This window comes from Nicotiana tomentosiformis, chromosome 12 (assembly GCF_000390325.3).
Source record: "Nicotiana tomentosiformis chromosome 12, ASM39032v3, whole genome shotgun sequence".
NCBI classification, from domain to species: Eukaryota; Viridiplantae; Streptophyta; class Magnoliopsida; order Solanales; family Solanaceae; genus Nicotiana; species Nicotiana tomentosiformis.
In genome coordinates, this window is record NC_090823.1 from 26,581,379 (window position 1) to 26,653,467 (window position 72,089).

The 72,089-nt window shown below is 36.8% G+C and overlaps 1 protein-coding gene and 2 long non-coding RNA genes across 6 annotated transcripts; 1 reads left to right on the forward strand and 2 right to left on the reverse strand.

Moving 5' to 3' along the window:
• The first annotated feature begins 25,779 nt into the window (after positions 1-25,779).
• On the forward strand, positions 25,780-44,286 carry LOC104120354 (putative ALA-interacting subunit 2). Of its 4 annotated transcripts, none has more exons than XM_070192278.1 (10): positions 25,780-25,984; positions 27,192-27,369; positions 32,978-33,039; positions 33,131-33,205; positions 33,317-33,433; positions 38,999-39,069; positions 39,746-40,043; positions 41,058-41,347; positions 42,773-42,827; positions 44,051-44,286. In XM_070192278.1, the coding sequence occupies exons 2-9, from the start codon at positions 27,279-27,281 to the stop codon at positions 42,822-42,824; spliced, it is 1,056 nt and encodes a 351-aa protein (XP_070048379.1). In that variant the 5' UTR covers positions 25,780-25,984; positions 27,192-27,278; the 3' UTR covers positions 42,825-42,827; positions 44,051-44,286. The 4 variants fall into 4 exon arrangements, with proteins under 4 accessions (XP_070048379.1, XP_070048378.1, XP_070048380.1 ...); XM_070192277.1 differs by having other exon boundaries at positions 27,206-27,369; XM_070192279.1 differs by having other exon boundaries at positions 27,212-27,369.
• Positions 41,199-44,108, reverse strand: LOC117273432 (uncharacterized). Its single transcript, XR_004503435.2, has 2 exons — positions 43,988-44,108; positions 41,199-41,585 (listed from the first exon to the last, which is right to left on the reverse strand). It is a non-coding gene; the product is annotated as an uncharacterized lncRNA (long non-coding RNA).
• LOC138903748 (uncharacterized) lies at positions 41,747-43,981 on the reverse strand. The gene is made up of 2 exons (XR_011413135.1): positions 42,667-43,981; positions 41,747-42,586 (listed from the first exon to the last, which is right to left on the reverse strand). It is a non-coding gene; the product is annotated as an uncharacterized lncRNA (long non-coding RNA).
• Positions 44,287-72,089: the final 27,803 nt, after the last annotated feature.

The window sequence follows — 72,089 nt, forward strand, 5'->3', positions numbered from 1 at the left end:
TACGTTCCATTCGCGGTAGTATTCTATATTCGAGGATTTTGTGTTTACTCTTCTGTTGAGGATCGTGTTATGTACATATAATTGTTTTTACTACTTTACTTATCATGCTTCATACTTGTCTACCTTTATTGCACTTGATTTATTGAACCACTAGTAAGACGATGTCGACCCCTCGTCATTACTTCTTCGAGGTTAGGCTAGATACTTACTAGGTACACGTTGATTTACATATTCATACTACACTTCTGCATTAATTGTGCAGGTACTGAGACAAATGAATGTGGTGGTCATCTTGGCGCATATACGCAGCTGCTTAGGAGACTTTGGTGTGAGCTTACTCTATGTTACGATCTGCAACACACGGAGTCCACGTCTTATTTATTTACTATATTCTATTTATTTTATGTTCCAGACAAATATTGTAGTAGTATTGTACTTCTTAGTAGATGCTCATGCACTTGTGATACTAGATTTTGAGAATTTATATTCTTGTTCTTGGCAGTATTCCGTTATGTATCTGGGTTTATATTTGACCGTGTTTGAACATTCAAATTAAGATCAATAGTATATTTTGAAAATGCACGATTCTAATTATTTATTTCATTATGTGCTTGAATTATCTATCAGCTGGCTGATTTAATTGTAGGCTTACCTAAAGGCAGCATTGAGCACTATCACGGTGTATGGTGAGAATTGGATCGTGACAAGTATTACTACGTCATTGGTTATAAGCTCTTTGACTTTTAGCCTGTTTCTTAAGAACATAAGATTGAAGAGTTGTTTTCCCTTTAGTTACTCTTTTCTGATTTTGGAAGATAGACTAACCTCTCTTAAATATCATAGTGATTGCAAATATATCTCATTCCATCGAATAAATGTTATTAACGGTTTAAGGTTTGTTATATTGTCCTTTTTTACATCGTCTTAAACTCATTCCCGCGAAAGTTTTACCTAGTATATGCGTGTTATCTCATTCTCTTTTTATTTTATGTACATGTCAAATTTTGAATATTATATGTATAATTTATTTTTTAATAAAATTTATCTGTTTTCATTTTTATTTTATTTTGTGAATAATCATTTTTGTAAAAAGATAAAAGAGAAAATATATTGAATTTTTAATAGTCAACTACACAACACAAATCTTATTAACTTAGATTGTTTTGTCATAATTTTGTCACGGTTAAGTTCGTAACATGTATTATCCGCTATAGCCTAGTATAGATTTATCCTTTGGACTACGCTATTATCGAGATCTAAAGTGCGTATACTATGTGAGAGTTGTCTAAAATATCATGTTTACTATTTCTTCAGAAGCTTGTTAGCTTAGAAGTATGTCAGTCCATCTCTTTAGCTCGCCCTTCTTCGTGTGCATTATAAATTTGTACTAGTATTATTTAAATATTCAAATTATGGTGGAGGAAAAGAACAGTAAATCTAGTAGGTATATGAATTGACAAAAAGAACAGTAAATTTAGTAGGTATGAAAGTGCATAATTCAAGTGATAGAGACCTCTCTGTAGAGATAGACCCAACGTAGCTCTAGCGTTAAAGAATGACTAAAAGATGTCAAAAAAAAGCAACAGCTCACCTCTTAGATTTGTAGGTCCCATTTTAAATCTTTGATTTTCTTCGCCCGCAACTATGACCTAACATCCCATGTATGCATGCCCCACACATAAACCACAACCTGCGGTAACAATTTAATCCTCATCTCATGTCCTAGTATTTGTTACTCTGTCCAATCAACATTATCATCTTGAAAAGAAAATAGATGTTGTTTCTAACTCAATTTCACAAATTAACTCATGGAATGAGAATTATTCAAAATTATATAAGGAGATGAAATAACCACATTTCACCTAATTTGGGAACTTTAACATGTCTTATAGAATTTTTATATATCACTTAGAAAGATATTTAATAATCTCAATATTAAACTAATCATATAAATTATTAATGTAATTTCACAAGTTGGATCTGAGAAGAGTAATGTGTATACGGCCCTTACCCCTGTCTTGAAAAGGTAGAGAGATTGTTTTCGATACACCATAGGCTCAAGAAAGATAAAAAGATAAAAAGGCATGTGAATGGACAAAAAGGAAGGAGTAACAACAAGCACTAACACCAGCAAATCACTCGGAAAACCGAAGCGAAAGAAACGGCAAGTAATATCAGAAATATGCGAGTAAGAAAATACAAGACTAACATTAAGTAATACGCTAAAACTATTAGTATCAAGAAAGCAAACGCTTGAGTACCTAACCTTCTACCCTAATCATCGACATCCATAACAAGGGTCATATCCTCGATAAGCTGGAGCATCGCCATGTCTTGCCTAATCACCTCTCCCCAATACTTCTTCGGCCTGCATGTACCTCTCTTTAGGCCCTCCAATGTAATCTCTCACACTTGCTTACTAGGGCATATGTGCCTCTCTTCTTCACATGTCTGAAATCATCTGAGTCTCGCTTCCTCCATTTTGTCTTCCATAGAGGCCACGTCTACCCTGTCCCAAATAATTTCATTCCTAATTGTATCTATCTTGGTATGCCCACACATCCATCTCAACATTTATGCTAATCTTCACCTTATGGACATGAGAGTTCTTGACTGGCCAACACTCATCCTCATACAATATCTTTAAGTTTGGGTGGCACATTCTTGCCACACAAAACACCGGAAGTGAGCCTCCATTTCATCTACCCTGCCCCAATACGATGTGTGGCATCCTCGTCAATATCCCCAACTGGCCCAAGGTATTTGAAACTTCCTTTTTTGAGCATAGCGTGTGAATTCAGCCTCACATCCCCGTCTGCTTTTTGAGTCGCACCATTGAACTTGCACTCCAAGTAGTCTGTCTTGGTCCTGCTCAATTGGAAACCTTTAGACTCCAGCATCTGTCTCCAAACCTCTAACCTTGCTTTAACACCGCTTGTTGTCTCATAATCGTACAATGTCATCTGCAAAAAATATGCACTACGGCACCTCCCATTGAATGTGGCGCGTCAGTGCATCCATCGTCAAGGCAAATAAAAACGGGCTGAGAGCTAACCTTTAGTGCAACCCCATCACAACTGAAAAATGGTCTGAGTCTCCTTCCACTGTCCTCAACCGGATCTTAACTCCATCGTATATATCCTTAATCGTCCTAACGTAAGCAACACGCACACCTCTAGCTCCAAACATCTATACAGGACCTCCATCGAGACTTTATCATTTTAGATTAATATCATAAAATAAAAATAAACATTCACTAATCGGAGAGGTGGATAGATATGAAGAGGAAATACATATGACTTTTGTTTTCTTTAAAACGTCAAATATTTTAAAATAAATTTATTTTGTCAAAATAATTAATATTTGATATAAAAAAATAGTAATTTAGTATGATTTAATGATATATATATATATATATATATATATATATATATATATATATATATATATATATATATATATATATATTGAAATGAAATTTTATATTTACTAGTCATAACTGAATTAATAAAAACTTAAGTGAAATTGATATGTTAATTATACAGAATCAAAAGAGAATAAACTATTTTCTAATTTAACATGTTTTGAGACAATGCCACTTCTATTTTGTATGCTGAAGCTCACACATAAGTTTCCGCCCGGCGAGTACGAGAAGATTTTTGAGATTTATCTTATAAAAAATATGTAACTGAGAAATTAATGCGAAGAAATTGAAATTTATTTGGAGAAGAAACACTCAAACTTGATAATTTCTAATTCCTAATTTAACATGTTGTTTCCGTCCTTAAGATTTTCTTTTTCTTTTTCAATGGAACTGTTGTGGAATCTTTATGATATAGCTAAAAACATTCTCGTAAATTTGTAATGTTTGTTTGGACCACATTACGGTATCTTTATGTAGATGCAGTTCTTGATTAAAAATAGAAAAAATTAAGCCATGTGACTATTTGCCTTGATGTGATTAAAATAGATAATATTAATCATATGCTAAGAATTTATTCGTACGCGATGATTATATCAAATCAATAAATACGTGATACTTATTTTCATATATATTCTTATCATTAAAGTATAATTAATTAATATATATTTTTACCTTAATTTATGAATTAATTATAAATATCGAATATAAATAAATTTTTAGCTTGATTACATATTTGGGGGACCAATGAGAAACAAGGGGAAAGACGATGATTTCTTTTTTCTTTTTCTTTTCGTTTTTTGTTATAAAGGAATTTCTTATTGGTGGCAGTTGATTGGAGAATCTACATTTAGTTCTACCTTCATTTGGGGCTAAAATCTTTGAAAAAACTGTTGGTTAGTTGACCGAATAATTAATTATTACTATCACTTTGTCCAAATAAAACATAAAAATGGTTGTAACTTAAGCTGATATTTCATAAAATTAGGTATAGTACTTTAGATACTGAAAATCTAACAAAGGATTCTTTTCTTCCTACTCTTCAACAGTTTCGTAAATAATAATAATAATAATAATGTGGTAAAAAAGTATTAGAAATAATTAAATTTCTTTAAAGTAATACCAAATAATTATGCTTAAGACAAACTTAAGATGGGTTCAAAAAGATTTTGACATAGTAACCTAGTGATTACACCTTTATCCTGTGTCTTCTCTTATATAATATTAAGATTTGTCACTTATAGTAATGGACTATTGCCAAGTTAACAAATTTTGATAAAGGAGGGAGGTTGGTAGAAGATGATTTACTGTGGAGCCCTAGGGCTTAATCATGCTATTTTTAGCAAGATTATGAATTGTTAATTATGCATGGAAAAGAAAGGGGTGAAAGGGAGACTTAATCATAAATAATAAAGAAAACCCATAATTATTCTCAAGCTGAAATCTCTCTTATGTCGGCAATATAAATCCAAGAATTTGACAAACAAAGATTAGTGTTTAAGCATAGGATTGACCATATGTCTCTCTAATTGCACTTTTTGGGCTCATTTGGTTCGAAGAATAAGGAATAATTAATCTCAAAATTAAATTTGAAATAAGTTTATCTCACGTTTGGTTGGGATAAAAACAAACAAAACATGTTTTTGAAAATTTTGATCTTATTGACACTTGACAGGCCAAATGACAAAGTTTTAAGTTCAATTAACCAAATGTCTTTTTTTTCTTTTCTTTTCAAACGAATTTTTGATCATATTTCAAGGAGAGAATTGAATAGTGAATCTTGCAGAGCCAATACAAAATCTTAAGATAATCATATTCCGGTATAATTAATCCCGGGATTAGTTATCCTAAGATTGTAGTATTATTTTATTCCCATAGAAGGACGGGTTGGATTATGAGTAAGAAAAAACTTATTCGCACCAAATATTTATGTTAGACTAAAGAATTTAATATTAAAATTTATAAATTAAAGTAAAATTATTTAACTATAGTTAACTTATAAAAGTTTATGTACGTATATCTCTTTAATCTCTTTAATTGATTCAGTGTAAATGCAGATTACGCATAATTTGTTTTTCCAAGGGATAGGGACAAGGCAAGGAATTAGGAAGCAAGAAAACAATAGTTGTTTCTTTTTCTTGATTATGTTTTGGGTGACAAGAATCTCCATCTATAATCCAATAGCATTAACTAAAACATTTGTTCTAATTGTCTTTGTTTCTTGAAAACCCTATCTAATCATTTCTACATCATACGGCTTAATCCATCGTTAGTGTAAGCAGTATTAACGTCAAATCTCTCTCACTCACATTAAGGAAAACAAACAAAACATGTTTTTGAAAATTTTGATCTTATTGACACTTGACAGGCCAAATGACAAAGTTTTAAGTTCAATTAACCAAATGTCTTTTTTTTTTTCTTTCTTTTCAAACGAATTTTTGATCATATTTCAAGGAGAGAATTGAATAGTGAATCTTGCAGAGCCAATACAAAATGTCCAAATTATTGAACTTGTTTACAATAAAAATACTGCAGGAATTTCGGAATATGATTATCTTGAAATTGATGGTCTTTTAAAGTTATTTATGTTTTAAAAACAAATATATGAAACAATTATGTTTGATATCCCGTATTGTTAAACGTCATTCAAATCACGGGCTAGTTATACAGGAATTAAGATATTACCTATTATATGGTGAATGAAAATTAATGAACTATCACGCGGTGAAAACTAACATATTTTTTATGCATGAATTTGATATTAAACTTAATAATTGGCTATAACATAGTCGTAAGAAATAAGTTTAAATTTTTAAAATTATTTCTTTATTGTAAAACAAATTCCTACAATAAATGTTATCATAATATTTTTTTTTAATTTTATCTACTAAAATGTCACTCGCTTCCATTACTTATTATATTACTGTTGTTATTGCTTGTTGCTTTATTTTTACCGTTCCTTAAGTCGAGGGTTTATCGGAAACAACATATCTGTCTTTGTAGGGTAGGGGTAAGATTGCGTACACACTACCCTCTCCATACCCCACGTATTAGGTTAAACTAGTTTTGTTGTTGTTGTATCTACTAAAATATTTCCTTATCTAAGCATATCTAATAGACATATGCTCATTTAGTATTTTATGTTTGATTAATACACAGTTAATTAATTAAAAATAAAGTGAATGTAAATCTTACAAAGTGTTGATAGTGATTCTTAAGACTTTAGATTTGGCAATGATTCCGTAATGAATTAGAATTTTCTCATATCCAAGTAAGAATCTTGAAGCAAAATTGGGACCCCATAACCCATAACACAATTAACGTGGCTCATATGGTAGGGTTTTAGCATACATAAATGAAGGGACTTTTATTTTTATATATTATAGGATTATTCTTTATTCTAAAGTAGAGTTTTGATATTTACATCAATTAGTAATATATAGATAATATATTCAACGATAGATCTTGCAAAGCACCAAATAGATAGTGTAGGACCAAAAAGATAATGTGGATTGGTGAAGGTAGGACCCTTGTTAGACTTTTTAGACTATACTCAATTGACTACTTGATATAACCAATGACAAAAAGAAAAAGATTTCAAGAAAGAAAAAAGAGGAAATTAGATTACATAAGATAAAGTTTAGGTTGAAGGGATAAAAGAATCTCTTTCATATAAAGCTTGTTAAAGCATGAACACCTGAAATTATGTCATATTATTACCCTACAATTTTCACTTTGATGAGGATCTACTTTTTGTAAACAACTTAAATTTTCCTATCTTTCAGCTACTGACATATGTGAAATTTTGTGCAAGCAGTGTCATTGTAGTAATTTGGTTTGTATATGAATTTGGGTCTAAGATTGTGATAGTTTTAAGACTTTATTTCAAGTGTCAAATTGATATTCTAATTAAGTATCTTAATTTAGATATGAGCATGTTTTCTTAAACAATTGATGGAATGATTAACCTAAATAGCCGCTTACCCAACCACCACTTAAATTAAAAATAGCTAATGAAAGTATAATATATGTATTTTCACGTATGATACATATATAATAAGTGTATAATTTATGTATATCAATTAAAAATGGTAAATAGACGATCGACTATTTGTGTAAAGATTCCATTTCAATTCTTGGTTCTCCGGCCCAACAAAAACAAGTAAGCCTTTAGTGAAATATTTTTGGGCCATATTTGTCTAATATTTGGCGTCTGTAGTGATCATTTTGCTGGCTTAGAGAGGAGAATGGGAAAAAGAAAAAGACTTTAGGAGAGGAGAATGGAGAACAAAGAAGGACTTTGGGAGATGGAGTCAAAATTCACATGCAGAAGAGAGCAAAATTTGGTAAAAAATAGAAAAATTGAAAGATGAAAAAGTGAAGAGAAGAAGGCGAGTACCATTCTCTGCCATGGAATAGTGAAGAGGAGAATGGGAAATCCATTGATCCGCTATAGTTCTCACTTTTTGGCTAATCAAGGAACCAAGACCTCAAGTTTCAAAGTCTTATAATTACACAAATACTAATATTATGTTTAAGACCACAAGTTTTAAAAAAAAAAAATCTTTCTTACTTAAACTTTGTATTAGTGTCAAATTTTGCCAAATAAATTAAAACAGAATGAATAATACATAAAGAAGCAGTACCAACAAAGTGTTAATGGATACCATTTATATCTCTCAACCTCTCAACTCTATAAATTAGATGGTTTAACATAATTCTTGGTACACTGACTCATCGAGCAGGCCAGGTTTAGCGGGCTTTGATAATATGTAAGACTTCAATCACACCTCAAGCCCATGGTACAAGGTTCTAACATTGCAAAATTAGATTTCTTTATATAAAGGGAGTTTTATAGCTTTACTCATAAAAACTAAACTAATTACCCTTGCTTACTCATTGATTTTTCTACCCACCAAACTAATTACATTTCCTATCCATTGCAACTTCTATGGTAATTGTTTTTTTCTCATTTTCTTTTTTTTTTCTCTTTTTTTTTTTCTCTTTCTTTTCTCCTTTTATTTTTTCTCGTATTTATTTATTTTTTCCTTTTTATTTTTTCTGTTCATTTTTTTAAAATCATATTATTCTTTATTTTGTTCAACATAATCTGGTTTTATACTCAATTTGGCTCGTTTCTTTTTATTTTTTTATTTTTATTTTTCTTTCCTTTTGTTTATTTTTTTTAATTTCACGTTCCTTTTCTAATTTCATTCAATTTTTTTTTAATTTTTTTTTTCCGTATTATTATTTTATGTCTTTCAACACCTGCTTCCGATACAATGAATATTATTTTTATGGGACTCCATCAAAAAATTTATTTAAGAAAACATTTGCAAGGACCTAGTTGAAAAAATTTTAAAAATTAAAAAATGACTTATTTATTATGGTATACCGTTATATTATATTGTATACTATAACAGTATAATATTACTACAACCATAACTTTAGCTTTGCACAATTGCACCTAGACGATTCAACAAATAACAGTCGAAGTATACTATTATGGTATATTGTATACTAACATATTGTTGAAGTATATTGCATATTATTACAGTATACCATTACAGTATATTATATATTATAACAGTATACTGTTGCAGTATAGCTATATACTTCTATAGTATATTGTATATTGTCGCAGTATACTGTTAGGTAACTGTGTTCTTCTTCGATTATTATGGTATACTGTTGTAGTATATTGTATGCTATAACATTATACTATTGCAGTATAGTTATATACTCCTACAATATATTGTATACAATATCGATATACTGTTCGGTAATTGTGCTCTTCTTTGATTTTCAGCTGAAAAATCTGATCTCAATCACCTCAAATCAACTCCAACTGCGATCAAATTCCAGTATGAACTTCCAAAATATACTATAAATAATATTTAATAACACCCACTTTGAATCAAACAAGATGTCACGACCTAAAATCTAACTAGTCGTGATGGCACCTAACCCAACCCGCTAGATAAGCCAGTTAACCACTACCAATTCCAATAATAATTAATAAAACAATTAAGTAAAGAAATTATTTGAATCTTATACATTCCCCAAGGATTGGTAGTACAAATCATGAGCTTCTAAGAATAGAATTTACAAAGCTAAAATGAAATAAATACATCATCTATTTGAAAAGTACATAAACATAGTTTTATAGATCTAAAGCTACCATGAACAAGGGGCAGCTACAATCGGGACGCAGGTATATCTTCAATCCATCTCCCATCGAACACAGCAACAACAACAACCAACATCTGCACGCAAGGTGCAGAAGTATAGTATGAGTATAACCGCCCCATGTACTTAATAATTAACAAACCTAACCTTAGGTTAAAAGTAGTGACGAGCTAACACAAGGTCGGGTACAATACCAATATTCCACAACAGTTCATAACAGTATAATACAGGTAATAAGAGATGTATCTCAGAAGTAAAATGCTCTGCTCGTTCACAGTTCTAGAAAATAATCATGCTTTTCAAGTATCTTAGTGAAAACCCAAATCTTTTACCGAAAATGCCAAAAATACGAGTAAGTTTGAAAACTGTAATTTTTTCAAATATCCTTTCCACAATAAATAAGATATTTTATTTTCTTTCCAGATAACAAATGTGAAATACCTCTCTATGCCCACATATTAATGTGTGTAAAAAGTCATGAATGACGTGATACCGTATAACATGAGAAAAAAATACATCCATATGCCTGTATGCAACGTGTGCATGCCAATGCCATGTATCTCAGAGATGAATCATGTACTCACACTCTCAGAGTACTCAATCTCACTGTCTTGCATCCTCTCTCACTATGCTCAATGCTCAGCACACTCAATCACTCAGCGTTGTACAATACCCGTTGCGGCGTGTAGCCCGATCCACATATATATCGTCGACTGTGCTCACTGGGTGTGTGTAGACTCCGGAGGAGCTCCTTCAGCCCAAGCGCTATATCGCTGCGGCGTGCAGTCTGATCCCATAATATATAAATAGCCATAAGTTTCGTTGCGGCGTGCAACCCGATCCATATAAAATATAAGCATTATAATATGCTGCAGCGTGCAGCCCGATCCCAAAATGTCACTCTCACTCGGGCCCTCGGCCTCACTTAGTCATCAATCTTTCCAGTCTCACTCATGGGCTCATAATGTCATGAAACTAGCCCGACAATAATGATATGACGTATCAGTAATTAATAACTGAGACTGAGATATGGTATGAATGCATGGATATAACTGAGTATGAAATATCAATGAAATCAGTGATATGATAGTAAGAAATGACCACTGTGGGTCCAAACAGTATCGGCATAATGCCTAAACATGATATCTAGTATGATTGACAACTTAACTACTTTATCACATGGTGAAAACACGGATATCCACAAAGTAGGACCATTATACAGTGCCATGGGTACAACAGAGTCTCGATTCACATGGTGCACGCCCACACGCCCATCACCTAGCATGTGCGTCACCTCAACACTAATCACATAACACGTATTTTGAGGTTTCATACACTCAGCTCCAAGATTAGAAGAGTTACTTACCTCGAACAAGCCAATTCCAACATCGAACAAACCAAGCGATGCTCCAAAATGCCATCACGTGCATTCCGACCTTCAAACTGCTCGAAACTAACCAAAAATAACTCAAATACATCAAATAATACTAAAGGAATCAATCCCAAAAAAGATCAAATCTTGAATCAAAAGCCCAAAATCGGCCAAAATCCCAACCCGGACCCGCACCTCAGAACCCGACAAAATTTACAAAATCCAATAACTCATTCAATTACGGGTCCAACCATACTAGTTTTACTCAAATTCGACTCCAATTCGATGTTCAAAACGCAAAAATTCATATTATAAAACTTTAGGCCAAAGCCCTCAATTTCCTCTTTAACATTCACAATCCAATTACCAAAAACGAAGGTAGATTCATGGAATAAGATCAAAACCAAGTGTAGAACACTTACCCCAATCCTTGTGATGAAAATTGCTCCAAAAGTCGCCTAAACTGTGCTCCAAAATCTAAAAATGGGTGAAAAACCGCGAACCCTCGAACTTAAAGGGCTCTGCCTAGTCAATCTGCACCTGCGGAAAAGAGGTCCCATCTGCGACCTTCGCTTCTGCGGGAAAAATCTCACTTCTGCGAGAACAGCTTGGCAAGCAATGATCGCTTCTGCGATGCCTAGCATCGCACCTACGGTCGTGCTTCTGCGCGCATTGGCCGCTTCTGCGGGCCTCCTCATCCAGATCTCATCTCGCATTTGCGACGCATTTGTCGCACCTGCGACTATCGCACATGCGAGCCCATTTCCGCAGGTGCTAAAACACCAGAACCAGCAACCCTTAACAATGCAATATGCAACAAAATTTATTCGATTCTCGTCTGAAACTCATCTGATCCACTCGGGACCCTGTCTGAATATACTAGCAAGTTCAATAACATAACACAGACCTACTCGAAGACTCAAATCACGCATAACAACATCGAAACGATGAATCGCACCTCAAATTATGAACTTTGAACTTCCAAATTCAATAACTCGTGTCGAAACATAACAAATCAATCCAGAATGACTTCAAATTTTGCGCACAAGTCCCAAATAACATAACAAAGCTAGTCCAATTTCCAGAATCAGATTCCGATCCCGATATCAAAAGTCACCCCAGGTCAAACTTTCCAAAAAAATTCAACCTTCACCATTTCAAGCCAAAATAAACCACGGACCTCCGAATCAAAATCCGGACGCGCTCCTAAGTCCAAAATCACCCAACGGAGCTAACAGAACCATCAAAACTTCGTTCCTAGTTCAAATTCACAAAAAGTTAAACTTGATCAACTCTCCCAATTTAAAGCTTCAACAATGAAATTCACTCTTCTAATTCTATTCCGAATAACCTGAAAATCAAAACCGGCGATTCACATAAGTCATATTGCATCATACGAAGCTACTCATGCCCTCAAACAACCGAGCGAAGTGTAGATGCTCAAAATGACAGGTCGGGTCATTACCTCCTCCCCCACTTAAACATATGTTCGTCCTCGAACGTGCAAAGAGTTATTTTCAAGCTAGCAAATCATATTCTATCTTACCACGCACGTACCCGGGGGTGACCCCACGTCACCCTATACCATATAGGTCTGATAACAGCACATAACTGAAATTTCTCAATTCAACCTAGTTCATAAGCCTTGGAATCCATTTTTTTTTCCAACATCCGGAATTTCTTATAAGATCTGAATCTCACAACCTACACACTGTATAAGTCTGAACAAACTATACCAAGCTGCAATCATTACCCAAGATACAATCGCATGATATACCACATAACACAGATACTCGTAGCAATGATTTCTAATCACAGTAGCTGCTCAAAACAACCCAATGGCGGTAATAAACCTTATATCAAACAAGACTTCATTCTAAAACCTTCGTACACTGTTGATGATGAAAGAAACATGCAGAAACTCGTAACCATTCATCAGATTAACTAGTCATGTAACTCCCTCTCCTTCGACAAGAACTATAGCAAATTTCTAAGCCGACTTTCGATATTATCCTTCTAACCATGCTGTAATCTATTCCGATAGTATCCATTCTAGGTCCAATGACCTCATCTCATCTAGCACGACCACTCTAGTAACATGACACATCAATACAATCTAAAGCCATAACCCGTACAATCCGTGCACCAATAAGCAACATTCCGAATATACTCAATCATGGAAAACAAATGACTCAGACGAGAGAACTGTCCCGCAAGCTCAACGAGCACCACCACAACGCAATGCTAAGAACCTATCACACACCATAGAACCAAAACACACGAATCTAACACGAAGGATCATGTCTCAACACAACTCTGCCGCAATGTGCGACCCCATCCAAACACTGGCCCATATTAAGACACCTCGAGCCACCATGCTCAAAATCAATAGCCACACGAAATTCGGCATCGAGTACCCAAAGTGCATTACCATAACCACGGAGAAGCAGATGACACAATGCCACACAAACCCGAAAGAACATAACCAATACATCCTCAATCATGCAATACCCAACTACTCATCTCGCTCAAATTTTGCTATAAGACCACAATAGAACCGCACCATGTGTGCCTAAAACCAACGAATCACAACTCCTCGTAGCATAGAAGAGTAACTCACATAAAATTTCAGAACACGAATAAGCTCAGCAACAACCGAATGACACATCCCTCAACAATAGCATTATGGAGCCAAGCAATCCAACTTAGTGTAGAATACATATCCTAATTGGGACTACCAATGGACCCCCAAATCAACTTCGGACACCCATAATTAGATAAATAAACCTCTGAAAGCCTACAATTGACTGAATCATAACACATACTATCATTCGGCTAGCTTCGGCCACGACTTCACAGTCCACAACCATGAAACAATCTGCTTCTGAGAACTCCTAGTCTCCAAATCCATAGAACACACGAATCACCACATCTGATCCCAACTCCACCGCCAAAATGTCTAACACATCTCTCATACACGATCATCCCATGAGGAATACTTCTAAAATTCTTTCGTGCCACATAGCAAAATTTGAATATCTGTAGTCGATCAACTAGAAGAGTGCCATAGTACCAGTGAAGTATCCATACATCAAAACACATTGCCCTCCTGAAATGTATACTCTCATCAAGCCATACCAAATAGTAATATCATTTACCTAGTCATCTGAAACCGTCCATGTTGCCTATGAATTTTATGACCTTCCCTTCCAAACAGAACTGTGATCTCGCTCATGTAAATCTCAATCCCACACAACACACCGTACATACCATGCCATCATATGAAAAATACGAGGACTTCATAGTCCACTCCGAGTTACAAGCAACTACATGCTCAATTAGCCAATGACCTTTTATTTGATTTCATCCAGGAGAAATTCACTATACACCACATGCTCCTCACGCCAGCAGGAAATATACCCCTCGAACCTTGGTAAAAACCATTGAGAATTCTTCGAAACCCATTTGTACATAACCAAGCTATCTGAACCGAATCTCTCTAACTCAACCCAGCCACGCAGGTTGCCAAAACCCAAGAGCATTGACATGAAATACCTGTAGAGACTAGCCATGTCATAAGTACCCAAAGAACCGATCATACCCATTACTGTGCTAACCCAACCTACTATCAAGATGTCCTATTCCACCAAGTCCTTTCCAAACTGCATTCAAATTGATACTTCTCCTTGCTAGAACACCCCGATCCCTAACTAAAATTCACCACACAAGAGACCCTAGTATAAAACCACAACGCCCTAAGGCCCATAAGCCGTTGACTTCCCTCTTAAGCACCCCCAAGGCACCACAACCGAGATGCCCACTTTAAAGAGACCTTATGTGAACCTAAAACTGTTTCCTTCACCTTTTTGATACTGAAATGCACAATCCACAATGATATAAAATGCCACAAGTATCAACTCCATCCAATGTAACTCCCAGTTTCTAGCCATATACAAATCTTGAAAATTTTAAATCGCTACATATATATCTTGAATCCATTAGAACAATTCTCGAGAGTCATCTACTCTACTCAAATCTTAATTAAACTGACCAAACGGACCGAACGACCTATGACCCATTAGCACACCAATACCCAAGAGAGTAAAGAGTAACCCACACTCCTAAGCAACCGAGCAAATTCCTACTCCATGTACACTACATCCTTCGCGAATAACCACTCAATTATTTTATGATTTCTCATATACCCATAGAGTGTAATACAACCTGTATCCAGAAATTCCTTTACCCGAGTCATCCTCAATCTCAACCCCTACAGTCATAGCTGATTCACCAGTATACCTCGAACCGAAACCAATACAACACACAATCGTGCAATCAACTTGTCGATAGCAGACTCCCCCACTTGGCTCAAATTCATGGAATAAAACATCTGACTACTCACAATAACCATACCCCAATTACTACCATAATACCACAGTGAGATTCAACTAAATCCTTCCCGAGCTCCTGAACGCAAACTATCTAATACTTCAAATAATCTGCAAATCTCGCATTCACCCTTGTAATAGTCAAGACAACTTTCACAAGCGATCCAAACTCAAATCGCAATATATATCATTCACTGGTAAAGGAGAACTCTCTACAAAATATCATAAGGACCACACAACCTCAGGACACCTCGCAGGAGATAACCCACCTACTCTCCCTCAAACTGATATCTCTCTATACCCTTCCATAGTCACGACTACTATGCAATCACTTAATCTTCTTGATTCTGAACTCATCAACAAGACATGAGAATCTACTTCACTCCACAACTAAACAACATGAGAGATCCCTCAGCACACCCATAATTCGAGACCATACGCCAAATCAAGAAAGAAATCAAACACCCCATAGTCCTTTCTACATCTCAAGTAAACTCTTCTCGTCACATTCGAACAATCTGAACATATCTCGCAGTCTCATCATACTTACAACATAGTCATCCAATCATAAATTCCACTAATAGGGACACCAACGGACCTATAAGTCCCAAAAGCACGTGCTCACACAATCAAAATCTCTGTGCTCAAGCTACCGTCAAAACCTGGCCTTAAGTCCTCAGACTAGCCCATCACCAAAACACAGAATACACATCTCAAACCTCGTTCATAGAATCACAAGCCGGCGATACATTGCTGATACCGAGCATTCATATGCGCATACGAATACGTGGAAGGAATTCAAAGAGTTACGCTTCAAGCTAAATCAATATAGCACGATAAGGAAAGAAAGATGGGAAGTATATCCTAAATGTATTGTAGCCTCTCAAAGATAGGTATGGACGTCATCATACCAATCCGCAAGACTCTACTAGACACTTGCTCATGACTTGTAGAACCTATGAACCTAGAGCTTTGATACCACCTTGTCACGACCCAAAATCTAACTAGTCGTGATGGCACCTAACCCAACCCTCTAGGTAAGCCAGTTAACCACTACCAATTCCAATAACAATTAATAAAGCAATTAAGTAAAGAAATTATTTGAATCTTATACATTCCCCAAGGACTGGTAGTACAAATCATGAGCTTCAGAATAGAATTTACAAAGCTAAAATGAAATAAATACATCGTCTGTTTGAAAAGTACATAAACAGAGTTTTATAGATCTAAAGCTACCACGAACAAGGGGCAGCTACAACCGGGATGCAGGTATATCTTCAATCCATCTCCCATCGAACACAGCAACAACAACAACCAACATCTGCACGCAAGGTGCAGAAGTATAGTATGAGTACAACCAACCCCATGTACTTAATAAGTAACAAACCTAACCTTAGGTTGAAAGTAGTGACGAGCTAACATAAGGTCGGGTACAATATCAATATTCCACAACAGTTCATAACAATATAATACAGGTAATAAGAGATGTATCTCAGAAGTAAAATGCTCAGTTCGTTCACAGTTCTAGAAAATAGTCATGCTTTTCAAGTATCTTAGTAAAAACCCAAATCTTTTACCGAAAATGCCAAAAATACGAGTAAGTTTGAAAACTGTAATTTTTCCAAATATCCTTTCCACAATAAATAAGATATTTTATTTTCTTTCCAGATAACAAATGTGAAATACCTCTCTATGCCCACATATCAATGTGTGTAAAAAGTCATGAATGACGTGATACCGTATAACATGAGAAAAAAATGCATCCATATGCCTGTATGCAGTGTGTGCATGCCAATGCCATATATCTCAGAGATGAATCATGTACTCACACTCTCAGAGTACTCAATCTCACTGTCTTGCATCCTCTCTCACTATGCTCAATGCTCAATCACTCAGCGTTGTACAATACCCGTTGCGCCGTACAACCCGATCCACATATATATATCATCGACTGCGCTCACTGGGTATGTGCAGACTCCGGAGGAGCTCCTTCAGCCCAAGCGCTATATCGTTGCGGTGTGCAGTCCGATCCCATAATATATAAATAGCCATAAGTTTTGTTGCGGCGTGCAACCCGATCCATATAAAATATAAGCATTATAATATGCTGCGGCGTGCAGCCCGATTCCAAAATGTCACTCTCACTCAGGCCCTCGGCCTCACTTAGTCATCAATCTTTTCAGTCTCACTCATAGGCTCACAATGTCCTGAAACTATCCCGGCAACAATGATATGATGTATCAGTAAATAATAACTGAGATTGAGATATGGTATGAATGCATGGATATAACTGAGTATGAAATATCAATGAAATCAGTGAGATGACAGTAAGAAACAACCACTGTGGGTCCAAACAGTATCGGCATAATGCCTAAACATGATATCTAGCATGATTGACAACTTAACTACTTTATCACATGGTGAAAACATGGATATCCACAAAGTAGGACCACTATACAGTGCCATGGGAACAACAGAGTCTCGATTCACATGGTGCACGCCCACACGCCCATCACCTAGCATGTGCGTCACCTCAACAATAATCACATAACACGTATTTTGAGGTTTCATACACTCAGCTCCAAGATTAGAAGAGTTACTTACCTCAAACAAGCCAATTCCAACATCGAACAAGACAAGCGATGCTCCAAAATGCCATCCCGTGCATTCCGACCTTCAAACGGCTCGAAACTAACCAGAATAAAATCAAATACATCAAATAATGCTAAAGGAACCAATCCCGAAAAAGATCAAATCTTGAATCAAAAGCCCAAAATCGGCCAAAATCCCAACCCGGACCCGTACCTCAGAACCCGACAAAATTTACAAGATCCAACAACTCATTCAATTATGGGTCCAACCATACTAGTTTTACTCAAATTCGACTCCAATTCGATGTTTAAAACTCAAAAATTCATATTATGAAACTTTAGGCCAAAACCCTCAATTTCCTCTTTAAGATTCACAATCTAATTACCAAAAACGAAGGTAGATTCATGGAATAAGATCAAAACCAAGTGTAGAACACTTACCCCAATCCTTGCGATGAAAATTGCTCCAAAAGTCGCCTAAACTGTGCTCCAAAATCTAAAAATGGGTGACAAACCGCGAACCCTCGAACTTAAAGGGTTCTGCCTAGTCAATCCGCACCTACGAAAAAGAGGTCCCATCTGCGACCTTCGCTTCTGCGGGGAAAATCTCGCTTTTGCGAGAACAGCTTGGCCAGCAATGATCGCTTTTGCGATGCCTAGCATCGCACCTGCAGTCGTGCTTCTGCGCGCATTGGCCGCTTCTGCGGGCCTCCTCATCCAGATCTCATCTCGTATTTGCGATGCATTTGTCGCACCTGCGACTATCGCACATGCGAGCCCATTTCCGCAGGTGCTAAAACACCAGAACCAGCAACCTTTAACAATGCAATATGCAACAAAATTTATTCGATTCTCGTCTGAAACTCATCTGATCCACTCGGGACCCCGTCTGAATATACTAGCAAGTTCAATAACATAACACGGACCTACTCGAAGACTCAAATCACGCATAACAACATCGAAACGATGAATCGCACCTCAAATTATGAACTTTGAACTTCCAAATTTAATAACTCGTGTCGAAACATAACAAATCAATCCAGAATGACTTCAAATTTTGCGCACAAGTCCCAAATAACATAACAAAGCTAGTCCAATTTCCAGAATCAGATTCCGACCCCGATATCAAAAGTCACCCCCGGTCAAACTTTCCAAAAAAATTCAACCTTCACCGTTTCAAGCCAAAATAAACCACGGACCTCCGAATCAAAATCCGGACGCGCTCCTAAGTCCAAAATCACCCAACGGAGCTAACAGAACCATCAAAACTTCGTTCCTAGTTCAAATTCACAAAAAGTTAAACTTGATCAACTCTCCCAATTTAAAGCTTCAACAATGAAATTCACTCTTCTAATTCTATTCCGAATAACCTAAAAATCAAAACCGGCGATTCACATAAGTCATATTGCATCATACGAAGCTACTCATGCCCTCAAACAACCGAGCGAAGTGTAGATGCTCAAAATGACAGGTCGGGTCATTACATCCTCCCCCACTTAAATATATGTTCGTCCTCGAACGTGCAAAGAGTTATTTTCAAGCCAGCAAATCATATTCTATCTTACCACGCACGTACCCGGGGGTGACCCCACGTCACCCTATACCATATAGGTATGATAACAGCACATAACTGAAATTTCTCAATTCAACCTAGTTCATAAGCCTTGGAATCCATTTTTTTTTTCCAACATCCAGAAATTCTTATAAGATCTGAATCTCGCAACCTACACACTGTATAAGTCTGAACAAACTATACCAAGCTGCAATCATAACCCAAGATACAATCGCATGATATACCACATAACACAGATACTCGTAGCAATGATTTCTAATCACAGTAGCTGCTCAAAACAACCCAATGCAGGTAATAAACCTCATATCAAACAAGACTTCATTCTAAAACCTTCGTACACTGTTGATGATGAAAGAAACATGCAGAAACTCGTAACCATTCATCCGATCAACCAGTCATGGAACTCCCTCTCCTTCGACAAGAACTATAGCAAATTTCTACGCCGACTTTCGATATTATCCTTCCAACCATGCTGTAATCTATTCCGATAGTATCCATTCTAGGTCCAATGACCTCATCTCATCCAGCACGACCACTCTAGTAAAATGACACATCAATACAATCTAAAGCCATAACCCGTACAATCCGTGCACCAATAAGCAACATTCCGAATATACTCAATCATGGAAAACAAATGACTCAGACGAGAGAACTGTCCCGCAAGCTCAACGAGCACCACCACAACGCAATGCTAAGAACCTATCACACACCATAGAACCAAAACACACGAATCTAACACGAAGGATCATGTCTCAACACAACTCTGCCGCAATGTGCGACCCCATCCAAACACTGGCCCATATTAAGACACCTCGAGCCACCATGCTCAAAATCAATAGCCACACAAAATTCGGCATTGAGTACCCAAAGTGCATTACCATAACCACGGAGAAGCAGATGACACAATGCCACACAAACCCGAAAGAACATAACCAATACATCCTCAATCATGCAATACCCAACTACTCATCTCGCTCAAATTTTGCTATAAGACCACAATAGAACCGCACCATGTGTGCCTAAAACCAACGAATCACAACTCCTCGTAGCATAGAAGAGTAACTCACATAAAATTTCAGAACACGAATAAGCTCAGCAACAACCGAATGACACATCCCTCAACAATAGCATTATGGAGCCAACCAATCCAACTTAGTGTAGAATACACATCCTAATTGGGACTACCAATGGACCCCCAAATCAACTCCGGACACCCATAAATAGATAAATAAACCTCTGAAAGCCTACAATTGACTGAATCATAACACATACTATCATTCGGCTAGCTTCGGCCACGACTTTACAGTTCACAACCATGAAACAATCTGCTTCTGAGAACTCCTAGTCTCCAAATCCATAGAACACACGAATCACCACATCTGATCCCAACTCCACCGCCAAAATGTCTAACACATCTCTCATACACGATCATCCCATGAGGAATACTTCTAAAATTCTTTCGTGCCACATAGCAAAATTTGAATATCTGTAGTCGATCAACTAGAAGAGTGCCATAGTATCAGTGAAGTATCCATACATCAAAACACATTGCCCTCCTGAAATGTATACTCTCATCAAGCCATACCAAATAGTAATATCATTTACCTAGTCATCTGAAACCGTCCATGTTGTCTATGAATTTTATGACCTTCCCTTCCAAACAGAACTGTGATCTCGCTCATGTAAATCTCAATCCCACACAACACACCGTATATACCATGCCATCATATGAAAAATACGAGGACTTCATAGTCCACTCCGAGTCACAAGCAACTACATGCTCAATTAGCCAATGACCTTTTATTTGATTTCATCCAGGAGAAATTCACTATACACCACATGCTCCTCACGCCAGCAGGAAATATACCCCTCGAACTTTGGTAAAAACCATTGAGAACTCTTCGAAACCCATTTGTACATAACCAAGCTATCTGAACCGAATCTCTCTAACTCAACCCAGCCATGCAGGTTGCCAAAACCCAAGAGCATTGCCACGAAATACCTGTAGAGACTAGTCACGTCATAAGTACCCAAAGAACTGATCATACCCATTACTGTGCTAACCCAACCTACTATCAAGATGTCCTATTCCACCAAGTCCTTTCCAAACTGCATTTAAATTGATACTTCTCCTTGCTAGAACACCCCAATCCCTAACCAAAATTCACCACACAAGAGACCCTAGTATAAAACCACAACGCCCTAAGGCCCATAAGCCGTTGACTTCCCTCTTAAGCACCCCAAGGCACCACAACTGAGACGTTCATTCTAAAGAGACCTTATGTGAACCTAAAACTGTTTCCTTCACCTTCTTGATACTAAAATGCACAACCCACAATGATATAAAATGCCACAAGTATCAACTCCATCCAATGCAACTCCCAGTTTCTAGCCATATACAAATCTTGAAAATTTCAAATCGCTACATATATATCTTGAATCCATTAGAATAATTCTCGAGAGTCATTTACTCTACTCAAATCTCAATTAAACCGACCAAACGGACCGAACGACCTATGACCCATTAGTACACCAATACCCAAGGGAGTAAAGAGTAACCCACACTCCTAAGCAACCGAGCAAATTCCTACTCCATGTACACTACATCCTTCGCGAATAACCACTCAATTATTTTATGATTTCTCATATACCCATAGAGTGTAATACAACCTGTATCCAGAAATTTCTTTACCCGAGTCATCCTCAATCCCAACCCCTGCAGTCATAGCTGATTCACCAGTATACCTCGAACCGAAACCAATACAACACACAATCGTGCAATCAACTTGTCGATATCAGACTCCCCCACTTGGCTCAAATCCATGGAATAAAATATTTGACTACTCACAATAACCATACCCTCATTACTACCATAATACCACAGTGAGATTCAACTAAATCCTTCCCGAGCTCTTGAACGGAAACCATCTAATACTTCAAATTGTCTGCTAATCTCGCATTCACCCTTGTAATAGTCAAGACAACTTCCACAAGCAATCCAAACTCAAATCGCAACACATATCATTCATTGGTAAAAGAGAACTCTCTACAAAACATCATAAGGACCACACAACCTCAGGACACCTCGCAGGAGATAACCCACATGCTCTCCCTCAAACTGACATCTCTCTATACCTTTCCACAGTCACGACTACTACGCAATCACTTAATCTTCTTGATTCTGAACTCATCAACAAGATATGAGAATCTACTTCACTCCGCAACTAAACAACATTAGAGATCCCTCAGCACACCCATAATTCAAGACCATACGCCAAATCAAGACAGAAATCAAACACCCTATAGTCCTTGCTACATCTCAAGCAAACTCTTCTCGTCACATTTGAATAATCTGAACACATCTCGCAGTCTCATCATACTCACAACATAGTCATCCAATCATAAATTTCACTAATAGGGACACCAACAGACCTATAAGTCCCAAAAGCACGTGCTCACACAATCAAAATCTCCGTGTTCAAGCTACCATCAAAACCTGGCCTTAAGTCCTCCAGACTAGCCCATCACCAAAACACAGAATACACATCTCGAACCTCGTTCATAGAATCACAAGCCGGCGATGCACAACTGATACCGAGCGCTCATATATGCATACGAATGCGTGGAAGGAATTCAAAGAGTTACACTTCAAGCTAAATCAATGCCGCACGATAAGGAAAGAAAGATGGGAAGTATATCCTAAATGTATTGTAGCCTCTCAAAGATAGGTATGGACGTCATCATACCGATCCGCAAGACTCTACTAGACACTTGCTCATGACTTGTAGAACCTATAAACCTAGAGCTTTGATACTACCTTGTCACGATCCAAAATCCAACTAGTCGTGATGGTACCTAACCCAACCCGCTAGATAAGCCAGTTAACCACTAACCAATTTCAATAATAATTAATAAAGCAATTAAGAGAATTATTTGAATCTTATATATTCTCCAAGGACTGGTAGTACAAATCATGAGCTTCTAAGAATAAAATTTACAAAGCTGAAATGAAATAAATACATCGTCTGTTTGAAAAGTATATAAACAGAGTTTTATAGATCTAAAGCTACCACGAATACGGGGCAGCTACAATCGGGACGCAGGTATATCTTCAATCCAACTCCCATCGAATACAGCAACATCAGCAACCAACATCTGCATGCAAAGTGCAGAAGTGTAGTATGAGTACAACTGACCCCATGTACTCAATAAGTAACAAACCTAACCTTAGATTGAAAGTAGTAACGAGCTAACACAAGGTCGGGTACAATACCAATATTCCACAACAGTTAATAACAACATAATACAGGTAATAAAAGATGTATCTCAGAAGTAAAATGCTCAGCTCGTTCACAGTTCCAAAAAATAGTCATGCTTTTTAAGTATCTTAGTGAAAATCCAAATCTTTTACCGAAAATGCCAAAAATATGAGTAAGTTTGAAAACTGTAATTTTTTCAAATATCTTTTCCACAATAAATAAGATATTTTATTTTCTTTCCAGATAACAAGTGTGAAATTACTCTCTATGCCCACATATCTATGTGTGTAAAAAGTCATGAATGACGTGATACCATACATCATGAGAAGAAAATGCATCTCTAGCATGTATGCCATGTGTGCATGCCAATGCCATGTATCTCAGAGATGAATCGTGTACTCACACTCTCAGAGTACTCAATCTCACTATCTCGCATCCAGCAGCCTTCAACAATGCAATATGAAACGAAATTGATCCGAACCTCGTCCGAAACTCATACGAGCCACTCGGGACCCCATCCGAATATACTAACAAGTCCAATAACATAACACGGACCTATTCGACGCCTCAAATCACGCATAACAATATCGAAACGATGAATCGCACCTCCAATCGAAATCTATGAACTTTGAACTTCCAAATTCAATAACTCGTGCCGAAACATAGCAAATCAATCCGGAATGACTTTAAATTTTGCGCACAAGTCCAAAATAACATAACGAAGCTATTCCAATTTCCAGAATCGGATTCCGACCCCGATATCAAAAGTCAACCCCCCCGGTCAAACTTCCCAAAAAATCCAACTTTCGCCATTTCAAGCCAAAAACAACCACGGACCTCCGAATCAAAATTCGGATGCGCTTCTAAGTCCAAAATTACCCAACGGAGCTAACAGAACTATCAAAACTCTGTTCCAGGGTTCAAATTCACAAAAAGTCAAACTTGATCAACTCTCCCAATTTAAAGCTTCAACAATGAAATCCACTCTTCCAATTCGATTCCGAATAACCTGAAAATCGAAACCGATAATTCACATAAGTCATAATGCATCATACGTAGCTACTCATGCCCTCAAACAACCGAGCGAAGCGTAAATGCTCAAAACGACAGGTCGGGTCGTTACACAAGAAATCTTCAAAGTAAAAGTTTTAAATTCAAGAGCTTCAAGCCCAACAATGGTGGATATTCAAATACATATAAAAATTCAGATCCCGGAAGCTTATTCGAATGCACTATAAACAATATTTTATAGCACCCGCATTGAATCAAACAATAAATCTTTAAAATAAAATTTCAAATTCAGAAGTTTCAAGCTCAACAATGGTGAGTCTTCATACACATCAGATCTGGTAAATTTAATATATTAAGTAATCGTATTTGCCACTAAAATAAAGAAAGACCAAATTGTTTAGTTATCATGTTGTAATAGCTACTAAGTAACCTTGCAAAAATGAAGGTGGATGTTTAACATTATGTACTTCAAATGCGAAGGCAAATAGCTAATGAGTGGGCCGGGTAAATAGTTTTGGCCGCATAGGTAGGAAAAGTAAATAGTTTAGGCTTGGATATTAAAGGGTAACTAGTTTGGACTCAATTGATATAAAGTGAGATTTTTTTTTATATAAATATTTCGTCGAATTTATTGTTTACTTTATATATTGGTATTATTTGACTAGAATATCTATGCAATCAGAGTTGTATAGAAAATATAAAGCCATTAGAGAAATTCTTTTAATTTTTCAAACAAAAACAAAATCATACTCTAGAAGTGTTTTCATTTTTTGCAAAAATTGAAAAAAAATCATTATTTATGATTGGTTTCAGTTCTTTTTTTTTTTTGTTGAAAAAATAGAAAATAATTTTCATTTTTTTCTACAACGAATGCCAAATGTTTTGTATTAGTAAATGTTTTTCTTTTTAATCGTATTTATTTTAGAAAAATAACTTCTTTTTTTTCGTTTTTTAGAAACAATACCACGAAAAAGGAAGACTTCTATGGGGAGACTTTCACCTCATCGCTCGAAACGTATATATGCGTGTTTTCACTATGCTTTTCCTCTGTCAAAAGCAATCTCTCGCATTCCATATACATTAACTTCTATTCACATTCATCGATTTCCCATATAAATTCGGAATCGCAGTTATATCAACCATTGTACTAAGTTCAATTTTCCAATTATTTGTTTCCCAGGTATGGATTTTAACATTAACTTTGAATTGCACTACTTAGTTTTTTCCGCTATATTTTAGAGCGACCTTAATTGAACTAGAATTTCGATTTTGTAGCTCAATTTCATATGTATGATCTTTTGAAATTAAATGTTTTGGTAAATTAAGAAGTCCCAGTTTGAAGAGCTTGATCGCACTTTATTATTGTTATTATAGCAGATGGGTTCGATAAAATCGACTTGTTCCACTCTTTAGTGTGTGTTTGGTATGAAAGGAAAATGATTTTTTCAGGGAAAATGTTTCCTTGAAAATAAGTGATTTTCCTACTTATTTTATGGTGTTTGGTAAGTGAGCAGAAAATATTATTACAAGAATATTTATATAATAATCTAAGGCATACACTATGGTGGTTGAGGGTGGGGTTGGTATGGGGTTTGGGGAAACAAGCACTAAAAATATTTTTAAAAAAAATCCGCGGGTGGTGGGAGTGGGGGTGGAGTGTGTGTGTGTGGGGGGATGGTGCAGAAAATTGAAAAATATAGGGTTGTGTTGGGAATTGGGGGTGGGGGTGGAGGGTGTTGGGGGTGGAGAGGAGACAATCAGCCTGGAATGCAACTTATAGAACTTGTTTTTCCTACTCTCACCAGGAAAGTCATTTTCCTGATTTAAGGTACTTGTTTTCCTTGAGCAAATATTTTTCAAAATATTTTGACAAATCAAACATGGGAATATTGTTTTTCTTCATACCAAACACACCAATAGTGTGCTTAAATTTTCTTGATGCTGGAGCTCAATTTTACTACTCACTTTGTCGCATTTATGTGACATTATTTGACTGAGCACGGAGTTTAAGAAAAGAGTTTTGAAACTTGTGATTTAAAACAAGCTATTGGCATTTGTGTGCCAATAAATCACCTCGTTGAGCGTAAAATGAAAATTTTAAAGTTAAATTGTTTCAAAATAAAAAACAGACTAAAAGGGAAAGTGGCCGCATAACGGGCCAGAGGGAGTATGTTATTTCAATTCTTATGGATTTTCTCAGCCTCTTGCAGAAATGCAGGGTAAGGCTGCGTACAATAGACCTTTGTGGTCCGGCCCTTCCTCGGACTCCGCGCATAGCGGGAGCTTAGTGCACCGAACTGCCCTTTTTTATGGATTTTCTCAGCAGCCAAATGGCGCTTCGACTTTAGATTGAATGGGTATTGAAATGTAAAATTTACTATGTATAGATTTTTTGCTCCAGCTGCAGATTCTTGAGTAGAGATTCTACTGGCGTTTGTATTATTGTTTGAGGGCTCCTGAATTATTTTGATTGAATGGATGTGGAGGGAGCCGGTACTTTGTCAGGAAATGGTGCAGAATCTGTAGAATCTTGTTCCCGTCCAGTTCGACGACATCTGAATAATGGTAAGCTCAAAGTGCAAAAAGATTCAGTTATCCTATGAGCCAGGTTTCTGTGATAGTTAAATTTTGTTAAGATTTTGGGGCAACGGTTTAAGGAAAGAAAGCTCCTTTGATCGTAATCATGAAAAAAATAAATTGCTGCCAGGGATCTATCCCTATACCCACAATGATCGGCCATACTTTGCCATCCCTAACGGGAAAGAGTATTTGTCAACTATTATAATAGATAGATAATATGATATGCGGCAACTTGAGAGAATTTGCGCCTGCTTTAAATTGTCAAGGACATGCATAAAGCTATAATAGATCTCAGCAATGAAAAAACTGTGGAAGTCCTCAACTTTCTTTGTTTTGACTTGTGGAGAGTGCGCATTGATGTTGTGAGAAGGTACGGGAGAAAATATGTTATTGATATTAGATGATAAATACAATACAAGAGGTTCATATTTATAGCTATACACTACAAGGAAATATTACTCCTCTTCCAATGTGGGACAAGACTACACTATACATATCTGTAAACTAACACTCCCCCTCAAGCCGGTGCATACACATCATATGTACCGAGCTTGTTACACATATAGCTAATACGAGAACCAGTAAGAGACTTAGTGAAAATATCTGCTAGTTGATCATTCGACTTTACAAACTCTGTAACAATATCTCCTGAAAGTATTTTTTCTCTGACAAAGTGACAGTCGATCTCAATGTGTTTAGTCCTCTCATGGAACACCGGATTTGGCGCAATATGAAGAGCAGCTTGGTTATTACACACTAGTTCCATCTTGCTGATTTCTCCGAACTTTAACTCCTTGAGCAACTGCTTGACCCAAACTAACTCACACGTCGCCATAGCCATGGCCCGATATTCGGCTTCGGCGCTAGATCGAGCAATTACATTCTGTTTCTTGCTCTTCCACGATACCAAGTTACCTCCTACTAGAACACAATATCCAGACGTAGAACGTCTATCAAAAAGGTGATCCTGCCCAATCAGCATCTGTGTACCCAACAATCTGCTCGTAGCCTCGATCCTCGAATAGTAATCCTTCGCCTGGAGTTGACTTTATATACCGAAGAATGCGAACAACTGCATCCCAGTGACTATCACAGGGAAAATCCATAAACTGACTTACAACACTCAACGGAAAAGAGATGTCAGGTCTAGTCACTGTGAGGTAATTCAATTTGCCAACCAATTTCCTATATCTCGTAGGGTCTCTAAGAGGCTCCCCCTGTCCAGGCAGAAGCTTAGCATTCGGATCCATAGGTGAGTCAATAGGTCTGCAACCCATCATTCCAGTCTCCTCAAGAATGTCTAAGACATACTTCCGCTGTGAAATAACAATACCTGAGCTAGACTGGGCGACCTCTATACCTAGAAAATACTTCAATCTGCCCAGATCCTTAGTCTGGAAGTGCTGAAAGAGATGTTGCTTCAGATTAGTAATACCATCTTGATCATTGCTAGTAATAGCAATATCATCAACATAAACCACTAGATAAATACACAGATTAAGAGCAGAATGCCGATAAAACACAGAGTGATCAGCCTCACTACGAGTTATGCCGAACTCCTGAATAATTGTGCTGAACTTACCAAACCAAGCTCGAGGGGACTGTTTCAAACCATATAGTGACCTGCGCAATCTGCACACACAACCATTAAACCCCCCCCTGAGCAACAAAACCAGGTGGTTGCTCTATATAAACTTCTTCCTCAAGATCACCGTGGAGAAAAGCATTCTTAATGTCTAACTGATAAAGATGCCAATGCCGTACAACGGCCATGGACAAAAAGAGACAAACATATGCTACTTTAGCCACGGGAGAGAAAGTATTACTATATTCAAGCCCAAAAATCTGAGTATATCCTTTTGCAACAAGACGAGCCTTAAGCCGATCAACCTGGCCATCCGGGCCGACTTTGACTGCATAAACCCAACGACAACCAATAGTAGACTTACCTGCAGGAAGAGGAACAAGCTCCCAAGTGCCACTCGCATGTAAAGCAGACATCTCGTCAATCATAGCATGTCGCCATCCTGGATGAGATAGTGCCTCACCTGTAAACTTAGGAATAGAAACAGTGGACAAAGAAGATATAAAAGCATAATAAGGTGACGACAGGCGATGATAACTTAAACCGACATAGTGGGGATTAGGATTAAGTGTGGATCGTACACCTTTGCGGAGTGCAATTGGTTGACTAAGAGGAGACAAGTCTGAAGTAGGTGCAGAATCTGATGCGGGGAGTGAATCACATGGGCCCGATGCTGGATGTGGACAACGATGATAAGTCAAGAGTGGTGGAGCTGCAGAAGGTTGAACTGGATTATGTGGAGGAACTGGAGCTATAGGTGGTGGAGCTACAACTGGAGCTGTAGGTGGTGGAACTGGAGTTATAGGTGGTAGAGCTACAACTGGAGCTGTAGGTGGTGGAGCTGGAGTGATTGAATCTCCAAAAGATGAAACTGGTAGTACCTCAGAAATATCTAAGTGATGACCTGAATCTGTGAAGTATGATTAGGTTTCAAAGAAGGTAACATCAACGGACATAAGGTACCGTTGGAGGTCAAGAGAGTAGCATCGATACCCCTTTTGTGTTCTCGAGAAACCCAGAAATACGCACTTAAGAGCACGAGGAGCTAACTTATCTGTTCCTGGAGTAAGGTTATGGACAAAACAAGTGTTTCCAAAGATACAGGGTGGAAAAGAGAACAAAGGTAAGTGGGGAAACATGACAGAGAATGAAACTTGGTTCTGGATAGCTGAAGATGGCATACGATTAATAAGATAGCAAGATGTAAGAACTGCATCCCCAAAAACGCAACGGAGCATGAGATTGTATGAGTAGAGTACGAGCAGTTTCAATAAGATGTCTATTCTTTCTTTCAGCTACCCCATTTTGTTGAGATGTGTACGGACAAGATGTTTGATGAATAATCCCATGAGATTTCATAAACTACTGAAATGGGGAAGGCAAATACTCTCGGGCATTATCACTACGAAATGTGCGAATAGAAACCCCAAATTGATTTTGAATTTCAGCGTGAAAGGTCTAGAAAATAGAAAACAACTCAGATCGATTTTTTATCAAAAATATCCAAGTGCACCTAGAATAATCATCAATGAAACTGACAAAGTAGCGGAATCCCAAGGTGGAACTGACCCGACTAGGACCCCAAAGATCTGAATGGACTAAAGTAAAAGGTGACTCTACTCGATTATCAAGAAGCCGAGGGAAATGGGAGCGAGTATGCTTACCGAGCTGACATGACTCACACTCTAGAGCTGACAAGTGAGATAAACCAGATACCATTTTCTGAAGTTTTGACAAATTGGGATATCCCAATCGTTTATGTAATAAATCTGGTGAATCAGTAACAGGACAAGTTGTAAGACAAGATGTGAGTTCATGTGATTTAGCAAGGATAAGGTAATAAAGTCCGTTTGATTCACGTCCGGTACCAATGATCCGCCCCGTACTGCGTTCCTGTATAAAAACATGGTCATCAAGAAATAAAACAACGCATTTAAGTGATTTGGCTAAGCGACTAACATCTATAAGATTAAAAGGACTATTAGGAACATAAATGACTGAATCTAAAGGTAAGGAAGTAAGTGGGCTTGCTTCACCTACTGCAGTTGCCATGGTTTGAGACCCATTGACCATTGTGACTTTTGGAAGAGATTGAGAATATGAAATAGTAGTGAAAAGAGATTTGTTACCAGAAATATGATTTGATGCACCTGAATCAATGACCCAAGACTCAGAGGATGAAGATTGGGAGAAACAAGTCACGCCGGAAACACTGTTCACACCGGAATCTACTGTAGCTGACTGAAAAACTCAAAGTGGTCGGAATGAAACAAAACCAGTGAGGGTAGGATCGGAATTACCAGGCAATCCTACTGTTCAACTGGAACTTTTTCAAAATCTGGCCGGAACAGTGCTCACGCGCCGGCGCATGGGTCCGATCTCGCCGGATTTTGTTTTTCTTTTCCAGGCGCGTGGACGTGTGTTTTCCGGTGGGGTTGACTGGGGTTTGGTCTCCGGAGCCTGAGGAGTCTTATTGTGGTGTTGGTTTTTGCACAACGCCAACAGAAAGTGATTTGCTTACGGACAACCTTCTAAGTCGCTGGAAAATTGCACGGCGACGAGTTTCTCACTAATGCTCTGATACCATGTGAGAAGGCACGGGAGAAAATATGTTATTGATATTAGATGATAAATACAATACAAGAGGTCCTTATTTATAGCTATACACTACAAGGAGATATTACTCCTCTTCCAATGTGGGACAAGATTACACTATACATATCTGTAAATTAACAGATGTTATAGAGCAGAATAACCTTCCATCATGAATACTATGAATTAAAACCAACAAAAAGTCAAAAACAAAGAAGAAGTTCTTATGGGTAGAAATTTTCTCTCAGCGAGCCAGGTACTTTAAGGAGTAGATCCGAACTAAATATTCAGAAATTTTAAATTTGCAATAGCTGCTGCCAATGTTTAAACTAGAGAAAATTTCTTCTTGTTATAAAATACTTGTTAAATGTCTCTTTTGTGGGTCTTGTTGATGTTATGCTGGTGGTACTTTGGGTTATGTTGATAGAGGTTGAGTTTCGAGTTGCAACAGCATTGTGTGGGGTTGTGGTTTGGGATGGTTATTAGTTATTTCTTGTATGTGGTGATGGGGAGTTAATGGTTGTGTTAGTCGGTGATAGAGATCGTGGTTGCCTTGGTTGACCCTTAGCTTAGCTGGGAAGGACTTATGAGGATACTATCATTATGAATTAGGCGGTGACCTTATGCCATCCTTCTCGTATTTATCAAGACCTTTAATGGGACTTTACCCGATTCTTATAGAGACATTAGGCAAGACATATAATCAAGTCACGATATTAGTATGGTCAATTTAACAATAGTTATGTGAAGAAAATGTCTAATATCAGAGGACTTGCTTGGTTTCTACAGAAATGTTAAGATATAAACTCAAAGTAATTGGTTTATGTCGCTTCGAAATAGGATCAACTGAGAGTGGCTTTCATATGAAGAGAGATAGTGTCTGCGTCCATAATAAAGTAAGAGTTTGGTGTGTCTACCTGTTGGTTATAAATTCTGCTTTTGGGTCAAGTGACGGGATTAAATAAGCTTCCTCAGTAGCGTGAAAGCATTCTTTGGAAGATAGGTTCCAATTGTACTTCGCTTACTAAAGGTTACCGCCGTTGCTAGAGTCTTGGTATGTCTGTTTCTTTATAATAAGCATATAAGAGGAGAATATGTGAGTTTGAGGAGTTCGTTATGCCATCTCTCTTATGTGATTGTGACACTAGGATTGCTGATGCATCTTCACTCGAAATATCAAGTTATGATTGTTTCAATTAAGCTTTTGTTCTATACTGATTGGTACTCATCAAGTTGATATTATGTTATTGTTCTTCTTCTTCTTCTTATTATTATTATCATCAGTTTCCCATTGTTCTTCCTCATTTCTCAGTATTATATCGTAAGCTTAGTGTAATGCGACTCTATTTATACTTCATAACCTACCAATTACAGAAGTAGAGCCTAAATATTGACGTTTCATTCTCACATTTGCAGCTGTATATCAGTTTACTCAACAAAATCTTCCGGCATGTAAACCTGTCCTGACACCAGCATGGGTAATTAAAATAGAAGTCTTTCTCTGAAATGTCCCTTTCCTTTTATAAATCAACAGGGAATTGAACTTCTCTGACTACGTCTTCTTAACAGGTTATTTCAATGTTTTTCTTGATAGGCGTCATTTTTATTCCAATTGGACTTCTCTGTCTTCATGCTTCTGAAAGTGTAAGCGTTAGCTCTTCTGTTGATTAAAGACATTAGTCTGCATAATCTATTGGCTCTTCATTCTTGATCAATAAGTTTGGTTTAGATGGTTGACCAAAAAAGCATTTGCAGGTTGTTGAGATTGTTGACAGATATGATACAGATTGTGTGCCAGATCATCTCAAGGGCCAAAAAGTTGCTTACATCAAAGATAGCTCAGTTTCAAAGAATTGTACCCGATACTTAAAGGTGATATTTCATTACAAGTTATGAGCTCACATTCAAGCTGCCTCTTTATCATATGTTGATTCTCCTCACCTTATAAGATATTACCGTGTCATCTGGAAAAAACTAGTATGATATAAGCTTTGACTTATTTATGCTCTATCCTCTCTGTACACCTCTTATCCACTCCTGAATAGCTTTATATGACACTGCATTAAGCATTCTTCTGGACATCCACTGATGAGGATGTATACTTTGATTGCTCATAGAAGTTCATCCAATGAACAGCAATTCCGCACCACTTTATCCCCAATAAGAACTTTTCACTGCCAAACTCGTTTTGGCTCATATTGAGTAGAAACCTTGGGCTTCCCTGGTCGTAATCCTTCTCCATGTCCAGTTTACACATCAGCCCCTGTTTACCTTTTTTTTAATATAGCATGCAATCTTTCATTTGCTATTAAAACAGCATCAGTAATCTGCTCGCTTCTAATGAAAGCATTCTGTGTATCGAAAATTGATTATGCTAGGAATTTTAACCTTGGTGAATATCTTATGACACAATCTTATAGAACTCCTGTTCAAACTGATTCGTCTGTAATCTTTCGTCTAACTGGCACCAATCTGTCTGGTATTAGCGAAATAAAAGTTGTATTGTAGAATTTGTTTTTGGGGCGGGGGGGGGGGGGGACCGTAGATTCTCCTAAGTAATGCACACACTCACATATATACACACATAAGACAAGAATCATGGAAGGGTCCAATACTACTCCACGCTATATTGGTATTCATTGTAAAGCTTCCAAAGGTAAGTCCCTTGATTTTTGTGTTGTCGTATTGCTTTAACTTGATGTATTCACTTTGAGCGAGAGTCCTGTATATTTATGCGTATAATTATTGACTTTCAGAATGTCAAAAGTTTTCTTATGGAAGGGTTGAGATCATATTTTTGAAGGTGTATAGTAATCATGACAACTATTGTGGATTAAATAGTTAGAAAAGATGAAGCAACTCTAGCCAAATACTGTATGATGTCATTTATAAAAAGCTAGCGTATTTGTCACGACCCAAAATCCAACTAGTCGTGATGGTACCTAACCCAACCCGTTAGGTAAGCCAACTATTCACTATCCAATTCCAATGTAATTTAACAAGACAATTATTAAAGAAAATATATGAAACCATTGCATTTCCCCAAGAATTGACAGTACAAATCATGAGCTTCTAAGAATAGAGTATACAAAGCGGAAATGAAATAAATACATAGTCTGTTTGAATAATATATAAACAGAGCTTTTATAAATCTAAGGCTACCATGAACAAGAGACAGCTACAACAGGAACGCAGGTACATCTTCAAATCCCGCAACCATCGAGCACAGCAACAACAGCCAACATCTGCACGCAATGTGCAGAAGTGTAGTATCAGTACAACCGACCCCATGTACTGAGTAAGTAACAAACCTAACCTTAGGTTGAAAGTAGTGACGAGCTTCTACCAAGGTCGGGTCCAAAACCACTAGTCCACAACAGTCCATAACAACATAAAACAAATAATACCAGAAGTAACTCAGAGATTAAATGCTCAACCAAATCATGATTTCAAAAATAATAGTTCTTCATTTCAAGTACATCAGTGAAAACCCAGATCGTTTGCCGAAGTTGTCAAAAATATGAATAAGTTTGAAAGCAATAATTTTCCCAAAATCCTTTCAATAATAAATGATATGTTTCATTTTCTTTCCAGATAACCCGTGTAAACAAATGCATCACTATACCCATCTGTCAACATGTGTGAGAAATGATGAATAATGTGATACCATACAGCATGAGGAAAACACATCTCTATGCATATATGTCATGTGTGCATGTCAATGCAATGTATCTTAGAGATTGTACTCATGTACTGACACTCTCAGAGTACTCAATCTCTCTCGCATTCTCTCTCACTATCTTCAGCACACTCAATCACTCAGCGCTATAAAATACCTGCTGCGGCGTGCAGCCCGATCCCTGTTTATAGTTGATTGCGCTCACTGGGGGTGTGTACAGACTCATGAGGGGCTCCTACAGCCCAAGCGCTATAAGCACGGATAACTCACGTGCTGCACGGACAACTCACGTGCTATAATATCATATCTGGATCCGCACGGACAACTCACGTGCTGCACGGACAACTCACGTGCTATAATAATATCTGGATCCGCACGGCCAACTCACGTGCAATAGTATAATATATGGATCCGCACGGCTAACTCACGTGTTGCACCGCCAACTCACGTGCAATAGTATAATATATGGATCCGCACTGCCAACTCACGTGCTGCACGGCCAACTCACGTGCAATAGTATAATATATATAAAGCCAACATGGCCTGCTTTGGCGTGCAGCCCGATCCCAAAAAAATATCTTCACAATCAGGCCCTCGGCCTCCCTCAGTCATTAATCTCTCCAGTCTCTCTCTCATGGGCTCACAATGTCATAAGAATAGCCCAAAATGATGATATGATGTATCAATAAATAACAACAGAGACTGAGATATGATATTCAATGGAATGAATATGACTGAGTATGAATTTTCAATTTAAAATAAATAATTCACAACAATATGACCTATGTGGGTCCCAATAATACTGGCACATAGCCTCAACATGGTTTTTAATATGCTTTTCAGCTCAATTTCTTTAACTCATAAAACCACATGGAAAATGCCAAGATCATTTAACTACAAAATTCTACAGAAACAATTATGTCACAATTTCTATAGTGCACGCCCACACGCCCGTCACCTAGCGTGTGCGTCACCTCCCAACAATTCACGAAATACATATATTCAGGGTTCATACCCTCAACTCCAAGATTAGAAGAGTTACTTACCTCGAACAAACCAAATCCAATGTCGAGCAAGCTAAGCAATGCTCCAGAAATTCCATTCTGCACGTATCAACTTCCAAACGGCTCAGATCTACCACAATTAATTTGATTCAGCTCACAAAAATTATAGGAATTAATTCCATACCAAATTACTAATATTTTCCAAAAATCCGAAATTACGCCCCAAAAATCACCTGTGGGGCCCACGTCTCGGAATCCGATAAAACTCACAAAATCCGAACCCCCATTCAACCACGAGTCCAACCATACCAAAATTACTCAAATCCGACTACAACTCGGCCTTCAAATCCACAATTTAAACTAAGAGGGTTTTCAAACTTTTCCAACTTAATTCACCAATTAAATGATAAAAACAACCATGGATTCGGGTAATTTAACCAATATTGAGTTAAGAACACTTACCCCGTTGTTTCCCTTGAAAAACTCCCAAAAATCGCCTCTTCCCGAGCTCAAATCCGTCAAAAACCGAAGTCCCATTTTCAGAACTTAAACTCTCTGTCCAGACCTCTCTTCTTCGCGAACGCGACAGGTCCCTCGCGTTCGCGAAGCACAACTCGACTGCCCACAAATTTAACCCTTCGCGAACGCGACCGTAGCTTCGCGAACGCGAAGCTTTGCAAATCTTACCCTTCGCGAACGCGACCACGGCTTCACGAACGCGAAGCTTCACCAGCTCAGACCTTCGCGAACGCGACCACCACCTCGCGAACGCGTAGAACAAGGACCCGGGGGTCCCCAATAGCCTCACTCTTCTTCGCGAACGCGACACCTCTCACGCGTTCGCGATGTACACACAGACCATACCTTCGCGTTCGCGTCTTCCCCTTCGCGGACGCGAAGAACAAAACCTCACACTCAGAAAAAACTCTTCGCGAACGCGAAAGAGAAAATCAGAAAAATGCAGCAGCAAATATCAGCAATTTTACCAAGGCCAAAAATGATCCGTTAACCATCCAAAACTCACCCGAGCCCCTCGAGACCTCAACCAAATATACCAACAAGTCCTAAAACATCATACGGACTTAGTCGAACCCTCAAATCACCTCAAACAACGCTAAAACCATGAATTACACCCCAATTCAAGCCTAATGAACTTTGAAATTTCTAGTTTCTACAAACCACTCCGGAACCTATCAATTCACATCCGATTGACCTCAAATTTTGCACACAAGTCATAAATGACATAACAGAGGTATTCAAATTTTCAGAATCGGATTCCGACCCCGATATAAAAAAGTCACCGCCCTGGTCCAACTTCCCAAAAATTCAACTTTCGGCATTTCAAACCTAATTCCACTACGGACCTCCAAATAATTTTCCGGACACGTTCCTAAGTCCAAAATCACCATACGGAGCTATTGGAATCATCAGAATTAAATTCCGAGGTCGTTTACATATAAGTCGACATCCGGTCACTATTTTAACTTAAGCTTTAAACCTTGGAACTAAGTGTTCCAATTCATTCCAAAACCTCACCGGACCCGAACCAATTGCCCCGACAAGTCACACAACAACTGTAAAGTACAATTTGAGCAGTAAATGGGGAAACGGGGTTATAATACTCAAAACGATCGGCCGGGTCGTTACAGTATTATTGTCTTAGGAATGAGGTTCTGTGATAGATACTCACCAAACCTGATTCTGAAAAGCAGCAATAGCAGCATTCTTAGCTGATGCATGATGATAAAGTGCATCTTTTGAAAAAATTTCCTCCTTTTTCTTTTACTTTCGGAAGAGCTTTACATACACGCAAGAAAATAAAAGAAGGAAACTATATTAATTATCGGAGTTCTTTGTTGAACAAGGAAAGCTTGAATGTCCTTTTTCCTCCATTGGTCTGAAGAAGCCAAACCCTTCCAATTTCTTTCAAAAAAGGGAAACCACTGGTTTCAAAATAGTTGAATAGTTTCTGTAATAAAATATTCAGTAAACTGCTGCAAATCATATTGAACCTAAAAACAGCATTGTGGTGGTGATCTTAATTAGTTATACTAGATCTTCAACGTAAGCTTTTATTTCCATTAGAAGTGCTGAATTAGAAAAAAGTGATTTATACAAATAATATATATTTTTGTGTTATCATGCATCCACATGTCACTGCATACTTGCTTCATAGGGATTGTGAAAAATCTAAATAGATAGAGTAATTAGGAACTTCAGTTACTTTATTAAAAGCTAAGGAGCCCATTCTTGCAGCGTTAACGTGGGTTTAAAACTTCGTGCAACTATTAAATTCTGGGAATGTTATTTCACCAGTTCTTATGACATAGATTTGGGCAGAGTTTAAAACTTTGTGCAACTATGTTCTTAGCTCTTTTTTCAAGTCTTGTACTGAATTTTGTGCATTACACAAATAATTGTTCTAAATTCACTTATAAAAAGAAACAAAAAGAACGAATAACTTCTTGAAAATTTTCCCTCACTTGTATTGCTGGGGAAATAGTATATTCCTTGTTGTGTCCATATATTGAGGTATAACGTGTTTGAAATTGTAGCATTCAATCCATGATGCTGATTGCTCATCCAGCAGTATAGTGCATCCTTCCATTTTTCTTTGAAAACACAGCCAACCTTTGCCTTTTTAAGTTACTCGTGATGGGATTTCCATGATTGGAGCAACCCTCTCTTGTTTTGAAATTTTTTCTTTATCCTTTTCACTGATCTGTTTTGTGTTTGTAAATTGTCTTTGTGCAGGTGCCCCAAAATATGAAAGCTCCAATTTACGTCTATTATCAACTTGATAACTATTACCAGAACCACAGAAGGTGAAGGCTTTTATCTCCTTTTTTTTCATTTTTTTCAAGTACCAACTTTTGCTGGTAAGTTTAAGTTGATGGACGATTGGAATTACTGGCATTAAATTAGTTGATTATCTAAACATTTATAAGTTCCTCTCTCTTTTTCTTTTTTTATATGTTTGCAATAACAGAAGTTGATGGAAGATTGGAATTACTGGCATTAAATTAGTTGATTATCTAAACATTTATAAGTTCCTCTCTTTTTCTTTTTTTATATGTTTGCAATAACAGATTCTTTTCTCAGTTATGCCACATTCTTATCGGATTATATACTAGTTGTACCGTTTTGTTTTCTCAATTTTCTTTATTCACCTATTTCCTTTTTGAGTGATACGGTGCTAGAAGGGGAACCTTAGAGCAACGGTGAAGTTGTCTCTGTGTGACCTATAGGTCACGGGTTCGAGCCGTGGAAGCAGCTACTAATGCTTGCATTAGGGTAGGCTGTCTACATCACATCCCTTGGGGTGCGGCCCTTCCCCGGACCCTGCGTAAATGCGGGATGCTTTGTGCACCGGGCTGCCCTTGTTTAGTGCTACGGTGCTATTACATTTTTCATAAATTGATTCCTCTGTTTGAAGTACATTTTGTGATCTATATTCTCTGAATTGTTCATTTCTGACTCAGCTTGGTTCTTTCAATCCAGGTATGTTAAAAGCAGAAGTGATAAACAACTTTTACATGGACTAAAGTACAATGATACAAGTTCTTGTAACCCCGAAGGCGAAAATAATGGTCTCCCAATTGTTCCTTGTGGTTTGATTGCGTGGAGCTTGTTTAATGACACATACTCCTTTTTCCGTGGAATAGATGCTCTAAAAGTCAACAGGAAAAATATTGCTTGGAGGAGTGATCGTGAACACAAATTTGGGAAGCATGTTTATCCATCCAATTTCCAGAGTGGGTCTTTAATTGGTGGTGCAACATTGGACCCTAAAGTTCCTGTAAGGCCTTTTGACTGATGCAGCAACTTTGACTATTCTTTTTCTGTTAATGAAACATATGTTATTACGAAATTGAAAGTTAAACCAAGGCATATAAATTAAGGCGCTGGCCTTCATTTTAGAGTCGATATCTCTGCTAGAATCCTTAGACTAAAGAAGACGGAAAATAAATGACCAGTGGGAAAATAAGTATCATTCTTGATAAATTTCTTTTTTTCCTGGATGAACGTGTACATGAGTCACTACTAACAGTCCGAGACCAAATACTGATCATGGAAAGCGATTATGGCTCTGTTCTAGATTCCCCGCCACATGCTGTGAGGCTGTTTCTCTGTTTGCCCTGATGCAGTTTCTAGCTTTAAAAGGGCAGCCCGGTGCACTAAGCTCCCGCTATGCGCGAGGTCCGGGGAAGGGCCGGACCACAGGTGGTCTATTGTATGCAGCCTTACCCTGCATTTCTGCAAGAGGCTGTTTCCACGGCTCGAACCCGTGACCTCCTGGTCACATGGCAGCAACGTTACCATTTACGCTAAGGCTCCCCTTCTAGCTTTACTGCGCAAAAATAATTCGTAACAGTCAACTTAATTTTTCTTGCTAGGTATCATGCTTACATGTGGCACTCATTGTTGAGATATTGCATTTATGAATTGCATCTTTATAAATTTTATTTTCTTGGATGAATGTGTACATGAGTCACTACTATCTGTCTTAGATGTGGCACTCATGAGTTGAGATATTGCACTCACGAAGTCTTTATATCAGCTTGCACTCATGAGTTGAGTCTTTACAATCATATCTCTATTTTGAATCCTTGCTTAAAGATTGGAATTTTTAGCACTTCGTTGGTGACAGATTGTTTTAAGATTAAGCATAAATTATGACTTCAAAATTGTGATTCTTGCCTTCTCTTTCACGAGTATATGGATTTGTCTTCTATCTAATTCTTTTCTCTAATGTTCTCCTTTTTCATGAATCATATTTCCTCTTTGTAATGGGGTTGATGGAATCAACCAGCTAAGTGATCAGGAGGATCTCATTGTATGGATGCGTACTGCCGCTCTCCCTAATTTCCGTAAATTATATGGAAGAATTGAAGAGGACTTAAATGAAGATGATTTAATTATGGTGAAGCTTGCAAACAACTACAACACCTACAGTTTTGGTGGAAGGAAGAAACTTGTTCTTTCAACAACCAGCTGGATTGGTGGCCGGAATAACTTCCTTGGAATGTCCTACATTGCTGTCGGCTCTTCATTTATCTTCCTCGCTTTTGTCTTCTTATTACTTCATGTGAAAAATCCAAGGTAAACCTTCATGTGGGCCAATATACAAATTAATGCTTCATGACACCCTTTTATATGTGCCAAAATCTTGTTCTGCACTTACATAAGCTTCGTGGTGTATTGTGGGGCATCCTTCCTACCCCATCACCCCTGCCTCTTCCCTTCAGGAAACGGAAATACAGATGCCTATGTTTTCCATTTACACCATCTAAGAAACAGGTGAAATTGCAGGAGAATGCTGTTTTGCATTAAGATAGATCTGAAGTACAATAACAAGAAACTGGATGTCAGTTATGCTAGTTAAAGCAGCTTTATTGGTTATATTTTCTATGTTTCCATTCATGAGAATTTAAGTGTGTGTGTGTGTGTGTATGGTGGGGAGAGGGAGAGTTAGGGGACGAGGACGGTGATGCTCTATCCTTGACCAGCAAGAATATTAGGGTGTCCAACAGTTGAGATTGGCCAAGAGATAACAGTGGAAGCAGAAATACAAAATCCTATTTAAAATGTGAACATTTTTGAGATCTTTTTTTTTTCTTGAGCCGAGGGTCTATTGAAACAATCCTCAGTAAGGTCTGCGTACAAACTACCCTTCGCAGACCCCACTTGTACGATTACACTGGGTGCAGGATTTTTGGGATTTCCACTTGCACTGTCACAAGTATACGCAGGAAGTAGTGGAGTGATAAACTAGGAGATCTGGCAGCGAACAAGATCAGATCCAATCTGGGTTCTGTGGCAGCTCCATTGTCTAAAACCCACCTGAATACTTCTATAGAGTGTTGAGTAAAAACCACTGATTCAAATGCTATAACCAGTGAAAACCTTGAAGTTCATCAATATACGCCTTCCGTGACAATATGCAAATTTTTTGCAGAACTTTCCGCATTTGTTTAACTATTGGTTACCCGTGAAGAACCAAGCTATTACACTGTGCTGGAGAGGGGCTGCCAATTTATTAATCCTCGACTCTTGCTCAATAAAAGAATGCTCCTTGCTGAGTGGCTGAGCCCTGCAAACTGGCGCAGATTTGCTGGAGATTCTTGCAGTGGAGGATAGGAAAATGTAAGAATAAGAAGTATTGGCTGAAGGGATGCTGGGAAGAGGAATAGGGGATTGCCTCCAATTGTAGATAGATTGGGTGGATGGTTGTTGATAGAGTATCTACACGGTTGTGTTTTAGTTTCCGCTGGGTAACCAAGAGTTCTGACAGCTCGACGTATTGCTAGCTTTTCGTTCTTTGTTTACTTCCCATGACACCTAAGATTGCTTTAAATCTGGCTCACTGCAAATGATTAGTATATTTTTTCTGTACAAAGTGCTCAGAATTTTTAACCTACCTTTGGTTTACTGATACTGAGAGGTTGTACATCCCATTGGACGTCATGGTTGTTCAGCCTTTTCTGCATGTTGTCATGACTTTGATTTGAGCTCCCCTTTATGCAGGCCTTATGGGGATACAAATTTATCTTGGAACTGGAAGGGCATGTCAAACTAGAAGGTATTACTACTTCTAAATTACAAATTCCTCTTTGAAAAGCTTGGCCTTACTAAGTGAAGTTCTTATAATGAGAACAGTAGAACATCTGTTAAGAGGATGCATTGTGTTCATGAAGGCTATGATTGGGTGTTGAAATCATAAACCCAAATAATTTGGTACCATTTCAGTAATTTGTGCTGGCATGCTAAGACCTATATGTATCTTCAAAATTTGCTTGAGTAGTTTGTTGTTGAAATGCTTTGGGAAAATGACACTGTATAGCCATTCTCAAAATAATAGTCGAAAAAATATATAATTTTTGTATATATATACATTCTGTAAGTTATATACAAAAATTATACAAATTTTATACAGTTTTTCGGCTACCAAATGTAAATAGTTTCCGGTGCGGCTAAATGCTTTAGCAAAATTCCTAGCTACTTCTGGCTGAGTATGTAATGTGAACAATAAAAAGTTAGCTAACTAGCTAGTTAGTTATGTATTTGCAAGATGAGTCGGATAATTCTGAGTCTTCTACTACATTCAAATTTCATCCAAATGGTCAATAAAGTATAACAACAACAATATACCCAGTGTAATCCCGCAAGTGAGTCTGGGGAGGGTAGTGTGTACGCAGACTTACCCCCTACCTTTGTGAAGATAGAGAGGCTGTTTCCGAAGACTCTCGGCTCAAGGAAAACGACAAAAAGGGCAGAAATCAACAAGCAGTAACATATCAACAAGATAATAAGCTAACCGAAGTGAATAAACAACATGTACCAATAGAACTCCAAGAATACGAGAGTACAAGACTAATACTACTACCTACTGGTACGACATAGAAATACGCTCGACTACCCACTAACCTTCTACCCTAATTCTCGACCTCCACACGCTCCTATCGAGGGTCATGTTCAGTAAGCTGAAACTGCGCCATATCCTGCCTAATCACTTCTCCCAAATACTTCTTAGACCTACCTCTACCTCTAAAATGGTCAATAAAGTATAGGTTGATGAAATTGAATGGAGAGAGTATGTGCAATCTTTTAAGGTTTGATTGCTTGAATGACTAAATCCATCTTAAGGGAGTTAATCCAAGGGTATCATCCAAGGGTATCTGTGTTGTATTTTTTCCAAGTATAGAATGTTTACTTAAAAGTACTATGGCAGTGGGAACTTACAGAGGTAGCATACATTAGTCCTTTGTTATTTAGTTAACCATAGAATGTATGTTATATGTGCAGATGGATTTCCATGAAAGACACCTCCTGGTATATAAAATGAAGTTATATCAGATATTTTCAGAGCAAAAAGATCAAAAGTATACACTACAGAATTTCCGAACAATTCATACAATCAGCCTGTGACTTGAGTCTTGATATGTAGCAAGTGTACCTTTTGCTGATAATTTATTTGTAAGCATATATTGTTTTGTACAGTTTATATGAAAGATTATGAAAAGGCTACTGTTGGTGTTCAAGAGGTCAATTTCCATGATAATACAATTTGTGTATATTTTGATACCATTAGATTACTCTTATAATATCTGACAAGACATTGTCATCTTCATCTAGAGAAGTGTTTGACTTAATATATGTAAAAACAATATGACAGCAAAAAAATAACATGAGATAAATCAACTGTAATATCTTAGCAATTCAAACACTAAAAGGAAAAACAAACTTGACTTCATACTGTACCTCCTTACAAGTAGATAGTCACGAGCCTTTTATTTAGTATTACAAAATATCATGATTAAAAATGAATATCAAAATTGGAACAAAAAGGTTCGACTCGACCTCCTATATATTAAACCATAGTGTATCTGTTAATCAATGTATAAGCAAGAATGGAAAGTAAAAGAACATATAATACTTTTTGATCGATAAAAACTTGATGAGTTTTAATTTCTTCTTCTGCAATTGTCTCTAATTTTGGAGCATTGGAAAGCCTACGAGGAGAAATAAAGCGTGCTGGTGCAACTTCTACAATATTATTCACGTATCTCCTTGCCATGCAATTGTCTTAGTTTCTTGTATGGAAATTAAATGTTTGTTGGCAATGAAAATTTCTTGATTATTGGATTTTTTTGGAGGAATATGGAAGGTAATTGAGGCCTTTTATTTTTATGTTAAGAAACTAAGATTTGATGTTAATTTATACTAGCTTGATTGAGTAAATGTAGGGTTGAAAATCATTTATTATTAGTGATAAACCGTGAAAATAGATATACCTCGTTTATTAAGAAGTTTTAGATGAATTAGTGGTCTATGATTAACGGGTAAAAATAAAATCAAAGTTTACTTCCATAAATCTCGTGGTAAAATGTCGTTGCAATATTATATTCCTTTGGTTAGTGTCTAATTACTATGCAATTTTCCTAAATGCTAAAATCTAGGCAGCCCATGCTCAGCTTCTTTACGTCTCTTTACTAATTCCAATTTTTCCTAATTGTTTTTCTTTTTGACTAATGGGCAGAAATCGAGAAGCAAATATTCCCTTCTTTGACCAAGTATAGTTATAATGTAATCATTTAACTTACCATTTGTTAACACATAAGTTTCAAAAATTACTGATATTTTTTTTAAGCAATAACTCATATTTGTAGAAGAAAAGAAAGACTTGCTTACACCAACTATTTATTCCAAACAAATTAATAATACAATCAGACCTCTCTATAACTGTATTTCTATATAACAGTCAACAACAACAACAATAACATACCCAGTGTATTCTCACAATATGAGGTTTGAGAAAGGTAGTGTGTACGCATACCTTACTCCTATCTTGTGGAGGTAGAGAGATTGTTTTCCGAAAACCCTCGACTTAAGAAAAACATATTACTAACAGGTTAGAAAAGAAAAACAGAAGTGTAGAAGCTACGTTGAGCCTACAATAGCAAAATACAAAGCAATAAGCCAACTAAGCACGAGTAACAATAGGTATTAATAGATGTCTAAGGATACAATACTATGAAAATAAAATGATGTTGCAAATATTGTGTCCCAAACTCCGCTACCTACTAATCTTTTACCTGAATTCTCGACCTCCAGATCCTTCTATTAGGTTCATATCCTCGGTAAGCTGAAGATACGTTATGTCTGGTCTAATTACTTCTCCCTAATACTTCTTCGGCCTTCCCAAACCGCTCTTTAGACCCACAATCACTAGCCTCTCACACCTCCTCACATGGGTATCTATGCATCTCCTCTTCATATTCCTCGAACCATCTAGCCTTGCTTTCCTTATCTTGTCAACCACTGGAATCACCCCCACCTTATCCCGAATAACTTCATTCCTAATTATATCTCTCCTAGTATACTCACACATCTATCTCAGCATTCTTATCTCTGCAACATGCATCTTCTGAGTGTGAGAGTACTTAATTGGCCAACACTCAATACTGATTATGAATCTCCTTATGCTATTGTAGATTAAGTTGAGTTGTTTGAAGAGTTTCTTGGAAGGTATTAAGGACTCAACGAGGTTAAGGTATGTTAAGGCTAAATCTTTCCTTTATTTTGGCATGATCCAGTAACTAAACACGTTTGATAACAAGATATAAAAAGAAGTTCGTACTCTTGAATATATGCACATTATCCTAGTATCATAAGTTATTGTATTATCCTTTATCGGGACTTTATATTCAATTAAGTATTGTCTTCTTTTAGTCAAAAGAGCAGATGATCTATATATGTACAGTATTACAGTATTTTCACCACCGCCGAACTATAATCGATAAGCAGGTCCCTATTAGGCAACCTCTTATCAGATGGTAAGCTATATACCGAGCCTAGTATGGCTGAATGCCTATGAGCGAGCCTACTATGGCCGATACGTACCGAGCCTTATAGGGCCATATAGCTATTTTACTTACTATATTGAGATAGTTGAGTCAGAATCAACAGGTAAGCATATTTTCAGATCATCTTTGATTCCCAGTTACTTTCAGTTATTATATTATCAATTTAGTTTAAGTTTTCAGTTATTCTATTGCCTTACATACTCGGTACATTATTTTGTACTAACGTCCCTTTTGTCGAGGATACTGCATTTGATGCTTGCAGGTCCTGATAGACAGTTGGATAGATCTTCTAGTAGACAGAGCCACATATCAGCTTGATTGGTAAGCTCCGCTCCGCCGGTGTTACCAGGTCTAGACTTGGAGTCCATTTTGTATAAGGTTTGATGGGTAGGTCTAGGCCCTGTCCCGACCATGATATAGTTATGTTATCTCTAGAGGCTTGTAGACGAGTCCTATATATTTTGTATGTCACTATTGTGGCCTTGTTAGCCCTTTGTACATGTTCAGTTTGGTATTGCTGGTTGTAGATGTTCATGGCATCCTCGTCGGCCTGCACAGTTATGTATATGAGCTTTTGGGTATGTTCACCCCTCAGATGAGATAGATATTTTTTTCCAGATGATTCAGAATATAGCCTCGTCGGCCTTGATTGGTATTATCAGCTTGCAGGTAGGCCTCGTCGCCCTAATTTGAGGGCTACCCCTACGGAGTTCACAGTTATAAAGTGGTACGCTTGGGCCTAGTATGGCACCGGGTGCCGACTATGTCTCCCTCGGTTTGGGACGTGACAAACTTGATATTAGAGTAGTTCTGTCCGAGAGAGTCTATCAACCATCTTTAGTAGAGTCTTGTTTATAGATGTGTCGTGCACCACATTATATAAACAAGAAGCTGCAAGGAATTTAGGAGTTTGTTAACCTTCTTTCAAATTCAAATTGTGCTATAGAGCTGAGTCATAAGAGTTTGAGTCATGACTTATGTTTGCTAATGATATAGAGATGCTTGCATTTAGAAATATTGCATCTAGCCAGAGGGCTTATACAACAGCAGGTAAGGGCACTAGTAGAGAGAGAGAGAGATAGAGAGAGAGAGAGTTCTTGAAGACGTGGCCCACTTTGAGGCCTTATCAAATCGTGCATACCAGATGTGCAAATTTCCTGCTTAAGACCCTAAGATGGGAATATCTAACACACCCCGAGAATAGCAGGCCATAGGAATATCAAAAGGTAAAAGTACAAGTTTCAACAGGTAACAGAAGTAGGGTGAAGAAGGATACGAGGTACCCGTTAGTGAAGATTATCAATATTTAAAATTCAGAGAAATATAAGTATTCTGAGTTACCTTCAACAGTAACAGAGGTATGTACAATTTGTCACACCCATCTCAGTTATGCTCTATGGGAGCTAACATATATAGTTTAAGAGAAGGATGTGATATCAGGATCCATCTCGGGTTAAAGTAACCTAAAATGGTGGATGGATTCTTAGCATTAGTTGACATTTTTGAAGAATATTGCAAACGTTGATAATAGTTCTCCTTGTGAGACATCCAGGTGGTGCACTCTTCTAGGATTACGATCTTGTAAATGCGAGACTGAATTCTCTTTGTTGGAGTTCATTACGTTTATCTTGCATGATCTGCTAATTTATCTGTGACCTTTTGTCTAGCCATAACTAGGTTCTTCCTGAATCAACTACTAACTACTTGTTCGTCCATTTTCATATTTATATTCTGCGTAACCTCTCTTGGTCTATGTCTTTTGTCTTAACTTACCTCTCGCACTGGCTCCTTATGTATCAAGTATCCATTCACACTTATTTATCAATAACATCCTGGCCAGGAACCCTTATTACCTCTTCCAAGCATCGTGTTTTCATAACGTTCTGGAGTCGTGACATATCTATAGGATCTTAATAAATGAAATCTCATTCATTTCGCCTTTTTACCGCATTTTTCCTTTACCATTCTATATTTACCTAAACCACTTAACTCGACTAAATACCATATCATGCCATCTCCCTCTTTTAGAGGAGTACTAATATTTATTGCTCTTATGTATTACCTGTAGATGTTTTACCTCTTCATCTTTGGTGTCTTTTCACATTTCTAATGACCCTTACTCATCTCGCGGTAACCTTTCTGTACCAGGGTTAACTGAATTTCTTACGTACGAGGGTGACACCTAGTGTAACTGGCACACTTAGTCCTTTAAGCTTAATTCTGCTCATAGTGCTTGCTAAAGGAAATCATCTTCCTAAATGACCTTAAAAGGTTATTCTTCTGTTGTCCATTCTATTATTGCTAGAATGCGATCTTTAAAATTCTCACGATGTCGACTATTATCAAATCCTCCTGTCCCTAATTCATGTTCGATTTATTTAAACTACCTGAGATGATTTGTGTATCAATCCTCACTTCCACATGTGTTTCCTGAGTTACATCACTAAACTTGCACTCCATGAACCCTTTATACTTCAGTGTGTCTCCAAACCTCCAATCTAGCAGCAAATAGCATACACCGGGTTTTTAAGTTATATTTTACCTATCTATAGTAACTTTTTACCTATAAAAGCAACAACCATATTTATAACAAAACGCTCTTTATAAAATTACCCCTCTATAACAGCCATATAGAATCTTTAAGATTACTAATAATAATTCTAAAAAATTGCATATCATTTTTTTCATTGAACAAAGTTTTCATCTTGTATAATATATTAGATTTGAAGATTTGCACATGATATATTTTGCGTTGGACAAATACCAAAAAATATTTAGATAGAAGATTCAATTGTTAAGCTCTTAGATTGCCTTCAAGGGAAAGCTATCAGATACCCCATTGCTTAAAATTTGGACACAAAGTTTCGTCAATTCAAGCGTTATATCGCTAGTAAGAGAACGGAATCTACGTAACAAGCTACATTTGAAAGTTCCTCCATCAATCTTGAAAGAATTTATTTTTTTAGTAACTTTAAAATGTGCGCCTTAGAGTTTAAATCTATGTAGTTTAGTTATAAATTTATTAATAATCTATTAACTTTCTTTAATAGTTAATTAGTGTTATATGCATCTCTTTTGATGTTTTGAATACTTTTTTATATTTTATATGTAATATTAAAAAATAATTATTTTTTGGATAATTTTTATCTGTAACAGCCAAAAAATATTTAAACGACAAATGTTGTTATAGGTGTACTATAATAATCATTTACTATAAAAGCCAAAAAATATCAGAACAAACGATGCTATTATAGAGTGGTTTGACTGTATAACATGAATCATTATTCTTACTTATGATTAAGGGTGGCAATTTGAGCCCAAACCTATCCAACCCACCCAACCCACCAGAGATTAATGGGATGGGCTATAATATTTTAGCTCATGGGTCAATTTGGGCTAAGCCCAAGTTAACCCATTAAATTTTTTGTAGCTCATTCTGACCCATAAATTAGCCCAAATACAACCCATGAAACTACTCCAAAATAAAAGGATCTCAATCCAACTTATCTATAAATTTACTTAGTTACCACACACCCACCTCCACTCCCCACCCCCTCCCCCTCGCAAAAAACTTTTTTAAATATTTTTTTTGTATTTTTAATTTTCTATTTTTTAGTTTTCCTACACCACCCACCCACCCCAACCCTTTACCCAACCCCCGCAATTTTTTTTTTGTTTTTTTTACTTTTTTTTGTATTTTCAATTTTATTTATTTATTTATTATTTTTTGTATTTTTAATTTTTTGTTTTCTATTTTTTCGTTTTTCTGCACCACCCACCCACCCGCAAAATATTTTTCAACTTACACATTTTAAATATTAATTTGTTATTTAAGAAAATATATTTTGATTCTCAAAATATTGATAGTATTTATTTACCTTTTATACATAGGTGTATAAAAGGTAAAAGGCTTTGTTTATGCAAAATAAGCATGGTTCTAAAACATAGGTCAAGTTGGGCAGGTTGAACTATGACCCATTGTTTAACCCATCTTGACCCAGCCCATCTTAGCCCAAGTAAACTTTGGGCTGGATTGGACAATGACCCATTTATTGACCTAACCCATCTTGACCGATCCAAATTCAGCCCAACCCCCTTCCCCATTTTCCACCCTTACTTATGATTTTATCATTTTACCATGATTATTTAAGATGTCCTTTCCATGTGATGTTAAAGAAAATCCAATGAAACGAAAATCTTATTGCGCATCATTAGTAAGAATATGAAAAAATAACTTCAATATTAGATTGTAGCACCTTGATAACTATGAAAAGAAAAACAAAAGAAAATTCTAGCTAGCTCATATCAATGTCTCTCATAGAGTGAAATTAACATATTACTTGGTGTGAACGGAGTAGGTTTTCCTCTTTGCAGACGATCAAAATTTGTTCTTAACAGAAGAAATGGATTAAATTGGTTGGGCGAGAGCCTAGATGATCACGAATGTTTCGCTATAACTATTCAATATCGCTAAGAAAACAAGTCCAAACAGTTTCCTAATTATAAAAATTATAATATTTATTTCTAACTAATTAACTAAAAAATACTAGAAAGCAGTAAAATTATCAACTAACTAGGATAAAGTTGGAGACAAGATAAAAGAGGTCTAGAGTTATGATTTTCTCAATTATCGGAATCCTTCCCGCTATGCCTCCTATAATTTCGCCTAAGTATTCTCTACCGATCGTGAGTATTTAGGGTGTTGTAGTTCTCTTCCAAGCAACTACCATAATTTACTAGACATATTCTTCCGAACTATGCTAATTGACACTAATTCACCGCTCACTAAGATCACACCAAAGTTTCGTTATTCCTAATCCCACCTTTAAACTTTCCGTATTGATTCCTAACATACGTTAGCAGTGATGTTGTTCAACAACTACCTAAATATGTACTATTTTTCAAGCAATGCATACTAAATAGGCACAATCAATTGAGAGCTCTTCAATCCCTGAAATAAGCTCTTGGTTAAACAAGTAAAGAAATTCAAAGGCTTAATTATATAAGAACGTAACAAGAATTCATCCTCCAAAAGGTTTCATCAAAATCCTAGATAGCAAATTAGCTATTCATGCTAGTATGTACAAATACAACACTAGAATTCATAACAATTGAAAAATAGGAAGAAAGAGGAAAACACGTGAGGTTGAATCCTTCTCCTTGCTCCAAGTATGTTCTTGCCTCCCCAAAGTCTTCTCTCTTTCCAAAGTAGTATCTCTCCTCAAAGGCACATTTTAGGATATATTTATAGCGACTAGGGTTTGTATGGGGCGAATTTTTCTTCTTCTAATTCGGATTGGAAAAGCTAATTTTTTCTACTTCGGTCCCGGTCTGGCGAAGTGAACCTCGCTTCGCTGTCCGGGACTTTTTTGGTTTTTCTAGTCATGTTCCGGTCTGGCGAAGTGAACCTCTCTTCACTCTCCAAGACTTTTCTCTTCAGCTCGCTTTTCACCATTTTTTCTCCCATTTGATCATTTTTCGTATAAGTTTGTTCCTATACATAAGAAACACATAATGAGAATATTTGCACTTTAAAAGCGGTGTGAACTCCCGCAACTCACACAAGAAATCACACGCAAACACACTCAAAACATGCACTTTTCATCCTTTATCACCACCCCACACTTAAACTCTTGCTCGTCCTCGAGCAACTTAAAATTAAGCATATATGCAAGAAACACATTTCGAAACATACTCAAACATCACACCAATGACAATTATTTATATCAACGCTTAGAATCCAGCATATGCACTTTTCATACCTTTTCTCAAGTTTTAAACTCATGCCAAGATCATTTAAAATATTCATCTGACTCTTTCTAACATCCTCGCCTCAAAACTTGACTCTAATACATTCCGCACTATGACTCACTCTTTGTGCCTACTCAAAAATCAAGGTCTCTATCAATCCTTTGGAAATCATGTGCCCTCACCAACAAACCACAAAGAAAGTACTTCACACATTTAATATAAATGCAAGTATATTTTAAGGACTCTCAAATTGGAAGAATTTTCTCACTCTCACAAAGAAACTCTTATGCCACCCAAGTTCGTACCATAGGCTTGCCCGTAGTGTAAAACTTGACTAATTTAAGGTTGCAAACTTTAGGATCAAGTAGGACTTTATAGGTTACAATGCAGGCCAAGGGACGGGTAGGATATATTTGAGAAAATAGTGACTAACCCTCTTAAGTACTATAATACACTACACTTCGCTTCTAAGCACCTTCTTGCCATGACCACTTCAATTTCTTGCCATGAAATCGTACACATTTAAGCCCTTTTTCATTAAGCATATCAGCATATAGATATTTACTAGCCAAGACAGAGATACGGGAAGTGCTATTCATTTTTTTCTCTTTTTTTTTTCTTCTTCCCCCTCTTTTTTTTTTTTTTCCTTTTTCACATTCTCCTTAATTTGGTACTTCCGGGTAGTACCTTTTTTTGTTTATAGACAAGTGCACCTTGTCGGCCTTTCTGTGGTTCCACTCAAAAGCTACCCAATCTCTTTCTTTACTCTTTTAGCTACTTAAGTGCTTTCAGAGATAAAGGTTTAACAAGATTTGATTAAGAACAAAGGGGATTCGGCTTGTAATGTGGTTGCCAAAGAAAATGTCTGCATGCTCAAAATAGTCTCTTCACCCCACACTTAAAATTGGGCGTTGTCCCAAATGCATACCCATAAATATAAAAAGGTAAAAGAAACTCCTTGGTAGGCCAAAGGCCGAAACATTAGCAGCTCATGGGGTACTCAGACTTCTCCCACACTTGGTTTTTTGTGCGAACACCCCACACTTAGTTCTAACCATCTTGCTTGCTTTTTCTTTCTTCCATTAGCCTTGCTTCCCATGCTCCTAGAGAAATAAACAATAACACTACAAGAATAATACAATTAAAAAAAATAAAAAAAGAACTAAAAATAAAAGAAAGCAGTAAAGTTGGGTTGCCTCCCAACAAGCGCTTGATTTAATTTCGCAGCATGACCCGAATCACTTTTTGCCTCTACCTTGAGATTATGAATTGAACCTCAAGTTTTGCTTCAAGTTTATGATTATGCTCCTGGGGTGGTACAAATTCTTGCGAGCCAAAAATTAAATAAATTCTCATGCACTTTTTGGCTCTCCACCGAGGAGTGGCATCTTGCCGAGACGGCCTTGAAAATTTCAAAATATAAGGCTCATCTACCTCTTCCCTAGACTCCTTTTTATGCTCGTAAGGATCCATTCCCATTTCACCATCCGAACATAATGTAGAGAAGTGTTTGAAATGAGGTCCAACGCGCTCAAATATATGAACTTCAAGATTTTTGACATCCTCAATACCAATCAGCTAGAGTTAACTAAAATTGTATCCTCAATGTCCTTGGTTGACTCTAATATTACTTCTTCAACATCGGCATCCTCAAATTTTAGTTGGTTAGAGTGTTGATGTTCTACTTTGGAACCTTCCATTGGCACCTCAATTTCCATCTCTAATGCACACTGCTCCTGGCTAGTATCCATAATATTAACATATTAAGCATTAAAAGTTTCAACTAGTTGACTCACTTGAGCCTCCACGTTGCGAATAGTTGCATCTTGATTTTGTATCCGCAGTTGTGTCTCATCATTCTTTTCCACAAGGCACCTTAGCATATCTTTGATCACTTTCCGTTTGTCATCCCCGGGTTCTTTGTTCCTGTTAAACTCACAAGAAAAAGTAGAACCATCATTGTAAGGGGTTGGGAGAGGATAAGAAATATAAGCACAACCATGAAAGTGACCATCTTAATCACCACACATATCACACACATTTCACAATATGCATAAGGAGGATCAAAAGTAGAATTACCAACATCAAAACTCTCATAAAGATGCCATTTCTAAAATAAACAAGTAAAACAAAAATTAAAAAAATCAAATACAAGAAAACAAAAATAAAAGTTCAAACTTGAAACCTAACAATATATACACCTATAACTACACCGTTAGTTATCCGGCAACAACGTCAAAATTTGATCACGCCCAACTCTAGTCCTAAAAAAGATAAGTGATCGCTGCAAATATAATCCGGTCTAAAAGTTTAGAGTCGAACCCCACCGAGAAATAATATTTCGCTATAACTGTTCAATATCGCTAAGAAGATAAGTCTAAACAGTTTTCTAATTATAAAAATTATAATGTTTATTTCTAACTTATTAACTAACAACTACTAGAGAGCAGTAAAATTATCAATTAGCGAGGATAAAGTTGGAGACAAGATAAAAGAGGCCTTAGAGTTATGATTTCTCCAATTATCGGAATCCTTCCCGCTATGCCTCATATAATTTTGCCTAAGTATTCTTTACCGATCGTGAGTATTTCGAGTGTTATAATTCTTTTCCGAGAAACTACCACATGATTAGGCATATTCTTCCGAACTACGCTAGCTGGCACTAATTCACCGCTCACTAAGATCGCACCAATATTTCGTTATTCCTAATCCCACCTTTAAACCCTCGATATTGATTGCTCACACACATTAGGAGTGATGTTGTTCAACAACAACCTAAGTATGTACCCTTTTCCAAGCAATACATACTAAATAGGCATAGTCAATTGAGAGGTCTTCAATCACTGAAATAAGCACATAGTTAAACAAGTAGAGAAATTCAAAGGCTCAATTATATAAGAAGGTAACAAGAATTCATTCTCCAAAAGATTCCATCAAAATCCTAGATAGTAAACTAGCTATTCATGCTAGTATGTAAAAATACAACACTAGACTTCATAACAATGGAAAAATAGGAAGAAAGAGGAAAAAATGTGAAGTTGAATCCTTCTCCTTGCTCCGAGCGTGTTCTTGCCTCCCCAAAGTCTTCTCTCTATCTAAAGTAGTGTCTCTCCTTCAAAAGCACGTTTTAGGATGTATTTATAGCGACTAGGGTTTGTATGGGGCGAATTTTCTTTCTCCTAATTCGAATTGGAAAAGCTGATTTTTTTAGCTCCAATCCCGTTCTGGTGAAGTAAACCTCGCTTCGCTCCGGGACTTTCCTGGTTTCTTCTACTCTGGTCCCGGTCTGGCGAAGTGAACCTCGCTTCGCTGTCCGGAACTTTTCTCTTCAGCTCTTTTTTCACCAATTTTTCTTCTATTTGATCATTTTCCTCATAAGTTTGTTCCTACACATAAGAAATCCATATATAATGATTATATTTGCGCTTCAAAAGCGGTGTGAACTCCCGCAACTCACACGAGAAATAACACACAAATACATTCAAAACATACACTTTTCATCCTTTATCACTAGACATTAAGATATATACTTAGGGGTGGTTTGGTTACTAGGATTAGGATATTAATCCCGTATAAAATTGGGATTATATTTATCTCATATTTGATTATTAGTATTAGTTAAAATTGATATAAATTTTATACCAAAGTCTTAATATTTTCTATCCAATATATAGGATGTATTTGATTATACTCCGAATATTCTTGTTCTGAAACAAACGACCCCTTAATAGTTAATTAATAAAACAAGTGCTTAATTATGTAGTGTTGTCAAGCGTATTTGAACTCGCAAGTCCTTGAGCATATGATTTAATTATTAACAACTGTGATTATGTCTTTAATAACAGTACACAAACTTAGCGAATCTAATTTATATTAAGCCCTTTTTGGTTTTTATCAAACCCATGCAAGAAAAATCCTGGCTCAGCTCTCTGTATTTCTGGTTGCTCAAGACTTTCAAATGTGACGTATAGATTATTCTTACTGAGCAGTAAATTAGTACTTCCTTCGGTCTACTATAATTAATTTTTTAATTAGTTTTACGCATATTAAGAAATTCATCTTTTAACATTAATTAACAATAAAACTGATAATATTAACCTTTACTGTCTCTTTAATTTTTTTATTGGAAACATAATAGATCCGAGACTCTTTACTCCAAGGATGATTTTACAAAAAAAAAGTTAAAATCCTTTTTGATATCTGAAAAAATTAAATATTATGGACCATAAAAAAAGTTCAAAAAATAAATTAAAATGGAAAATATCATTTTTATCAGATTAACAATGTATATCATAAAAATTTAATTGTAATCTAATAAATTGTTCGATTGTATAATTAATAATTTTTATTTTATCATTGTGTAGAATCTAAACTCATTTTTGCTTTAGATTCTGCAGATAATATAACTCCTACCGTGGGTTTCAATGTGAGCATGGTTGACTTTAAGTTTCTCAAGCGTTAATCATCGAATTTTACTTTTGTGAGCTTGTTAGACATTTTGAATAATGATAAAGTTATTTGTAATGGGCAAGTATTGTTTTTTTTTAAACCACTAGGCGTTTCATACCTAGCTACTTGTCAAATTAATTCGACTTTGTGTCACATAGGATTTGCTCTCTACAAAAATAAGACCTATTTTCAGGACTTGAAATAGGGATATCTCGGACTGAAAATATAATCTTAATTTATCAATTTAGAACTTAAAGTGACTCTAGACATAAGTTAATTTGCATGCGAATCAATTTAGAAATAAACATTTTGCAATAATCAGCTCATTTTTTAGTATTAATAGCTTTAAAACTTTTAAGTTATTTTAACAGAAAAAACTTATCATCGTATTTTTACCAAACATATTAATAACTTATTTTTCAGCTTCAACACATTTATATATCCAAATATGTAATTACTCATTCATGAAAAATAATTTCCGCACTCGATAGTTAAAAACTATTTGTATTTAACTAAGCCAAACGGACTGACGATGAGTTCGGCCTAATGCAATAGCTTTTTCTCAAACAATATGATTGTGTTAAGAAATTTATTAAATAGGCATAAATATTAAATTTAGAACTCAATTATTAACACTTGAAGTAAGTAAACCCATAACATCCAAATCCTACTTCTACCTCCCTAATGTACTCCTTACGTGCCCTCTTGTGAAGATAATAAATACCCCCCCCCCCCCCCCAATTCAAAGCATTAAAAATGGACTTCCCTCTAGATGGCCAAGAAACCTCATCTTTCTCGTCCGAGTTCTTCTCATCAATTAAAGATTCTTTTCTCTCCAAAACTTGCAGTCCAAGAATTCATGATTTGTAGGGTATATATGCTTCAATTTCAACTGCCAAGGAATAAAATCACCTATTTTTATGTTGCAATGGATTAATCCAATCCAAGCCCTACAAAAAATGATGAATCTTAAAGATCAAGATAGGCTCCAGAAACCACATGAAGGGGAACGATCAATGGCGGATCTAGAGTTTAGACGTTGTTGAAAATCTGAGTTGAGATAGTGACTTCTGAAAAGTATATCTAACTCTTTTATAGTACGTAGTATTTATTTTTATGAGTTCGCGCGCCATGGCACGCCTCGTGGGAAATTAAAGGCGGATAGGGACCATGAGCCTTATATAGAAAGTTTTGCATTGATGTTTCTTGATTTTTTGACATCAATAAATGACATAATTGTTGATCATCACATAAGAGGCAAAAGAGAGGAGAATAGGAAGAAGATGAATCATCTTCATGTTAACAAGGTTCAATTTTTCAGATTCTTCTTCAAAAATGGTTTCTAATTTGGGAGCATTTGAAGGTTTTTGACGAGAGATATAAGGGGAAGGAGCTACCTCTACCAAATTGTGAATGTAACTCATTTTCTTTCCCATGTTTAAAAAAAAGAGAGCTTTCTTTTAATGCAGGATTTTGAAGGAAATTAAAGGATTGTTAATATAAAATCTTTGTGATTAATGGAATATAATGAAGTTCAAAGGTTCTTTATATAGTTGTTGATAGAGAGCTAAATTGAAGGAAAACCTTTAAAAGTATTATATATTTGGAAACAAGTGGATGGTAGCCTTTGGACCAAGTGTGTGTAGTAGTATTATTCTTTTAATTTATTAGATTTAGTATAGTCAAATAAAGCGAAAAGGATGGGGAGAAGTGGGTAAACCCTGAAAATAGGAAACATGCATTAATTATTTTGTAGTTTATGATATTTCGAAGATTTCAGGAAATCTTGAAAACGTGCAAGACACTATTTGGTATAACAGACTAAATCAACGTAGAATGAAGCAAAATCCAATATCTTGCCTAACAAGCAAAGCAACGCATGTATAATAAATCAATTTTTATGTAATTGTTCTATAATGGTGGTATTAGCTTTCATGAATTTCGACTATTCAACAAGATGTTTAGCGGTGTCCTGACTAGCTTGCACAAATTTCAACTATTCTACGAGGTGTCTGCTATTTCCTATCAATACAAGCACGGACAACTTTTTCCACCCAAATTTAGGCAGACAGAAAAAATTACCTAGCATTTTTTTAATCTCTGTAGTAATTTGAACTGTGAACTCCCATAGTTTTCATGTCTTTGTTTGATTTTATATAACATCTATTTAATCTTTTTTCCTTGAAAAAAAGATTGTCTTGGAGGTTGATTAGACTAGAAAGTGATATACTTGGAGATTTGATGTATTTTTTTTCGAGGAAGAGATTTGATATTGACTAAGCAAATTAAGACAATTTGTGAGTCGTCTATGAATCGAATTGTTGATCAAGTAAACAAATTGACTATGAAGATAATCTTGTATGTCAAGCAAGCCAGTGTAGCTGTATGCCATCCCTCAAGTATAATTAGGATTTTAAACTTATGGAAGAAGACAACTAAATAAAAATTGTATAAGAGGCGAAAGAGTGTATTTCTAAGAAAAAATGAATTTTATAAATTTCAAGAAATAAAAGGTTAAAATGTGAAAAGTTAGGGGGGGAACAAACAACCCCGCGCCAAATGCAAGTTGGACACCACCGTAATTTTTTAAAAAAAAGATGTTTAATTACTACTTACTGTATATGTGAAGCAAAAATGGAAATATACGTTGATCTGATTTGAGCTCAAACTCAACTCTTACAGCCGAGTTAAGCATTCGTTCGAGTTTAAGTTCTTCCACTTTTAATAAGTCTGATTTTAAGCTCAATTTGAAGCTTATTTTAGATTAATGACTTCCCAAATCTTCTTTTATCTATGTTGTTGTAGATTTTTAACTTTGCTAAATACCCCTGAAAATCGTAGGCGAACTCAGAATTTGAAATGGCAAGGGCACTACTATTTTTGGCATAGTCATGACTCATGCGAATTATTAGTTATTAAGTTTGACGTGCAACTCTTGTAACACTTTGTTGATTATGATAAGTTCTAAGCTTCAATTTTTAGCATAGAGAGTTGAGGGAGGGTTTTAATCAAAAGAAAACGGAGTTTGGGGCGAAAACTAAAGACAAAATAAAAAAAGAACCAGAAATTAAAGAAAAAATAGCCAAAAGAAAAGAAATCTGGGCATATAACAGTAGGAGCAAAACAAATTTAATGAACTGCTAGTGCTGGAATCGAATCCAAGTAATCCAACCATAAGAGCAACAATAAGCTGCATACAAGACCAGTGCCCCAAAAGGGCTTTCGAGTATAGGGTGCCTAATAAAATATACGGAAAATGGCGAAAACTATCCCAGAAGTATCGAAATTGGTACAAAAATACCCTCCGTCCACCTATTTGAATAAAAATACCCGTACCGTTATTTTTTTGGCTCAACATTGCCCTTATTACTAACAGAAAATTCATAAAAAAAGAAAAATTAAATAATATCCACGTGTCACCGTCCCATTGGAAAAGTTTGAAAACCCTCTTAGTTTAAATTGAAGATTTGAGAGTCGAGTTGGGGTCGGATTTTGATAAAATTGGTATGGCTAGACTCGTGGTTGAATGGAATTTCGGATTTTGTAGCTTTTGTCGAGTTCCGAGACATGGTCCCCACAAGAGATTTTTTGAGCTAAAATTCGGATTTTTATGAAAAATTAGCATTTTTTTATGAAGTTAATTCTAATAAATTTTATTAACTGAAACGAATTATTTATGACTAGATTCGAGGAATTCGGAGGCTGATTTGTGAGGCAAAGGCATAGCAGAGTAAAGAATTTCACACTCTGAGATAAGTAATAGTTGAATAATTTTGGTATCATGCGATTATTTTGGAGGTGACGCACATGCTAGGTGACAGGCGTGTGGGGTGCACCGAGGAGATTGTGACTTGGTCCGTCCCGAAAAAATATAAAGTTGAATAATTTATTGTTAGCTATATGCTCTCTATGTGTTAATAAATATTTGACTATAAATCATGTTAGAAATCATGCTTAGGCTATGTGATAGTACTGTTGGGACCCACAAAGGTCGCGTACTTGTTGAATTGCCTGCTAAATGCTATATGTACTCAGTCTCAGTTTTTACTTGCGCATTTTATCTCAGTTTCTGTTATTATTATTGATACATCATATCATTGTTGTTTTGGTTGATTTCATGATTATTGAGAGCCCGAGAGACTGGAGAGATTTATGACTGAGTGAAGCCGAGGGACTGATTGTGAGATGTTGATACTATAGCACGTGAGTTATCCGTACATCACGTGAGTTGGTCATGCAGATCCTTATATTATACTATAGCACGTGAGTTGGCCGTGCAGATCCTTATATTATACTATAGCACGTGAGTTGGCCGTATAGCACGTGAGTTGGCCATGCGGATCCTTATATTATACTATAGCATGTGAGTTGGCTGTGCAACACGTGAGTTGGCAGTGCGGATCCAGATATTTATATTATGGCACGTGAGTTGTCCGTACAACACGTGAGTTGTCCGTGCATATTATAGAGCTTTGGCTGTAGGAGCCCCTCCGGAGTCTGTATACCCCCAGTGAGTGCGGGTACCCATTGAAAGTGAGTGATGAGGGCTGGGAGCCCAGAGAGTGATGAGGGCTGGGAGCCCAGTGAGTGATTGTTGTCCTAAGATGTTGTACTTGATTTTCATTTGTTGTTGCACTTAATTGCTATCTGTCATTATTGTGAAATCTCTGAAAGATTGTTGATATACAAGTTACATGAACATGAACTGTATAAAAATTGATTTGACATTAAACTGCCAGATTTGATAGCATGTCTATTCTTTGCTGAAATTACTGAAAATGAACCATAACTGTGTAGCTCGTTACTATCTTCAGTTCCTTATTTATTATTGTTACTTGCTGAGTTAGTTGTACTCATACTACACCCTGTACTTCGTGTGCAGATCCAGGTGTTCCCGGACATAGCGGGTATTGATCCTTTCGCACAGTTAATTTTCAGGAGATTTTGAGGTAACTCCCGTGTTCCGCAGACCTTGTCTCTCCTTCTCTGTCTCTTGTTCACTGTATTCGGTCTTAGACTATTATAGACTATATTTTCCAGACTTGTATTCATATTAGATGCTCATATACTCAGTGACACCAGGTTTTGGGGAGTGTTTGTATTGTATTTAAATATTATATTTTCAATCTTAAAGTGAAGTTTTGGTTTATTGAGATTATCGGCTTGCCTAGTATCGAGATAGGCGCCATCACGACAGGTTAGAATTTTGGGTCGTGACAAGTTGGTATCAAAGCTTTAGGTGACATAGGTGTCACGAGTCATGAACAAGTTTAGTAGAGTCTTACGGATCGGTACAGAGACGTCTATACTTATCTTCGAGAGGCTACCGAACCCTTAGGAAACATTTCCCTTCTTGTATTCTATCGTGTGGAATTGATTCAGCTTGAAACATAACTCTTTGAATTCCTTCCACGCATTTATATGCGCACATGAGCGCTCGGTATCAGCTGTGCATCACTGGCTTGTGATTCTATGAACGAGGTTCAAGATGTGTATTCTATGTTTTGGTGATGGGCCAGTCTGGAGGACTTGAGGCCAAGTTTAGACCGCAGCTTAGGCTGGGTAGCTTCAGTTGTAACCTGTACATTTGGACTCATATGTCCGGTAATGTCCCTATGAGTGGAATTTGTGGCTCGATGAGCGGTATAATGACTTTGTGATGAGTATGATGTAACTGCGGGGTGTGTTAAGATGATTTAAATGTGACGATAAATGATTACTTAAAATGTAAAAGAAGGCCATTGGGTGCTTTATTTTTATTTTGATGTGACGTACATTCTCGAGTGTGAATGTTTTGCAAGATGTTTCACGTTGTTAAATTTTGGGGCAAATTAATTCTCATGTTTTGTCAATGAATTTGGACTCAAGAAGAGTAAGTGATTGTGTAGTAATTGTGGTTGCGAATGGGTATTTCTGATGATGATGGCTCGAGAAAGATAATCTTCGAAGAGACTTAGAGTCGGTAACATTCTGTTGGTTCTGGTGCGACAGAGATGCATTTCAAGTTGATGCAGCAATTGGGCAGCAAAGTATGAGGGAAGACATGACGGGAAGCGTTTTGCGGTGGTTGAAATACTAGCAGGTCAAGTAGGGGAAGTGGAGTTAGAGAAGTTGCTTAAAGGAAATGGTTAACCAAAGGAAGAGTGGTAGATTAGCTTATGGATTCTGTGGTAGGGTAGTCGTGCGCCTTGAGAAAGAGTAAAATGGTTTGGAATCGCGATAGAATGTGATTTGGCCTACAGACTGTATTTGGAGTGATGGTTACTGTACGGAGAAAGATTGAATATGGCAGAAATGAGTTTGTTTGAAATGAAGAGGGCTGTGAAGATTTGATTATCATTTCATGCGCAATATGACTTGAGTTCAGAAGGTATTGTTGAAATTTTAGTTGATGTTAAAAAGGGGAAGTCCAGACTTATACAAATGGTGGGCGACCCGGAGCTCAGGAGAATGTACTGATTGCGTGGTCGTTGCACCCAGTGCAGTGTCGTTGAGAGATGTCGGTAAAGAATTCCACAGGTGGGTTATCTTTTGTGAGAAGTTAGAGGTGGCATGATGTTGATGAAGCTTCTGCGAGGAATATTACTTGCTAACCGGTAAGAGGTCGAATGTGTGGCGGTGGCTGGCTATTCAGAATATTCATGAAAAGCTTAACAAAAGACTTCGAGAAATTTGGCAGGTTAACGGTGCGAGATCTTAGTAATTGAGAAGGAGAAATCCTTACGGGTTCTAATTTTATATAATAGCAGCTTAAGGCTAAGTAGGGTAGCCTGCTATTGATAATTCGATTTCATGGTTATGTGCTAAATTTTAGTTTTGGTACGAGACATATTTGTGGTTTAGTTATGACTTACAAAGGAGGAGATCGAGGATGACTCGGGTAAGTAAATTCCTGGATACGGGATACATTACACTTTATGAAAACATGATGTTATTTTGAAGGATGTAGTGCACACGAAGTATAAATTTGATTGGTCGTGATAAGGAAGGGTTACTTATTTGAGCGTTGATTGTGCTAAAGGAACACATGTCTTTCGGCCCGTTTGGGGCAGAGTAAATTAGATTTGAGCAGAGTGGATGACTCTCGAGAGGGTTCTAATGGATTCAAAACGTATATGTGAAAATTGAAAATTTTTCGAACTTGTATATCACTCGAATCAATTATTTACATTGGATGGTATCAGGACGTGCGGTAATTCTGTTTGACTAAGGATTCTACATTTCAGTATAAGAAAGGAAAGATGAACAATTTCAAATTCGTATAAGGTATTTTCAGAGTGAGTGTTACGGTTGGGGTATTTATGGAGGTACTTAAGAAGAATACAATGGCTTATGGGCCTTAGGGCGATGTGGTTCTATGTTAGGATGTCTTGTAGGGAGCCTTGGGTAAGGATAGAAGTGTTCTGACAAGGAGAAATGTCAACTTGAGGGTAATTCAGAAGAAACTCGGAGAAAATAAGACAAATGGGTAACATGCTGGATCGATATGGTAATGGTATGCTCGATTCTTTTGGTTCTTATGATAAGGTGAGGCTTTACGGGTGTTTTGTGGCAATACTCTCGGATTTGGCAACATGTGTGGCTTGGTCGAGTTAGAGGATTTCAGTTATCTGATAGCTTGGTTATGTGCAAATGGATTTCAAAGTGTTCATGATGGTTTCTACCATGGTTTGAACCAAATATTTTTTACCGGTGTGGGGAACGTGTCGTGCCAGATATTGATTTAAATGTACAAGGTGGCAATTCATTCTTTAAAGGGAAATCACAAATTTTGGACAGAAGGGTTAGTTTTAGATATTTAGATGAATGTTATAACTGATCGATAAACCCTGAGAAGGGTGCGCATTTCAAAAGGCACATTGTGTTTCAACTTACGGACATTCATTGGTATTGTAATACTCACTTGGTTGATAGGCTGCTGATATTCAAATTATTGCTATGTGGCACGGAAGAATTATGAAAGTACTCCTCATGGGAAGATCGTGAATGGAAGATGTGTTAGTCATTCTAGTGCTGGAGTTGGGATAAGTTACAGTGATTTATGTGTTTAATGAATTTGGAGACTGGGAGTTCTCAGAAGTATATTGTTTCGAGTTGCGACCTGTTTGAGGTAAGTATTTTATTTTAACTCAGTGGAGGAACTATTTGCGTTAATTATTTGTGATAGCTACGCGCTATAAGTGTGCATATATGTGAGGTTGGAGCCCATGTGCGTGCATTAGAGAAAGTATTCATATTCGGAAGAATGCTTAGGCTATTATATGCCTAGAATCGACTGTTAAGCGTAAAATTATAACGTTTTCCGTATTCGTACCTTTGTTGAGAACTATCTGGGATATACTTGAGGTTACAAAGAAGATGATTCCCTAAATAAACGGGGTAGTTACTAATTCTACTTAAAATTAATGATTTGACGAGTGATAGCAGACTTTGCACATGCTTGCACTATGGCGTGCTATTTATTCCAGTACAGGAGCATGAGAATATTATTTCATTATCATATTGTACTTGTTTAATTGCTCCTCTATAATATGTTGGGACTGAAGGCCTGTGACCATGCTGGGCGATTCATATTATTGGCACGTGAGTTGTCCGTGCCGTGTGTGGAAATTTTATTTCTATGATAATTTATCCGATTCATTAATTTTCTTCCTCTACAATTGTGCACATACGCCCATGGTTATCCTCTTTATGAAATTTGAGGAGTTGGTTGTAACATTGTGGTTGTGGTGGTGCTTGTTGAACTTGCAATATGGTTCCCTTCTATAAGACATCTCCCATATTTGGGTACACGGATTGCGCAGTTGTGTCTTGAGTTATATTGATGTGGTGTGTTTGTGGGATAGTTGTGTTTAATTATATAAGCTCATTGGACCTAGAATAGGTACTATCAGTTTTGATTACGGTATATTTGGGAGGATTATATTGAAAGTCGGCTTAGAAGGTGATTATGGTTCTGGTTGGGGCGAGAGAGCTCCATGACTTGTTGCTCTGATAAGGGGTCACGAGATTTTTGCATGTTTCTTATATTATCAGCAGTGTACGAAGGTTTTGGAACGAGGTTTGACTTGATATGAGGTTTAATACTTGCACTTGGTTGGTTTGGAGTAATTACTGTGATCGGGAATGGTGCTGCGAGCATGTGAGTTGTGTAGTATGCAATGCGATTATATCTAAGGTTATGGCTATGGCTTGATACAACTTGTTCAGGCTTATACGGTGTGTGGATGTGAGATTCGAGTTTTGAAAAGAATTCTGGATGTTAGAAATTTGGCTCCAAGGATTTTTGGGCTAATGTTAAATTAATGGTTTTCAGTTATATTATGCGGTCAGGCCTATATAGAATAGGGTGACGTGAGATCACCCCCGGGTATGTGCGTGGTAAGGTGGAATAGAGATTTGAAGGTTAAGAACAACTCTTTGCACGTTCGAGGACGAACGTATGTTTAAGTGGGGAAGATTATAACGACCCGACCGGTCGTTTTAAGCATTTATGCTCCTTTCAACTATTTAAAGTCTTGAATAATTTCCTACGAGGAAGCAGTTGAGGACCCCAGGAAATTAGTCTACGCATTCGCGTAAGGGGTGTCGCGTTCGCGATGGGTTGAATGCGTTCGTGTAGAAGGCATTGAGGCAGAGGCATTTTGTGCTTCGCGAATGCGAGGGTGATGTAGCATTCGCGAAGGAGGAATTTGGACGGGAACTATTTTTTGCTTCACGAACGCGAGGCACTGACCGCGTTCGCGAAGAAGAAAAGCCTGGGGCAGTGAGTTTTAGTTCTGAAAATGGGATTTCGTCCCATTTTCAGTTTTTGACGATTTGGAGCTCGGATTGAGGCGAGTTTTGGGTGATTTTTAGAGGAAACAATGGGGTAAGTATTCTTAACTCAATATTGGTTAAATTACCCGAATCCATGGTTATTTTTATCATTTAATTGGCGAATTAAGTTGGAAAAGTTTGAAAACCCTCTTAGTTTAAATTGAAGATTTGAGAGTCGAGTTGGGGTTGGATTTTGATAAAATTGGTATGGTTACACTCGTGGTTGAATGGGCTTTCGAATTTTGTAACTTTTGTCGAGTTCCGAGACGTGGTCCCCACAGGTGATTTTTTGAGCTAAAATTCGGATTTTTATGGAAAATTAGCATTTTCTTATGAAGTTAATTCCAATAAATTTTATTGACTGAAACGAATTATTTGTGACTAGATTCGAGACATTCAGAGGCCGATTTGCGAGGCAAAGGCATAGCAGAGTAAAGAATTTCACGCTCTGAGGTAAGTAACAGTTTTAAACATGGTCCTGAGGGTATGAAACCCTATATTATGTTATCATGCGATTATTTCGGAGGTGACGCACATGCTAGGTGACAAGCATGTGGGCGTGCACCAAGGGAATTGTGACTTGGTCCGTCCCGAAAAATGTTAAAGTTGAATAATTTATTGTTAGCTATATGCTCTCTATGTGTTGATAAAAATTTAACTGTAAATCATGTTAGAAATCATGCTTAGGCTATGTGATAGTACTGTTGAGACCCACAAAGGTCGCGTACTTATTAAATTTCCTGCTAAATGCTATATGTACTCAGTCTCAGGTTTTACTTGCACATTTTATCTCAGTCTCTGTTATTATTATTGATACATCATATCATTATTGTTTGGGCTGATTTCATGATTATTGAGAGCCCGAGAGACTGGAGAGATTTATGACTGAGTGAGGCCGAGGGCCTGAGATATTGATACTATAGCACGTGAGTTGGCTGTGCAGATCCTTATAATATACTATAGCACGTGAGTTGGCAAAAATCCTTATATTATACTATAGCACGTGAATTGGCCATGAAGCACGTGAGTTGGCCGTGCATATTATAGCGCTTGGGCTGTAGGAGCCCCTCCGGAGTTTGTACACCCCCAGTGAGCGTGGGTACCTATTGAGAATGAGTGATGAGGGCTGGGAGCCCAGGGAGTGATGAGGGCTGGGAGCCCAGTGAGTGATTGTTGTCCTAAGAGGTTGTACTTGATTTTCATTTGTTGTTGCACTTAGTTGCTATCTGTCATTGTTGTAAAATCTCTGAAAGATTGTTGATATACGTATTACATAAACAGAAACTGTATAAAAATTGATTTGACATTAAACTGCCAAATTTGATAGCATGACTATTCTTTGCTGGAATTACTGGAAATGAACCATAACTGTGTAGCTCGTTACTATCTTCAGTTCCTTATTTATTATTGTTACTTGCTGAGTTAGTTGTACTCATACTACACCCTGCAATTCGTGTACAGATCCAGGTATTCCCGGACATAGCGGGTGTTGATCCTTTCGCGCGGTTGATTTTCAGGAGATTTTGAGGTAGCTGCCGTGTTCCGCAGACCTTGTTTCTCCTTCTCTATCTCTTTGTTCACTGTATTTGGTCTCAGACTATTATAGACTATATTTTTCAGATTTGTATTCATATTAGATGCTCATATACTCAGTGACACCAGATTTTGGGAGGTATTTGTATTGTATTTAAATATTATATTTTCAACCTTAAAGAGAAGTTTTGGTTTATTGAGATTATCGGCTTGCCTAGTATCGAGATAGGCGCTATCACGACAGGTTGGGATTTTGGGTCATGACAATCATGATCAATGAAGACCATTGCTTATATTTAATAAAATCCAATAGAATGTCTGTAATTCTTTCCGTTTACGTGGACAATATTTTATTGGCCGAAAATAATTTGGAGTATCTGAAAGCTATCAAGTCATGACTTTCAAAGTTATTCGACATGAAAGATATGAGCAAGACAAACTATATCCTTAGAGTTAAGATCCAAAGAGAGTATTCCAAAAAGTTATTGAGTGTATCTCAAGAAACCTATATAAAGAAAATTTTATAGCGGTTTCGCTTGAATAGTTGCAAATTCATGGATACTCATATAGCGAGAGGTGAAACTTTAAGCCTTGAAATGTGTCCTAAGATTGAAAATAAAAAGGAAAAAATGTCTCGAGTTTCATACTCAAGTATTGTGAGGAGCTTGTTGTATACTATGATATGTACTCGTCCGGACATTTGCTATGCCGTAGATCTGGTTAGAACGTATAAAACCAATAATGGAAGAGATTATTGAAATACAATGACGAAGATTTTCTGATATTCAAAGAGAATTGCAGATTATTCACTATATTATAGTGGAAATAATTTGCTCTTGAGAGAATACACAGACGTGAGAGGCATCATGACAAGTGAAGAAATAATATTACAATACATACATATGCAAAAATAATAGTTGATCCTTTTACAAAAACAATATCTAGAGATAAGTTTGATAAACATGTTGTGTCTCAAGGTTGGAGAAGGATATATTTGTATTTGTGTATTGAAATATTTTAGTTATTATAGTTTACTTATTAATATATTATTATTGAGATTATGTTCATATTCTATATGCATGTGACGATATCGTTGTGAAGGGATATAAGTGTGTCAAAATAAGTCACGAGATTGGGTCTCTCACACGGGCGATCGCCTCTGACGTTGAGGAACGTACTGAGATGAGATCTATTAGAACCTTGCTTCGTGCAAGATGATGTATATCTTTAAATAAAATGGCTAGTCTTGACTAGAGATTAGACTAATGGATTCTACCATCCTAATGAAATTTTATAAGTCAGATGCGAGTTTCTCGAAGAAGTTGAATTTGAGAATTATTGAAGTGAGAAACTCATGTTAGACATTAGGAGGTGTCTAGACCAAGATTTGTACGGTGTTGAATGAGTAAAAAAATAAGACATATGCACCTTAATAAGGTGAAAACATCGTAGCACATGTTATATTAATTTTTTATTTGAATACCCTTTGACCTTTTACTATTTTTTGAAGTGCCAATCGATGTTGCTACTTTAACATATCACTAATATAGCCATGAGTGAGTCGGCCAATGCATTGCATGTCTAGGAAAGTAGTTTCTTTGGAATGGATAGATACGAGTAGAAAGGGAAGATAACTAAAACTAGTAAATTAACTTATATTCATAGGTCGACCATTACACGTACCATAAGTGTATCAAGTGTACTTGTGGATATAAAGTTAAAATAGACTCCAGTTCACCTCTTTCGAGGATGAGAGATTGGATAACTAGCTACTGGAGTAGCGAATAATGTCTGAGGTATTTCAAGTGATAAGATCCTTATGTTAGTAGTGAATTCTTTCCGCATGTGATTGGATTCTATATGGAGCTTTTGTTCAACCTTAATGGGATTAGAATATTTTAGCTCTTGATGCTCACAGGTCTCATGAACTACTTGTCTGCATGAACTACATGTCTTATTGGCATAATATCAGTTTGGGTCCAGCTCATCATATGCGAAGTGGGAGATATTGAATATTGGATCATGCGTCGTCCATGTAGGCTAACCCGCCCCGTTTAGGAGATAAGAATAAGAGAAGTTATTGCAAAGTGGTTACCACTAATGCAGTTAATCAAAGTGGATTAGATTAAAACCACACCTCTCTCTTCTAAGAGAAAAGATATTATTTCCCAAGTAAGCCTCATCGGTATTTTACGGAAAATCGGATAAAGTTTTCCCTATTTTTGGACTATCCCAAAAACTTTTCTGTCTCATAAACAAGTAACAACCAACCAATATTCACCTAAATCAATCACAATCTTCATCAACTAACCACAAATGGGTTTTCTACCAATATTACCAACCTCCTCAACATAATAAAACCAAAACCAACTCTAAAAATACGGAAAGAAAGTATAATACTAGTAACTAGTCCATATCAACAAATGAATACTCACGACACTAAAATGATGACTATGGATCGACTCTAAGAGTTCAAAGGAAAGACCATAGCAATAAAAAAAAAAATCTCCGCTCACGCGAACAAGTGTGAGGCTCACCAAGAACTATCAACCTGTGCGCTCTAATTAACGAAATTCTCGCTTGCGTCAACTGCTGTCTCTGTAAAAAAAATTAGTGGGGAATGAGTCGCTAGTTCAGTTAGTAATAACATTTAACTAGAATCATTTTTATTGGGGATAAGTCAGAAAACATGCTAGTATATTAAACAAAAAGTATCATAAAGATGCCCTTTCAGAAACAATAAATAATTTTCAGTCTCGCCATGTTTTCATGTAATATAATTCAATCAATAATTCAGTAATAAGCTCGGTAGACACTATATAATATCAATATTCATATTTGGGAGGTTTTAATAAACAGATCATATAATCGGTATAACTGTGGACTCCTTCGCAAGAAGTCAAATATAACAGTAGTTCTTACTCGAGGGAAATCGGTAACGGTATGCTAGTTTTACCTTCCCACTAGCGAGGACTATAACTGTACTCGGTAATTATAAGGTGCACTAGGTATAACGAACCCGCCGTTAGTTTCGGGATCCTTCAAAGTCTACTCCCATTTATACTTGTCTCTGTAATCCGTATATACTCATAGGAAAATACTTTAAAATAATATAGGGCATTTCGGTTCTTATCAAATCATATAATTTTATTTCGATAACAGTAAATTCAAGTAACGGTAAAACATATCTAGTGACAACAAGAATATTTAAAATAACGGTAATCATCTCAAATAACTATTTTGGTATCATATCGAGTAAAAAACTTGTCCCACATGCAACTCAAAATAATCGGTAACATATTCATATTAAAAATCATGTGTAAATCATGCAAATTATGAAAAATACAAATTGCGGTAAGATTACTACTCACAGTACTCGTGCCAAAATACCAAATGCTTCACCTCGAGTAATTCGTACAACTTCCTCCAATCAATGTATAATTACATAATATCGATCTCATGTTAATTTTTATGTTTAGGCTAATTCATAGCTAATTTAGAATACCCAACACTCGAGGTAGGAACATGCTTCCTTCTCTTCTTAACAGAGAAAATTTTCTTCTCTCGTTATCCAAGACAAACACACACATCAAAGTTCGACTTGGGCAATTATTTTAGCAGCGGGTTCAACAATTCTTCCGTTACCGTTATAAAGGTACACAATTCGTTATTCTCGCTCTGCTACTTATTCTTACAACTACAATTTCCAATCCTACTTTTAATGATGAACATATCATAACTCGCGAAGAGCAAATATTGCTAGTCTCTCAGTTCCTCTTCGCGAACGCGAGGCTCCACTCGCGAACACGATGAAGGAAATCAGATGGTGCATCAGAAAAAATCCAGCAGAGTTCCAAGTCCAAAATCCAACCCGTTAACCATCCGAAACTCACCGGAGCCCCTCGGGACCTCGACCAAATATACCA

Coding starts and splice junctions, on each gene's coding strand:
- LOC104120354 (XM_070192278.1), top strand. CDS start 27,279: ATGGATGTGGAGGGAGCCGGTACTTTGTCAGGAAATGGTGCAGAATCT. Junction 33,434..38,998: donor ATTGTACCCGATACTTAAAG/GTGATATTTCAT, acceptor GTCTTTGTGCAG/GTGCCCCAAAATATGAAAGC. Junction 40,044..41,057: donor CATTGGACCCTAAAGTTCCT/GTAAGGCCTTTT, acceptor GGAATCAACCAG/CTAAGTGATCAGGAGGATCT.